Source organism: Theropithecus gelada, unplaced genomic scaffold (assembly GCF_003255815.1).
Source record: "Theropithecus gelada isolate Dixy unplaced genomic scaffold, Tgel_1.0 HiC_scaffold_15883, whole genome shotgun sequence".
NCBI lineage: Eukaryota > Metazoa > Chordata > Mammalia > Primates > Cercopithecidae > Theropithecus > Theropithecus gelada.
The window spans coordinates 2,729,621-2,801,709 of NW_020257640.1; the positions used below are offsets into that span (position 1 = coordinate 2,729,621).

General features: G+C 47.0%; 1 protein-coding gene across 3 annotated transcripts; it reads right to left on the reverse strand.

Annotated features, from left to right (window-relative positions):
• Positions 1 to 3,120: 3,120 nt before the first annotated feature.
• Positions 3,121 to 56,260, reverse strand: LOC112617110 (ras-related protein Ral-B). 3 transcript variants are annotated; one of them, XM_025373827.1, is made up of 5 exons: positions 56,205 to 56,260; positions 19,584 to 19,748; positions 12,438 to 12,646; positions 8,425 to 8,602; positions 3,121 to 4,696 (listed from the first exon to the last, which is right to left on the reverse strand). In XM_025373827.1, exons 2-5 carry the CDS (start codon positions 19,695 to 19,697, stop codon positions 4,577 to 4,579), a joined length of 621 nt encoding a protein of 206 aa, XP_025229612.1. In that variant the 5' UTR covers positions 19,698 to 19,748; positions 56,205 to 56,260; the 3' UTR covers positions 3,121 to 4,576. The 3 variants fall into 3 exon arrangements, with proteins under 3 accessions (XP_025229612.1, XP_025229610.1, XP_025229611.1); XM_025373825.1 differs by lacking the exon at positions 56,205 to 56,260 and adding an exon at positions 44,492 to 44,718; XM_025373826.1 differs by lacking the exon at positions 56,205 to 56,260 and adding an exon at positions 44,492 to 44,665 and having other exon boundaries at positions 19,584 to 19,751.
• Between the last annotated feature and the right edge of the window lie 15,829 nt (positions 56,261 to 72,089).

A 72,089-nucleotide genomic window follows, 5' to 3' on the forward strand; every position in this document is an offset into this window, starting at 1 on the left:
AAGCAGCCCAACATCAGGAAAAATGGCGAGGGGGTGAAGGGGCACTGCATAGGAAACCACCAAAGCTGAAGCCCACACGTGGCGTGATCCAGGCAGCCAACAACAGCCCACTGGACCAGACACTAGGAATACTCCTTCAAGTGGTGGCCTGCACAGCACGGCGAAGGACGTGCAACTGCTGCACAGTGCTCAGCTCGGCAATGAGCCAGGTTCACAAGTGAGAATAACCACATCATCCATGACTGATGTTCAACTTTCAGAATTAATCTACAGGAAGCACCAACGCCAGAATTATGGTCACAGAATGGAATGCCCATGTCATCCATCCTGATAATGTAAACAAAGAAGAAAGAACTGACAAGAGCTGGGAAAGAGACGGGGTCAAGAGATGGCGGCAGGACTGCTCACACCCTCACCTTTCCAAGTGGGGAACCACGCAGCACTTTCGAGAGTTGACCAAATAAGAAAACGGAAGTTTAAATGTATGGTTTTAAAGGTATGGCAGTCACCAAGAAAGGAATTAAAACTGAAATTACTGCTGACAGTGGTAACTGGGGGTGAGGGGAATGGGTGAGCTAAATCCTTGTCTGTCATGTCAAGTCCTTACTGGAAAGGTCTGAGGTTGAAAATCAAGAAATAATGGCATAAGATGATTATTTAGAAATACAGGAGTACCCAATGAATGAGCTGAGAGTAGAATGGGTTAGAAGTGAGCTTTGAAGCTGGAGCAGGGAAGAGTGAAACTGAAGTTCTTTCCATCACAAGAACTTCTAGGCCACTGGACTTTAAAGCCCATGCAGTTAGAATTTTGATAAAATAATTTTAGGCCAGGCGTGGTAGCTCATGCCTGTAATCCCAGCACTTTGGGAGGCCAAGGTGGGTGGATCACCTGAGGTCAGGAGTTTGAGACCAGCCTGACCAACATGGTGAAACCCTGCCTCTACTAAAAATACAAAATTAGCCAGGTGTAGTGGCACATGCCTGTAATCCCAGCTACTTGGGAGGCTGTGGCAGGAGAGTCACTTGAACCCAGGAGGCGGAGGCTGCAGTGAGCCAAGATCATGCCATTGCACTCCAGCCTGGGCAACAAGAGCGAAACTCCACCTCAAACAAACATAAAATAATAATAATAATTTTGGCCGGATGCCATGGCTCACGCCTATAATCCCAGCACTTTTGGAGGCCAAGGCAGGCAGATCATGAGGTCAGGAGATCAAGATCATCCTGGCTAACAAGGTGAAACCCTGTCTCTACTAAAAAAGAAATACAAAAACAAAATTAGCTAGGCATGGTGGCGGGCACCTGTAGTCCCAGCTACTTGGGAGGCTGAGGCGGGAGAATGGCATGAACCCAGGAGGCAGAGCTTGCAGGGAGCCGAGATCATGCTACTACACTCCAGCCTGGGCGACAGAGCGAGACTCCGTCTCAAATAATAATAATAATAATAATAATAAACTTTTAAAATGAAAAATCAAGGTCAAGTTTACTGCTATAACATTAACATATTAGTACTTTTCAAACACTGTTAAGCTTCTATGGTGCTTTATTAGAAAGTAGCTCACAGACCAACAGAGGTGAGTTTTGTATTTCAGTTGTCATTTAAATTATATGCCACAATTGACCTAATCTAAAAGACCCATTTTCTCCTACATTTTTATGTCATTGGAATCAGGATGAAATCATTTAATTGGTAGGGTTCCTAGTGGTACATAAATTGTTTATGTTGTCTTATAATCAGGGTACCTTAGATTTAATAGGGCACTTGTAGAAAATTATGTCAACATACTTTTCCCCACATTACCTGATGAAATCATAGATTGTTACATCTATTTCTAATACTCTGCTCCTGCTCCCTTGTACTCCAGCTGTATACTGGTCGTTGGGTTTCTTCCTGAACACTTTAGGATCCTGGGACTAGCTGTATTATTCTAGCCTGGAAAGCTTCTGCACCCAGCCCATGCGCTCCTCACAGCACTGGCTCCTTCTGGTCACCAAGTCTCAGTTTACGCATCACTCCCTTGGAGAAGCCTGTTTGCTACCCAATTTAAATCAGCTCTATGCCTTAGAGACATTTTCTGTCATACTGCTCAATTTTCATTAAAGCAGTTATCCTGGTGTTTTCATTTCTCTTTCCTTACTAAAGCTTAAGCTCCAGGGGAGTGCAGATCTTGCCTATCTTGTTCAACACCACATCCCCGGCACCTAGAATAGAGCTCGACACCAAGTAGGTGCTCAAATAGTTCTAAAATAAATACTTTTTAAAATAGCGCTAAGCTATGGACATATCTAAACATTTAGTGAGTGTGTTTCAAATTTATAAGCAGCATGGCTTCATTATTTTTCAATAGCTAAGAATCTCATATGTACAAGTTATTTTGTTAGAAGATCCATTTCTAACGGCTATCCAATTAAATATAATTGTAGAAATATATTAATAGAATATATCAAGTATAATTTCTATAGCATGAAATAAGTCATAACATCTTTAATTCACTTGTACATATTCCAAATTTTTTTTTTTGAGATGGAGTCTTGCTCTGTTGCCCAGGCTGCAGTGCAGTGGCATGATCTCAGCTCACTGCAACCCCCATCTCCAGGGTTCAAGTGATTCTCCTGCTTCAGCCTCCCAAGTAGGTGGGATTACAGGCACCTGCCACCACGCCTGGCTAATTTGTGCATATTTTTAGTAGAGATGGGGTTTCCCCCAGGCTGGTCATGAACTCCTGACCTCACGTGATCTGCCCACCTCAGCCTCTCAAAGTGCTGGGGATTACAGGCGTGAGCCACTGTGACCGGCCCAAATTTACCCACTCTTGACTAGAACTGATATCAAATGGATGGCAAACAAGGATGAAAACAAAAAGCTTGTTTCAAAAATTCAAGAGTGTCATTACCCTCAACTTTTTAAATTTTAAGAAGAGATGGAGGAAACATGAAGTTAAAATGACTGCTGATACTTATCATTTTATTTCCCCCAACTCAAGTATTAATTGAAATAGTTTGTCAGATATTGAAGAATGCCTGACAAGAACAATAATGAATAACTGGCCATTCCTGGAGTACTTGCATTTCACATGGATGACAAAAGGATAAAATAAAAAGGCTGCAATCCCAAGAAAGTCTATTTGTCTGCTTTTTTATTCAAAAAAAAAAAGCCCATGATTATTTGGGAGGGGATACAGGATCGTTTTCCAGTCAGATCATAATTTCCACAATCTCTGTGATAATCGTAAATTCAAAAGGTTCCCGCTCTCCGCACCCCAATTCACTTTTGGCACCTATATATGAAATGTCACTTCTGAAAACTGGGAAAAAATGTGAATACTGGGCTTTTTACCACAGTGCTCCTTTCCTGATGAAAATCTTACAGTTTGCTCAATTTAAAATACTGATGCAAGCAAGTTTAAAAATATCTCATCAATGAAAATCTTTTTCTAACTATCTGGCTATCTTAGAAAATAATTAGATTAGAAACAGCAGCCAATTCTCAGAGGCAACGGGGCAATGGCTTATCTCTCTCCACTTCTAATTTTAAATTTGGAATTACAGAGCAATTCTATGAGAGGTAGCAGAAGGTCTGGCACAGGCTCTGGCTTCATGATTTCAGGATACAACTTTAATTCATCGCGTCTTTGGGAAGAGTGTGTGTGAGACACTTAGCAAGAGGCTCAATAGACCTCTGTGCGCAGTGACGCTGATCAGAAAGACACATGCATTCGCCACTAGTGGAGAGGGAGGGGCCTAACCAGAGGACGAGCAGTTAGGAGAGGACTTAGCCAAAGAACTTAAAAATATCTACATGAGTGGAAACGTGTGTCATTTATAATGTACACCATTCTTGAGTCTTCACTTGGTCTGCCAAAAAAAAATTCCTACATAAAAATCAGGATGCTTACAGGAGAAAAATAACCAACACAGACTATAATTGGCCAGTATTTAAATAAGAGGAAAACAACTCACAACTTTCACTTTTCATATGTGAGGAGGATTCGGAAGCTTGGTATTGACCTATTTGGCGCAATTCGAATTCATTTTTTTAGCTGTTTCAGATCCATAGGGTATTGCCAAGAAACTTACCCAAAAACTCGGTGGATTTTTCAGTGTGCTTAGAGCTGAAGGGATTTTTCTCAGCACTACTACTAACCTGATAAAAGTGGGAGGGCATCTTACTCCACTCCCTCCTCCAAAACCCACTACAATATTTGTAGTTCAAAACAAAGGATGGTAATGTTATAAAACTAGGAACAAAATAAGATGCTGTGACAATTCTCTCTCTCTGTAATTTACAGCTGTCTCCCATCTGCGGCACTTTATACATAGTTAAGCTTTTGGGAGGGAAGAAGGGGAGAAGACAGAAACTCCACAACCTCCTGACAAAGCAGCCCTTCCACTTGTATGGGCTTGTTTCTTCTGCCAGCCACTGAGTCACAAAAATATTTTTCCCCATTTAAAGAAGTCTGAGTGAATGAAGTTGGGGAGAGCAGGAAGCACAAGCAAGAAGTCAACCACAGCCTTCTCTTTACCAACCCAGCCCTGTGTCCTTATGGGCAGCTGGCTTCATCCGTCACCTTGACATTCATAGTAAGCAACATCTTTCTTTAAAACTTTTCTTGTTCTTGCCGCTTTTCTTGCCATTCTTGTCTTTGTTTTCGGACATCTTCTTTGTTCTGATTTCTCTCATTAGGTCAAAGAACACCTAGGGGGTGAGGAGGAAGGAGTAAAAAGAATGAAGTGAAGATAGAGCCATTTAATGACTTTTTTCTTTTATTAATCTGACACTGTGAACACAGCATTGAAGGATTCAATGAAATAATCTGACTAAGCAGGATATGTAGTTATATTTTAAAGCATAAAGTCAAACTGATTTTTATAAACCATATGTCAACAGAAACAATAGATATGGGCAAATAAGAAAAATTAACCTTAAAAAATTCTAATTATACAAAGCAAACATCTCTCATGCAACTGCTCATATCGCACAACTGCTCAAGCCAAGGACAGAATCATGGTACTGTCACTGCCATGCAACAGCGGCTTTTTTTTTTTTTTTTAATTCAGACAGGGTCTCCCCATGTTGCCCAAGGCAGTCTTGAACTCCTGAGCTCAAGCAATCGGCCACCTCGGCCTTCCAAGTGCTGGGATTACAGGCATCAGCCACTGCACCCAGCCTAATGGCTGCTTTCAAAATGATAAAATCTTACAATAAGTTTGATGAAAGGTAAGATGTATTTTTGCATAGAACAGATCTACACATTTATAAAATTTACAAATATTGAGAGTAATAACAGCAAGCAGAATTTCTAGCATTTCCAACCACCAGGAAAGGGAAGAATGCCGTGATGAGTCCCTGCTCCCAGGTGCTCTTGACACCCCTGCATCTGATTTAATCCTTACAAGGACCCCACAGAGATTGGAACATCATTATGCATGACAGTTTTCCCAGCTAACTCCACAAGAGCAGCCCTGGGGAGGCAGTAGGGTGGCAGGAGGAGGGCGTAAAGTATCAATAACTAAAGCTCCTGCACTAGGGGACTGAGAAGACAGAGGAGGAGAGATGTCCTTCTGGCCACCCTATCCCTCCCCACGCACACTCCCCCACCCTCAATCTCAGGAACAACCACTCCTCCGACCTTTGTGATGTCAGCTGAGAGGAACTTTATCAAGAACTGATGAGACTTGTCCTTTGAAGGTCAGGGTGTTATTTAGATACGGATTATCCTTTTGTCATAGTAGTCTGGGTTTTGCCCTCTGCTACCAGCAATCATGCCAGAGGACTGATTATACCCAAGCAGACAAAATATGAATCCTACGAAGAGACATTTGAGATTTCTCACAGAGAATGACAGAGACTGCAAGTGTGGGACTGAGCACAGTCCTTATCTTTGGACATTCACACAAAACCACAAGCTCCTTCATGGCCACACCTTCTTCTTGGTGAAAAGCAAGATCAAGCCTCTGGAGTGTGGGGCTCCACATGCATTTACCACCAGCTCCAGGCACAGAAAAGCACCCCCAACCCCAGCCCCCAGCTAGATCAGGCCAACCCAAACACCCCTTCTCGCCAGCCTCTCAGGAAAGCACTACTCGAGACAGCAACAGTGAACAGCTTCCAATGCTACAGGTTTGTCTTTTTGTCCTAACAGCAAAAGACAAGAGGAGGGGAATGGAGCGCATCCAACTTAAAATGATGACAAAGTTGTTCATGGGCTGATCTTATCACACCTTTCATATAAATTCTTTACAAGTGAATACAACGCTGCCAGTCATAAATCTCTGCTGGTTCCTGTTTGGCAGGTCAAGCTGGTCCAGCAGATGAGGGGAGATGACAACGCAGACCCCCCACACGACAACCCATCCAGGAAATACACATCCACAGTTCCAAGCTGAGAGAGTCTCCCTGATTTTTTTTAAATGAGGCATATTTCTGGATTTCCTGTGTGGTTTCCACAGCTGGAAAATAATTTAATAAAAATATTTTAAGTAGCACAAGAATATGAGAGTGTAAGAGTTGAGAGATGACAATATAAAGAAAAGCTGACAAAGGAACATGCGCTTCCCATTGCAGATTACAACTAAATGGACTTAGGTTGTAGGATATATGTATCCTATATGTATATCTATCCTACATGTATATGTCTCCTAAGATACATATTTTTATGTACGATACATACAAATAGATGCATCTTGCCAAAGTGCGACTAAAGCAAATCCCTTCTAATACAACATTCTAAATACCAATGTTCTTCTAGCACCATTTCAAGTGAAAATAAAGCTTGGATAAAAATCTCTCCCTCGGGCACGGTGGCTCAAGCCTGTAATCCCAGCACTTTGGGAGGCCGAGACACGCGGATCACGAGGTCAGGAAATCGAGACCATCCTGGTTAACATGGTGAAACCCCATCTCTAAAAAAAAAAAAATACAAAAAAACTAGCCGGGCGAGGTGGCGGGTGCCTGTAGTCCCAGCTACTCGGGAGGCTGAGGCAGGAGAATGGCGTAAACCCGGGAGGCGGAACTTGCAGTGAGCCGAGATCCGGCCACTGCACCACTCCAGCCTGGGCCTCAGAGTGAGACTCCGTCTCAAAAAAAAAAAAAAAAAAATCTCTCCCTTGTCAGGTAATGAAGCAAATGGGAATGTTTCTGCACAAGAAAGAGAAACAGAAGATGGGAATATGGGGAATTCAGATGCTGATGCCGCAGAACAAAAAGCAGACGTGTCCACTGTGAGGCCGCCAAAGTGCTATGTGCTTAGATTGTACAAGCACACGGATATGCAGTGAGAGCTAGTGAATGAGCTCAAGGCAGAAGGAAAGCCTCATCTTTAAGGTACAGCGTTAAGATTTTAGCTGTGTGGCAACCACATTGAACCTTAATTTTAAAAAGAAAAAAGGCCTGACAATAGCAACCCCTGACAGGTGGATTTTCAAATTGTCAGCATTCATCATTGTCACTCAAGGTCACCCTTTTATTAGCTTCAGAGATTTGATTGAGAAAGTATGCTGGGATGGGATAAGAGAAAAAAAAAAAGAGATCCCAGAGAGTTGATTTCTGAGAGCAAATACTATTTACAGACTACACTACAAAGACAGAACACTGTGGCTCTGTCAGTGAACAGTAAGGTGAAAAGAACAAATCTAACCAATAACTCAATGAAAGCAAAATCAAGAAGCTCCACATATCTTTCAAGGGCACCTACGGGGGAACCTCCTAGAAGCAGCCAGGCCCGCCCACCTTGCTCCTGAAGAGCAAGGCTGTGGGAGGTAACAGCACACACAGAAGCTAATGACGTCCATCCCTCCAGCCCAGCCTTCACAAACCAGTGGCCTTGTCCCACCATCCTTCCCAGGACCACACCAACAGTAAGCATAGATGGCCGGGTGTGGGGCTCACACCTGTAATCCCAGCACTTTGGGAGGCTGAAGCAGGCAGATCACTTGAGCCCAGGACTTTGAGACCACCCTGGGCAACATGGTGAAACCCCATCTCCACAAAAAACAGCCAGTGTGGTGGTGCTACAGGTGGTGCACATCTGTGTTCCCAGCTACTTGGGAGGGTGAGGTAGGAGGATTGCTTAAGCCCAGAAGGCAGAGGTTTCAGTGCACTGAGATCACACCACTCCAGCCTGGTGTCACAGTGAGACTTTGTCTCAAAAAAAAAAAAAAACAAAAAAAAAAACCAAAAAACACATTAAGCATACTCTAATGAAACCTCTTGACAAAGTGAAAGGTTCTGTGAGCTGTTTGAAATACAGGGTGATATCCTCTCAATGCTTCTCATTATAATCACGATAATGGCTTAGACATTCATATAAATCAGAACCTTCACCTAGTTTTCATAAATGGTTTCATAAAACCCAGCAGGTGAGATGCCTCCATTCTGCCGTTTCTCAGGTCTGTTTCTGAGAACCACACAGAGTGCACACCTACCTTGTCCACGTTGGCCCGCGTCTTCGCCGATGTCTCCACGTACTGCACACCCCACTCTTCGGCTTTACTCCTGGCCTCCTCCACAGGCACCTGCCTCCGCTCCTCTAAGTCAGACTTGTTTCCCACGACAAGCAATGGAATTTTATCTTCTTCAGCCTTCACACGGAGAATCTGTTCCCTAAGGTGTTACACCAAAAATACAGCAGCTAAAAAAACCAAAGTAACAACCCCAGTTTTGTGAACCCATCTAAAATAAAAGCCTTTCCTAAGGCAGAAGGGGAAAAAAAATAATCAGATTTAGGGCATGTTCTGAGAAAGCACTCCCTAGAGGCAGTCATGAGCGAGACAAGTGTCTTCCAAGTCGGGTTCTCAGTTTGCCTGCATGAGAATCCCCTAGGACACTCATTACAAATGCAGATTTCTGGGCCCAGTCTTACAGAAGTAGGTGTCTGGATAGGAGCCCAGGATTTTGCATCACAACAGGGTCCCCAACTTACGTACAAAAAAAAAAAAGAAAAAGAAGAAAAATGGTCAATCTCTGCAATAAAAACAAGCTAAAGGAACTATCTCCATAAAATGCTAATTCCCCTGAAAATATTTCTTTGTAACATAAAAGCTATGAAATCCAGTGTTTTCTATACAGAAGGTGGCAGTCTGTTAGTGGATCACGAAACCAATCTAGTGGGTCACAACCAGCAGTTTCCCCCCTTTCCCTCAATGAAATAGATTATAGAACAGAACTGAACAGATCATAAATGTCCAAGGGAATCTCAAGTAGGAAAGGTGAATATTGTTTTGTTTTGAAACTTCAGCTTTGATTAGATCTGCATGTGTACATGACAAGTATGTCATCCCACCCCCAGTTTCTATGCAGACACAGTAATGTTAGAGGCCACAGAATTGGGACAGATATGTTAGGCAGTAATCACATTCTAATACATACCATTTTTCTACTACAAAGTGAAAAAAACGAAAGGAAATACTACAAGCCCTATGGAAAAGTTCTTCAAAAGTGTCTTCTATAAAAATACCATTACCCATAGCACATTAAATTTTACATCTACTAAAAATTATCAGCTATCTGAAAGTACTAATCAAAACCAAATATTTTTTTAAAAATTAAATATCCCATTCCCATTATTTTGGTCCAGTGAGAATATTTCTATTTTTATATTCCAATATATTCTAAAAAGAGTCCCCCTCAAAATGTATTTTTTAGAGATCTGCACTGACTTTTATATGGTATAGGGTAACATTTCACAATAATAAAATTATTTTCTAGGCCAGGCGTGGTGGCTCACATCTGTAATCCCAGCACTTTGGGAGCCTGAGGAGGGAGGATCACTTGAGCCCAGGAATTCAAGACCAGTCTGGGCAACATAGGGAGACCTTGTATCTACAAAAAATAATAATAATAATAAAATTTCCATGTAGTCAATTTAAGTGCCAGATAGCAAATATTTTAAGACAAACTAAAAAGATGAAAAGATGCTTGAAACTGGCTTTGTGTAGCCTTGTTATATCCTACATTTGAACTCGGGTCAAAGAACAAGATACATTTAAAAGTCATGTGATCAATATAAACTATGAACAATAAAAACTGACAGCTTTCTGGCTCATTAGCCTTGCAGGGGAACACAAAATTACCTCACTGATAAACATATCAATCCAAAAATGGGAGTACCAAGTTCTGGTCTCTTAACAACAAGCCTATTTATCTTACTTCATAAAATATTTTCCAGGAAAAGTTTCAAGGAAGACAGCATATTCACATGTCATTTTATATTGGGGCCTTTCTATTTGGAAGATAATAGAGAAATGCTGTTTTAAAACTGCTAACAGGCATGAAGTAAACTGACTAAGTTTAGCCACAGGGCTCAGATAATCGACCTGCATTCTTCCATTCCCAACAATGTGAGAAACCTAAGCAAAATTCAAGTCAGAAGAACTAATTCCCCTTCTTTCTGGTTTTAGGTATTCATCTGTCCTTTTTCTTCTACGGATCTCTCTTTTCACCTAACAGCCAAAACCCTTTTCCATGATGAGGGGAGCCCTGCTCCTACTCTGTGAGAACGCCCTAGTACTATCTGTGCGTCTGGTGACTGAGGAGAGGACAAGGGACACTTTAAATACCTGTATTTCTTCATATCCTCTGCAAAGGACTCTCCTGCCCACTTCCCTTCTAGGTAAGTCACAGAACAACAGGAAATCAAAAGGCTCGGGGCAGGGAAGAAGAAGAGCGTGTGTGCATCTGTCCTGTTTTACCTTCTAGGAGGCATTAAGAACAACTATGTAGATGCAAACAATTATAAATGCATGGGCTACATTCAAACACAGCAGCCCTTAGGAAGGTCTGAAATGTCTAAAAAGTAACAGGACTTCTCATAATGAGTCACACACAGTCATTTAACTGGTCACTGCAACACACGCACTCTGCTTCCAGAAAAGTAGGTCTTCAACTCTGAAGCCTGCAGCTATGAAGCATCACTGAGGCACCTCCCTATTATCCTTCACTCGCCCTGCTGGGTGACCTGCGCTCACCTGGCTCAGTGATGCTTCCGTCCAAGTCCTGGAAGGATAGTTAGCTTTCTCCTTTTCACCTCTGGCTGCCCACCTTACTGTCAGACCAGAACTTACTAAAGAATTTTAAAAACTGATTGATTTGGGGCTTTTTCTCTTCAGTTCCCTACTAAACTCTAGATCTGCTTCTTAAAAAGTCATCCAGATAGATATATTTATAAGAAGAGATTTTTAAAAATCTAATTATGTAGGAGAAACAGGAAGGGCATGGCGTAAAGAGACATTTACAGAGCGTAATAATTATGCCCAAAAGGCTATTTCTTTATAACAAAATGAACTTAAGGTATTTTTCACTGCCATATTTTTTTTTCTTTCTTCTCTAACACCTTCATGGAGAATAACTGCCACATTTTAAAATAAATAACAATGGATATTCTACTCACTATGGAAGTGCCACGTGTGTGTACTGTGACAGGGCCTGGGGACAATGGAGGGTAGCCAGGTTCCTGCCCCCATGAAATTCACCGTCTAATGCATCCTTTCATTTCATTTCTCAACTCACAAGTGCATTTCCAGAGAAAGAAACAAAATCCTGACACTAAGTAAACTTGCCCATGGTCAGTGAGTGGCAAGGCAGGGATTCAAACCAGGTCTCCTGACTCTAAAGCCACGTTCTCACCCCTCCACTATGCTAGAAGTCCTTAAGTAGCAGCAAATGGTCGTTTTGACTCACATCTTTCACTCTCCGGTCACTGTTTCATAACCTTCAAAACAAACTGAATCTGCTACTTTTTTTAGTAAAATTATTAAAAAGATAGATGGTTAATTTATCAATGAAAATCTCTCAGGATTTATAGGAACAAAATCATAAGTTCTTGAGTATATGGAATAGCTTCATTCTTTTTCAGGGACAACAAGACTCTTAAAATTATTTCATTCAGAAATCACAGATCAGGAAAGCCCGAAGAGATTATAATCATCATGGTCTATAATGTGCCAAGATTAGATTCAGAGAGCCCCAGAAGATTCTCTTTTTTTTTTTTTTTTTTTTTTTTTGAGGCAGAGTCTGGCTCTGTCGCCCAGGCTGGAGTGCAGTGACGCAATCTCAGCTCACGGGCTCACGGCAACCTCCACCTCCCAGGTTCACGCCATTCTCCCGCCTCAGCCTCCTGAGTAGCTGGGACTACAGGTACCTGCCACCACACCCAGCTAATTTTTTCTGTATTTTTAGTAGAGACGGGGTTTCACCGTGTTAGCCAGGATGGTCCCGATCTCCTAACCTCGTGATCGCCCACCTTGGCCTCCCAAAGTGCTGGGATTACAGGCGTGAGCCACCATGCCCAGCCCTAGAAGATCCTTTAGACAGAATTATTCCTGAGAACAAGCTCAGCCCTCTCCTAGTATGCTCAGCCCCAAATTCCTTATAAGCCTAAGACATATGAAAAAAGGCAAAAAGCCTCCTGGGGGCTTCTGCTATTTCATTTCAGACATACCTGAATTCGGCAGTTGCTGTAAAGGATTCATGTTCTGTGATTGAGAACACAAGAAGAAACCCTTCCCCACTCCGAAAGTAGTTATCTCGAATGGCTGCGTAGTCCTCTTGCCCAGCGGTGTCCAGAATATCTATCTGAACTTCTTCCCCATCAAGAACCACTTTCTTTCTATAACTGTCAGCTTTGGTAGGTTCATAGTCTTCTACAAACTGAGGAAATAAACATTATCGGTAATTAACAAAGTCTTAAGGGGAATAAAATTTGCCAAAAAACAAAATTCCACATATGGGCACTTCACACTATGAACAGGACACTATAGAAGTAACATTTTACATAACACTTCTGTTCTTTATAGTTCCGTTTTGCCATTTTTTGTTTTTAAACAATAAGGACAGATATCCCAGTTTACAGATGAGGAAACCAGGCACAGAGCAGAACACTTGGTAATATTATTGTCAATATAAAATTATAATGCAAATACCTGCAAGGGTGAGAAACTGGAGTTCTTATTCATAACAGAAGTATAAAACTCATCTGAAAAGTAATTTGGCAAGATGTATGATATGGTCTGGTTCTGCATCCCCACCCAACTCTCATCATGTAGGTTGTAATCCGAATTATAATCCCAGTGTGTTGGGGGAGTTACCTTACAGGAGACAATGAGATCACGGGGGCGGTACCCCTATTCTGTTCTTGTGACAGTGAGTGAGTTCTCACAGGACCTGATGGTTCCATCAGGGACTTTTCCCCACTTCACTAGGCACTTCTTCCTGGCGCCTTGTGAAGAAGGACATGTTTGCTCCCCCTTTTGCCATGACTGTAAGTTTCCCGAGGCCTCCCCAGCCCAGTGGAAGAAAAGAGGCTATAACCCTCTCCTCTTTATAAACTACCCAGTCTTGGGTATTTCTTCACAGCAGCAAGAGAACAAACTAACACAGTGTACCAAGAGGCTTTTAGTGGTGTGGGTTTTTGAGAAAGGAATGAAGTACCAATGCACACTGCAACATGGAAGAACTTTCAAAACACGATGCTGAGTGAAAGAAGTTAGACCTAAAGGCCACATATTGTATGATTCCATCTATATGAAATGTCCAGAACAGGCAAATCCATAAAAACAGAAAGCGGTTGCCAGAGGTCAGGGGTGGGACGGGGAAGCAGTAACGGGGAATGACTACTAATATGTAGGTTGTTTTTTTCTGGAGTGATGAAAATGATCTAAAATTAGACAATGGTGATGGCTGCACATCTGTATGAATATACAAAAAAAAAAAACTATTAAATTGTACACTTGAGGCCGGGGCGGGCGGATCACCTGAGGTCAGGAGTTCGAGACCAGCCTAGCTAATGTGGTGAAACCCCATCTCTATTAAAATTACACAAAATTAGCTGGGCATGGTGGTGGGCGCCTATAACCCCAGCTACTCAGGAGGCTGAGGCAGGAGAATCACTTGAACCTGGGAAGTGGAGGTTGCAGGGAGCTAAGATCGTGCCATTGCACTGCAGCCTAGGCAACAAGAGAAAAACTCCATCTCAAAAAAAAAAAAAAAAAGTACACTTTAAAAGAGCGAATTTCATCATATGTGCATTACACCTTAATGAGGCTGTGATTTAAAAATTTTTTTTACTTAAAAATGGAATTGGAAATGTCAAAGTGAATTAAGGGTTATTTGAAGAAGACTTAAAAAGAGTATCATCAGTTAACAGCTATTCAAAAATAAAAATATTAAGACATGCTTAGAACTAGGTTCTCTTCAATGTGTACTAATAAATTATCTGCCAATAGAGATGTGAAAACTTGCCTATGCTTTCAAGTGTCCTTCTTTTAACTCCTTTCCAAAAAGAAAAATATATGACAAAAAATCCAAAACACCACTGCCCTCTGAAGATCTCTGAATTCTACCATAAATTATCTCAACTGTGTATTTCTGAACTTCCGAGAATAAAGTCAGCCAGAGTTCCACTGGCTCCTTTGACACAGAAGTCAGAATGTCCTGCCGTACATACCTACATACCTCTGTACTCAGTGAAAAGTATGTTGATTACCCCAACATTCCATTACAACCCTGATGTTTACACTGCTCAGCTGGAAACAGAAAATCACAAAGTCTTTGTATCCTATTAGCATGATCCATACTTATCCCCTACTGGCCTTGCAGAGCTCTGCGTGGCTCAGTTTCAGATGCCCAAGACACACGAGTCTAAGACAAACTTCATGCAGACCCCTTCTTTCTAAGCTGACTTTCCTCTAAGCTGACTTCGCCGGAGACTGAAAGTCTGAAACAGCTGCTGCCAAAGCCTCTCTATCCCCAACCTTACTCTCCCAAAAAAGGCAAAAACAAGTATGTTAGGCCGAGCATAAGGAGGTTAAAATCTGACTGCTGCCACCCTGGCATCTCCCTCCAATTTTTCTCAAAGTTAGAACTTAGACAAGAATAAAGACTCTGGGACTATGGCTCCTTCCATAATCTCATCTTCATGAAAATTCCATCATAGAAACTAAAAAACTTTAAATGAGGGTTAAGCATGCACTATGAACAGAGTCTGAATGGTGCAGGAGACTTCAGACCAGGGGTGTCCAATCTTTAGGCTTCCCTGGGCCACACTGGAAGAAGAATTGTCTTGGGCCATACATAAAATACACTGATAGCTGATGAGCTAAAATATATATATATATAGTGAGAAGAATCTCAGAATGTTTTAAGAGAGTTTACAAATTTTTGTCGGGCTACATTCAAAGTAATCCTGGGCCACAGGCTGGACAAGCTTGATTTAGACAGCTGATCTCCCTGAACCTAGAGCTCAGTTTCCTTTGGTGAAATCAGGCTTGACTAGATGATCTCTCAGGCAGGAGCTGCCACACCTGGCCACGTGTCAGAATCACCAGGAGAGCACCACTGAAACACAGTCCCAGTTCTCCAGCTCCGCCAACATTATTCAGGAGGCCTTTTTTTTAAGTCTCCCAGGAAATTCTATAATCAGCTAGGTTTGAGAATTACTGCTAAGGTCTCTTCGAGCTAAAATATTATGATTCTAGAACCATTCTGTCCAATATACTAGCCACCAACCACATTTCAAATGCACAACAGCCACATGTATCAGACAGTACAGATACAGAACATTTTCATCATCATGGAAGGTTCTATTAGCACCGTTTTAGAAAATCAGTTAGAACTCCTCCCCCAAACATACACTACTTCATTTCTATTCCTTCCTTGCCCCGATTTTATTTTACAATTTCTTCAATAACTGCCACTTTCCCGTTCTCAAATATGTTAGCCCATGAGAAAAACAGACTAAGGCCAGGCACAGATTTCTCTGGTCTCTGGGAAGAGAATAGAAAGAAGAGAAAAAACTCTTGAATCTTCTGCATGCATCTTCCCCCTCATCTTACCCCACCCGCTACCCCCCCCCCCCCCCCCCCCCCCAACCCTCCACACCTCCAGACCAGACTCTCCTAGTCTCCCCTCAGCAGTGCTAGCTCTGTACCCTTTTTTTTTTTTTTTTTTGATGGGGGTTTTCTCTTTTTTCCCCGGGTGGAATGCAATGATGCGATCTCGGCTCACCGCAACCTCCGTCTCCCAGGTTCAAGCGATTCTCCTGCCTCAGCCTCCCGAGTAGCTGAGTTTACAGGCATGTGCCACCACACCTGGCTAATTTTGTATTTTTAGTAGAGATGGGGTTTCTCCATGTTGGTCAAGCTGGTCTCGAACTCCTGACCTCAGGTGATCCGCCCACCTTGGCCTCCCAAAGTGCTGGCATTACTGGCATGAGCCACGGCGCCCGGCCCCAGCTCTGTATCTGAACTTGCCCTTGGAACTGGCAACCGGGGCATCTCAATCACTAACACTATAGGGGAATCTCTCCTCGGATCTGCCACAGCTCTGCCTCTAACGCAGGTTTCTCAACAGTGGCACTGTGGCTATTTTGTGCTGGTTAATTCTTTGTTGGGGGCTGTCCTGTGTGATGTAGGATGTTGAGCGCATCCTTGGCCTCCATACACTAGATGTTGGTAGCATCTTCCCCCAAGCTGTGACGACCAAAAATGTCTCCAAGCACTTACGAATACTCCCTGGGGAAGCAAAATCCCCTTCTCTCGCCTCTATTAACAACTACTTCTCTAATCCTATCTCCCTAATGCTAATTCCCCTACTCACCCCCTCTCCTCCCCAACTTCTGTTACAGAGGGAAAAAAAGCTTTAGTAAGCAAATTATAAGTTTTTGAGCAAAAACAAACGACAGACCTCCAAAGCAGGTGCAGATCTCCCAACCTGCTTCTCTTGCACAAAAATGTTTTGGGGAAATTCAGCAGATTACATTAGATTTATCCAGTTTGACTCTCAGAATAAGATAAAGAAAAGCAGGTATCAAACACAAAAGTGTCTCATTATAAGACATGGGGAGCACGACCCGGGAGGATATCCAGGTTTGGGTTTGAAGCTTATTCATTATGGGGGCCCTTCCTTAAGATACAAAATTACACATGTAATACTGGACATTAAAGTAAATGTTGACAAAGAATGAGAAATCATAATCCATTATAAAGTTTTAAAGATGAGTACTCCAGCACTCTCACTCCCTGGTGACTCTCAGTGAGGTGAAGGGAATACCCCTATGATATAAGACCGTCTTGGCTGGCTGGAGACTGGAGACTGTCCTGCTGGCCTTGGAGAAGCAAGCCACCGTGGTATGAGCTGCCTATGGAGAGGGCGCGTGGCAGAGGCCTGCAGGTGACTTGCAGAATCTGAGCACCTGTGTCCTACACCCACAAGGAACTAAATTCTACCAACAATTAGGGAGCCTGGAAGAGGACCCCCAAGGCTCAGAAGAGGTCAGAGCCCCAGCTGACACCTTGATTGGAGCCTTGTGGGACCCTGAGCAGAGGACCCAGCTAAGGCTCCAATTCTGGACCTATGGAAACTATGGAATGATAAATGTATGTTGTTTTAACCTGCTAACTTTGTGATTATACAGTAATAAAAAAAACTAATACAAACAGCACTGACATCACTAAATCCAGCAAAATAACAGTATTTTTATTAATTAAACTGCCTGACATACCTCTAGAATACCTTCTACTTTTTTGTTTGCTGTGTATTTTTTCTTGTCATATGCCAATGATTTTGAAATATTCCTATAGAGAAAAATAATTTAGTCTTTCCTTTAGCATGGTTAATGAAAATTTCTTTTGTACTGACAGTTTAAAAGAGGTTCTTTCAGCTTCACAACTACATCACTTTTTTTTTTTTTTAAGTTCTGGGATACATGTGCAGAACGTGCAGGTTACATAGGTATGCATGTGCCGTGGTGGTTTGCTGCACCCATCAACCCGTCATCTCGGTTTTAAGCCCTGCATACATTAGGTATTTGTCCTAATGCTCTCCCTCCCCTTGCCCCCCGCCCCCTGAAAGGCCCCAGTGTGTGATGTTCCCCTCCCTGGGTCCATGTGTTCTCACTGTTCAACTCCCACTTATGAGAACATGTGGTGTTTGGTTTTCTGTTCCTGTGTTTGCTGAGAGTGATGGCTTCCAGCTTAATTGACGTCCCTGCAAAGCACATGAACTCATTCTTTTTTATGGCTGCATAGTATTCCATGGTGTATATGTGCCACCTTTTCTTTATCCAGTCTCTCTTTGATGGGCATTTGGGTTGGTTCTACGTCTTTGCTATTGCAAATAGTGCTGCAATAAACATACATGTGCATGTGACTACATGGCATTTCTAGTAATGAAAGTTTTGGGATTACTGCCAAATTTAGGAAATCTCTATTGAGTTTCACCGTAAGAAGCTGTAAGATCTGAAAGACTTTTCTGGCCCAGTTTCTAGCTTCTAGCTTTAACATTCTTGTGTCAGACGGTGCCACAGGACAGGTTCACATCGGGATCCACCCCGGCCCTGCACCTCACATCACGATGCTCTCACGTCAGCACAGTGGGCAGTGGGAGTACTCCTGAAGACAGCGATAATCGCCACACACCACATGACTCCAAACCACACCAACACATACCACTATTCCCACCCAACCCAGCCCAATTCAACTTCCCTCAGCTAGAGGCCGAAAATGCCCATGGCCACACCAACTGCACCCAGTATAAGAGGAAGCAGGACAATGGGAAAGTCTAGTGAAAAGAGATAGTGATCTTAACTGATGTGGTTGCAACAGCTTTCTTTTGCAAATCTCACAAAGCCAATGCGGCTGCAATGCAAGTGAGAGTCCCTGAGGTTTAAGCTCTGCTGGGAACACTCTGCCTGCCTGTACTAGTCATCCCTTGGTATCCTTAGAGAAATGGTTCCAGGACCCCCATCAGATACCAAAATCTGCAGATGCTCAAGTCCCTCAAAATGGCACAGCATTTACATATAACATCCTCCCGTACACTTTAAATCATCTCTAGATTACTTATAATACATAATACAATGAAATGGCTACACAAATAGTTGTTACACCGCATGTTTCAATTTATATTGTTTTTATTGTCGTATTGTTATTTTCCATTGGGTTTTTTTCCCCAAATATTTTCATTCTGCAACGTTTCATTCTACATTGCTTGAATCTGCAGACGTACAGCCCACAGTAGGCCTAGTATCCTAGGAAACAGCTCAAGCAGGGACTTTTGTGGCTCTGGGGATCAATGCTGTGTTGTCACACTGAACTCAACACCAGTCATGTTATCCACATTAAGTACGTGACGTAAATTTTGGGCAAGGATAGTGCAAGCTTTACCTTGCCGCACGGGAGAACTGGATCTGATGTCTATCACTTGGGAAAGGATTAAGTTATATGATAACTCAGCTCCCCTTTCACTCTCTCCCATGACTGACAAGTGCAAGGCTAAATGCTCGTGTTGTTTGGAAAACCTATACAAAGGCTCCTCTCTCCTCCCTTGCTTTGGTCAGAAAGAAAGCTTGCAGTGTAACAACAGAAACGATGCCTGCAGAGATCTCTCACACCCCTACCGGAGTTGAAATTATTTACCTAGAATCAGCAATCCAGATCTTATGCTGATTAGACCTTCCTAGGAAGCCACCTCACCACAGACTTGCTCCGTGAACCCCTGTGCACAGGAGGACTGGCACAGAAACAGTGGGAGCAGGGACACTGCTACAGCCAATGCCATCGGAAGGTGGTCTGTGCCTAGCAGGGCTTACCTCGTCATACATGAACTGAAGCGTCAGGGCCGACTTGCCAACGCCTCCACTGCCAACCATGATCACCTTGTGGAGGGCCAAGGAGCTCTGGCCCTTACTCTTGTTGGCAGCCATCTCGCTGGTCTTCTGAGGCTGTGACACACAGACAGATGACCCAGTGAAGAGCTGCTGATGACAAAGACAAAGACTTAGAGGCGATTTGCTTTCAACCTAGCTGAAACCAAACGTCATTCACATCCTCCATTAAAGCCTAACTAACCCAGACATTCCAACAGGAAAGTACTCCTTCCAGGCTCAGGGCAGAGATGCAAGCCCTCCAACAACTCGGGAAGTCACTTACCCCAGCAGAGCTGGGGCAAAGCCAAGGCTAGAGGGGAGAAACGGGGGCGCACACCCCGCACCCGCCTCACTGGGCAGGATAGAGAGGACACCCAGTCACCAAAAATCATCAGACCCTCAGCAGGGCCTCACTGAGGCAGAGACCAAACCGCTCTTGGCCCCAGTTTCCTACCTCTCTGCCCGGTCCTCGGCTGCTGCGGAGAACAGCTCGGGACCTCAATCCCCAGCTCTTTAGCTTCACTCCTCGCTTTGCCCTCGTGCCCTCTACCCCATAACGTGCACACACTCACAACACGCTCACACTTTCATGTTCACACACACACGGTCACTAACACGCTCACACGTGCCCACATTCACACACACCCGCTCACACCCACACACACCACGCTCACATTCACATACTCTCACATTTACATTCACACATGTTCACTCACACATGCTCGCGCACATATTCACTCACACATGCTCTCATTCACACACATTCTCTCACACACGCTCACATTCACACATTCACACACATGCTCACATTAACATTCACATTCACATTCACACACACACATATTCACACACACGCTCACATTAACTCACACATTCACTCACATTCACACACATCCCCGCACATTCACTCACGCATGCTCTCATTCACACACATTCGCTCACATTCACACACGTTCACATATACATTCACACACATGCTCACATTAACTCACACATTCACATACACACACATTCTCACACACTATCACTCATTCTCAGGCTCACATTCTCACATTCACACATGCTCTCACATGTTCTCACGTTCACACACATTCACACACTTGCTCTCACACACTATCACATGCTCACACACATGCTGTCATACATGCTCACATTCACATACAAGCTCACACTCATCACACACGCACTATCACACACTCATATACACACACTTTCACTCATAACACGTTCACAATGCTCTCGCAACACACTCTCAACCTTGTGCTCTCATATGTACACTCAAGGTCACACACTCTCAACACTCTCCATACACTATTACGCACACACTTGTCCTCTCACAGGTACACTCATGCTCTCACACAACACATGCACTACACTCACACATGCTCTAACACACATACATGTTTACATGCTCATACCACACACACGTTCATGCTCACACCACTCTGACATGCTCTAACACATACATGTTCGCACCACACATGCTCACACACTCTCACACGTGTTCACATGCTCAGACATGCTCTCACGTACATGTTCATGCTCACACCACTCACACGCTCTAACACATGCATGGTCACATGCTCATACCACACATGCTCATGCTCTTAACACACACGTGTTCGCATGTTCATACATGCTCCCACATGTTCTAACATACATGTTCGTGCTCACACCACACGCATGCTCTCGCACATACATGTTCACATGCTCACACACGATCTCATAGGCTTTAACACATACATGTTCACATGCTCATGCCATGCATGCTGTCATGCTCTAACAAATACATGTTCACATGTTCACACAACACACTCACACATGCTCCCATGCACTCTCATGCTCTCATACACACATATTCTCACAAACACATATGCTCTCACACTCTTACACAGCCTCACACATCCCTCTGGTTGATTAAAGTGAGTTCAAGAATAAATACCCCTTCATGACACATGAGAATTAAAAGAAGAAATCTCAAAACCAGTTTGCCCTCATCAGAAGGAAGATAAAATGAATACAGCAACTCCAGTACTGTTGGATGGCAAAGCATCCCAAGTAAGTATATTTAACAGGGACTTGGAATCTACTGTAACCCAAGTGCCAATCTTTATTTTAACCAATTTGGATGGAAAAACCTATTTCACATACACCAAAACACAAGGAGAAAGGGTAGGGCTTGAGCATCTGGCAGGCCTGAGTTTGGTTCTGCCATTTGTGAGCTGTGTGACCCTAGAACTAGTTCAGTTTCTCCAAGACAGTTTTCTTACGTGCATAAAACCAACCACCCACCTACCTTGCAGGAATGTTCTGAGGACTAAATGGGATACGCATGGGAAAGACCAAGGCACAGCACCAACCACACAGTAGGAATGAATCAATGTTGGTTTCCATCCCATCTAATTGTAAGAGTGATACTGGAGGTAGAAAGAAACCATTTAGGCAAATAGTGAGGGCAAAGAGTCCTCGGCAGAACTTTTTTTTTTCTTCTTTTTTGAGACAGAGTCTCACTCTGTTGCCCAGGCTGGAGTGCAATGGCACGATCTCGGCTCACTGCAACCTCTGCCTCCCAATTCAAGCAATTCTCTTGCCTCAGCCTCCTGAGTAGCTGGGATTACAGGCACGCACCACCCTGCCTGGCTGATTTTTGTATATTTAGTAGAGATGGGGTTTCACCATGTTGGCCAGGCTGGTCTCAAACTCCTGACCTCAAGTGATCCACTCCCTGGCTCAGCCTCCCAAAATGCTGGAACTACAGGTGTGAGCCACTGCACCTGGCCAGAACTTCCCTTCTAACAAAAAGCAGCCCAAGAAATCACTTATTTTCTGAAAAAGAGCAGCCTGGAAGATCAGGCTGCACACATAGATAAGGAAGCCAGAAGCTTGCACAGCTGCACGCCAGCAGCTGCACCAATAGAAAGGCTACCTGAGGCCAAGTATGTTCACCATGGGGGTTCCACCTCCCCTGTTTTTAGCACATGCACAACAGGAAAGAAATAAGCAACATGGAGTAGCTCAGGCTGAGGACCCCCCTGCATAATGAAAGACTGTGATGGGGGCTGCCAGAGATTCATGCCTTATGCAGATGGCACACTTGGTCCTAACCAGTTTTACACACCCTATGTAGATCAGATACTGCCTCCCCACTAGCTCATCTATAAAAAACTCTGCATTTCACTGCAGGATGGCAACCCTTTTTCCAGGACCCCTCTCTGTAGCAGAAAACCATTCTCTTTCTTTCACCTATTCAATTTCTGCTCTAAACCTCACCCTTGGTGTGTCTGCATCCTTGATTTCCCTGGCCATGAGACCAAGAACTCTGGGTGTCACCCCAGACAACGAGGCCACTTTAAGATGGTGTTCATTCTAACTACAACATGGTGGACTCCTATTTCCATTACTGCTGATGAGATAGCCTGAAAACATCCCCACTAGAAAAATAAACACACACAACACACACACATCATTGGGTGAAATAAAACAACATCATTTTAAATCAGTGGTTCCCATTCTTAGCTACACAACAGAATCATGCAGGGAGCTTCAGAAACATCCTTACGCCTGGGTCCTACCCTAGATTCTGAAAGAATTGATCTGAGATGCGACCTGGGCACAGGAAATTCTAAAAGATTCCCAGGTGATCCTCATGAGCAGCCAAGGCTTAGAATTGCCCTTAAATGCACAGCTGAGCTCAAAAGAAAGCAAGGATCCCCAAACAGGAAAGAATCAGAGCAGTAAGAGCAGCAGTTCCTGCAGTTCTGGATGGTTGCTGTTCTTGGTAATCTAGGATTTAACGTACATGTGTATGTGTGCGCATGGACACACACACACATTCACATGGCTGGGAGACCAGACACACACACAAGGTAGGAGTTAGAATTGAGACACCTTTTCAACTGAGAACTGAGAAATCAAGACCCTTGAAGGAGCATACCATCTGTGAGCCAACAGAGGAAAATGACAAGGAAGCTTGTCTGCCTGGGCTCTGGCTGTAGGAAATTCTCCCCTGAAAACCTATACCCACAACACTCCTCCAAAGCCAATAAAGTAACATGAAAAGTGGTCCCAGGATGCCCATAGTGCTGGAACCCCAGAGAATGCTAAATGAAACCTCTCTGGGGGAACAAGGAGCAATGAAGACAGTTCGTGAGTCTCACAGGTAAAGCCTACAATTCCAACTCACAAAACACAAGCAAATCGCAATTCATGAGAGTCAATAGCAGTAACAAGCAGGACTCTTCAGGCAAGTGTTATAAAAAGTATTAGTTGATCAATTTTAACAAAGACAAAAACAAAATGTGAAAAAAAATGACATCATTGAAAGACCAGATGGAGTTGAAAAAGAACCATTTTGAATGCTTAAAATACTTTTTAAGTATTTTAAATGAAAAGTAATGATGCTCATAGCAAATTTACAGAATACACATAAAAAGCACCTATTATTCTATCACCCAAAGATACTCACTATTAACTGTGTATACCAGAATTTTATCTACACCTTCCTATATTTAAAACCTGTTTGAGGCCATATTTACATAGTATTGCAAGTTACTTTTCATGTATTAGATTTCTCTGTCTTCTGAAACAGCAAAGACTGAACATAATCAAGCTTTCTCCTGATGACCTCAGGGCACTCATCAGTTAGTGAAGGGCCTTGGCTGCCAGGAGTCCAGATCACATTTGCTGTTCTCCCCGCTACACTTGACCATTTACCTGCCTACACCAAGCGTTCTTTCTACTTTCCCTTTGCGAATTACGAGCTTTTTTTTTTTTTAAATAAGTGAACTAAGCAATTAACTAGATAATTATGCACACTGAAATGTGGCTAAAATAGAATAAATGGGATAAGAAGCAGACCTCCCCAAAAGGCTTGCGTTTAGAAGGTGAAACTACTTCTGGCCTCATTTCTGGTCCACACCGTTTCCTACAGAGCTGAGGTTTGTGAATGAGGTTGGAACCTCCAGACCATCAACCTGTCACACAATTTCTCGGAAGCAGTCCTGGTCCTATGAATTATTATGGCCGTCTGAAACGGATATTTTTCCAGGCTTGGAGGTGGGGGGATACTTTCAAACAGGTGTAGTTATCTAATTCTGAACTGCTATTTTCAAAAACAAAGTCAATCTACATAGAAGAAATAATAAATGAATTGAAAACTATTCAGCACACCCAGATACTTCCCAAAATATCTGTCCTTAAAGTTCAAAAACTGAAATAACCATAGTGGATATTTCCAGCCTATATCACTGCTTCAGTCAACTTGGCACGATTAAGGGAAAGAACAGGGAAGGTAGAGGTGCTGACCACATGCCCCTCACTGAACCAATCCTGGAAACAGCAACCTCCAGACTTTGGGTGAAACTGCTTTGCAAAGATTCTGACAGTGAGAGAAGCCCAACATGCTGACTCCATCGTGCCTCTGGTCTCACAGGCTGGCATCTTCTCTTATTCCTGGGCATAGGCCACACCCACCACGAGAGGAATTTCTAGTTTAACAAGGATAATAGTCCCTCCCTAAAATTGATCCTTTCCTTGTTCAGGGACTGAAACTGCCTTTATAAAACTAGTAAAAGGCCATGAGATTAGGATTATGGGAGGGGCCCGAGTTCCGCTAAAATATAGGCCTCCTTTCTATAATCCCTTACTGCTCAGGAGTCATGGTCAGAGGTCACAAGATTGGGACTACCCTAGTTGCTCCTCTAGATAACATCAGTGTTGTAAAGCCTAACATTGGTCTTTTGAGATGTTTTTCAGACTGACCCCACCTGGACTCATGACTCAACCAGTCCTGTGGTTCCTCACCACCATCCAGAGGTGGACTCAGTGCACAAGCACCATTTTCCACAACCCTATAATTGCATCCCCAACCAACCAGCAGCACCCTTTCCCTAACCCCCTGCCTACCAAAATATCCTTGAAAAACTCTAACCTCTGAGCCTGTAGGGAGACTGACTTGACTGATAATTCCAGTTCTCCCAGGTGGCCAGCCTCAAGTCCACTGAACTCTCTTTACTGCAATACCGTGGTCTCAGTGAATTGGTTTTGTCTCTGCAGTGGGCAGGAAGACCCATCGGGTGATGACACAGGGTATTCGAGATAAGAAACTTATAACTGTTTAAGCCACAGAGAGTCTATTGTTGTGTTTGCTTTTTCTTGTACCAAAAACATTCCAGAACATAGTCTTTGCCCTCAAAAAACTCAAAGACTAGTGGTTCTGACAGATTAGTAAGTAAATGATTACAGTACAAGATGATAAATTCTATGGCAGAAGTATGCAAGTGGTGCCCTGGGAACATGGAAAGACACATCTATATCAGGCTGGAAGGTCAGAGGAAGTTTCCTGGAGGGACATCATATGAACTGAGATCTGAGGGAACTGACTAAAGACAGGAGGAAAAGGAGCAGGAAGGAAAAAATAATCAGTCAAGTTTAAGAAGCTCACAGTAATGATTTAATGGCTATAATAGAAATGCCTACCCAATAAATGTTTTCTGAAAAAAATACAGGTATCTTCCCCAACATTTTATCCCAAAAAGTTTCAAACACTAAGAAAAACTGAAAGAACTGTCCTGTGAATCCATACACTCACCGCCTGGACTTTACAATCAACATTTTGCTCCATTTGCTTTATCATAAATCCATTCATCTGTCATCTCTCTACCCATCAATGCATCTCATTTTCTGATGTATTTCAGTACAAGTTGCATATACTTCATCCCTAACATGAAGCACAGACATTCATTTTCCCCAAAGCAATTAGACTTCCCCCACTGAATTCACTAACAATTTCAGAACTACATCTTGGGGTGGGGACCGCTTGCAAACCATAAGGTAATACGGATAGGGCCCTGATCCTATTCGATGGGTGCACTTATAAGGAGAGGAAGGGATACCTGGGCTCTTTCCACCATGTGAGGACACAGTGAGAAGGCAGCTCAGGTATCTCTTCCTCTTCTTCTAAGGCAGGAAGAGAGCACTCACCAGAACCCACCATGTTGGTGCCCCATCTCAGACTTCCAGCCTCAGAACTGTGGGAAAATCAATTCCTGTTGTTTAAGCCACCCAGTCTATGGTATTTTGTTATGGCAGCCTGAGTTAAGACGGCACCCTTCAACATGTTTCTATCTACTCGCACAAAAGCTCTGTTGTTTGACTCAAGTTTGTTCAAAAAACATTTGGGCTCTACTCTGTGCCAAGTTTTGGGTTTCTCCCCTTAGAAAATTCAGTCTTCCCAATGAGACTTCTATAAATAAAGCATTTTAATGTAATTTCTCACATGCAATGATAAAGATGGTACAAGACATAGTGGAAAGCATAATGAACTCCAGGAAAAGGGAATCAGGAAGGCTCCAAAGGTGAATAACAGTCCATTCAGCAGATGGGAGTGAGAGCATGTTTCAGCTTAATACATAGCACATGCAAAGCAACAAAGGCATGAAACATCACAGTGGGTTCAGGCATCACATAATATTGAAGCATAAAGTATGGGATGGGGAAGTGCCTGGGTAATGAGTCTCCAAAGATAGCTCTGTCTGTCTACAAATGGGCCTAAAGTGCCATCTTAAGAAACTCTGATTCTAGAGAAAACAGGGAGCCTCCAGCCCATCTTAGCTTGTAAGGCACCGAATCAACAAGGATATAGAATAACAAGACACTCCAAACTAAGAATGTCCACTTAGATGACTTGTTGGGGAGGGGAGGCAAGGGCACTGGGAAATGGTTTTTCTATGTTATGTTATATGAAACACTAATATTAGATAGGACTCTCTATCACTTAGCATAAAACCAAATACCAGAACCTATATTCACTTGAGAAGCAAAATGTATTTTGAAAGCAAATCACAGTATATAAAACCATACATGGTAGGATGAAGAGGTGGTTTCTACTAGCCTTAGCCCATAGGCTAATATAGTCAGTCTTTCGTTAAGCTTGAGCAAAGAGGAAATGCATTGGTAAGTCGAGTCCAAATACCACCCTGCAGTATCATAGGGTTGTCATGAAAATCACAAATGAGAATCTGAAAACCTACGGGAAACTAAACTCTCAGTCCCCCTCCTAAAATTCTGTGTCCTGAGTAATATGGCAACAGAAGCACTCAGCAAAACAGTCAAACATTATACACCTGCAAATAACTGCATTCAGCACTCCTCCAGACAGTATGAACTGAAGGTAACCTAATATATTGGCCATAATAATATTTGAGTCTGGCAATCCTAAAGCTGGGACGATGTAGGGACAAAAACAAGAACGGTATTGAAAACAGACCCCTGAAAAATTAGGGATCCAGAAATCCATACCTATAACAAATATTAAATAAACAAGAGAGAAGAGAGGGCTCTGTTTCAGTAGAACACCAAGGGGAGACTGGTCAAGGTGGAGGGCACACCTCAGTCAGAAAATTCACATTTTCCTATAATCATAGAAATGACCTTTCCTTTGTTTTAATCCTTACAACAAAAACTAACCCGATTTTAACCAGTTATTTTCCATTGTTCTGTCTCCCTGTTCTGAATCCCTGTTTCAAAGAAAGTAACTTTGAAATGGCCTATTTTGGGTTCTTAGTTTCTGCATTCTTCAGCCCTTCTCTGTCCACAAAGTCAGCCTCCTCTCCTTAGCTCACTCAAACACAATCTTATGGAATCACGTGCTACCCAATACCAGAACTGCAAATAAAGCCAGTTAAGATCTTTAAACTACATTTGTGATAATTTTGTCTTTTGACTTTACAAAAGTTCAAACTCAACAGTAGAGTTAAAATTCAACTTCCTGTTGTTTTTTTCAAAGAAGCGTTCCAACAGGAAGCAGTAATGGAAAAATGCAGGGAATCAAAATATGGTAAGGAATCTTTAATTCAACAGTTAAAAAAGGGGAAAAGAATTTGAAAAGCAAGAGAGAATTATAAGAAGAACTGAAAGACAAACAGATTAGGAGAAAATATTTGCAACACAAAACAAAGTAATATCCCTAATATATAAAAAGCCCCTGTAAAGTAGTAAGTCAAACAACCTAACTTTTTTAATGGGCAAAAAATGAAGAACTAAAAGTGGTCACAGATAACAAACATATGAAGGTAAACCCAGTTTCTCTAGTAGTCAAGGAAATGTAAATAAAACATTAGATTGGGTTCATCAAGAGTTCGGGGAAATGAATACTACTGATAATAATATTAACTGTCAAAACCTTTTGGGAAAAAATAAGCAACAACTAAAAGAATTGTTTGTAAAACTCTTCTAGGAATTTATTCTATAAAAGTATAAGGATATAATTACAAGAATGATTTTTTGTCACCACAAAGAATGCTACAATAATCTTTAAAATTTCCATCAATGGGGAATTCTTGCATAAATTATGATAGAGGTGAAGCCAGCTGGACTTCCTGGGTCGAGTGGATACTTGGAGAACTTTTCTGTCTTACGAGGGGATTGTAAAACGCGCCAATCAGCACTCTGTGGCTAGCTAGAGGTTTGTAAAATGCACCAATCAGCACACTGTAAAATGGACCAATCAGCACTCTGTAAAATGGACCAATCAGCAGGACATGGGTGGGGTCAAACGAGGGAATAAAAGCTGGCCACCCCAACCAGCAGGTGCAACCTGCCTGGGTCCCCTTCCATGCTGTGGAAGCTTTGTTCTTTCACTCTTCCTAAGAAATCCTGCTGCTATTCACTCTCTGGGTCCGTGCCACCTCTGAGAGCTGCAACACTCACTGTGAAGGTCCGCGGCTTCATTCTTGAAGTCAGTGAGACCACGAACCCACCAGAAGGAACAAACTCCGAACACATCTTGGGAACAAACTCCAGACACATCACCTTTAAGAGCTGTAACACTCACCACAAAGGTCCGCAGCTTCATTCTTGAAGTCAGCAAGACCATGAACCCACAGAAGGAACGAACCAAATTAGAACTAAATTTTAGATTATATAGCTATTGAAAAGAATGGGGAAGTGCTATATGTACTGACAGGGAACAATGTCCAGATGTATCCATTTAGGAGGTACAAAATGGCAATAATCCAAATTCTATCAGAAACGTGCAGAAAACATATAATACAATGTTATTTGTTTAAAAAATTTGTTTGTTTATATATAAACAAAGAATTGTTGTAGGACACACGTTAATACTGGCAACAATGAAGTTGGACTTTCCTTCTATTCTTTCCTTTCCTTCCTGTTCTAAAGCTTTCTGATAGACTTTCACTCCTGATCTGAAGCTTGCCTTGGTCTCTTCTTCTGCTTTAAAAATAAAAAAATTTAAAAAACACATACTCCTTATTTTGCCTAATTTGAACAAAGTAAACTGAGGAAATCTGAACACTGATTGGATTTCATTTATTTTAGGACCGGTTCTTGCTCTGTAACCCAGGCTGCAGTGCAGTGGTGCGATCATGACTCACTACAGTCTTGACCTCTTGGGCTCAAGCAACACCCCCCACACACACTCCCGTCCTGGGCCCTCTGCCCCCGACTCCAGAGTAGCTGGGATTACAGGCGTAAGCCATGGCATCTGGTCGGATTAGTCATTCATTGACTGATGGTGACAAGGTAGTGCATTATGTACTATTCTCTGTCCTTTCGTGTATGTTTGAAAAGTTCCACAAAAAGAAACATAAGGTAAATTAACTTATACCACAAAGGGGGATTTACTAGCAGACTACTAGTGTATGTCACTGACTCAAAACGAAAAACTATGCTACAGGAAGGAGGCCGAGGATAGGGCTGGGACTCGGGAGGAACTGGACACAGGGCCCTGAGAGCTGCCAGACCTTCCCTGTGATTCTCGCCACGTGCTGGCTCTGTCTCTCTTCCTTGCTGTGGATCAGCTTTCACCACTTGGCAAAAGCAGAGATGCCAATTTGTAAAATTTGGTGGCCTGCAGACATACTTTGTTTGTTCATATAGTGCTTTTAAGAATTCATTTAAGCCAGCACGGTGGCTCACGCCTGTAATCCCAGCACTTTGGGAGGCTAAGGAGGGTGGATCATGAGGTCAGGAGATCAAGACCATCCTGGCCCACATGGTGAAATCCCATCTCTACTAAAAATACAAAAATTAGCTGGGCATGGTGGCTCGTGCCTGTAATCCCAGCTACTCCAGAGGCTGAGGCAAGACAATCGCCTGAACCCAGGAGGCGGAAGTTGCAGTGACCCCAGATCGTGCCACTGTACTCCAACCTGGCAACCAAGCAAGACTCCGTCTGGGAAAAAAAAAAAAAAAAATTCATTTAGTTACTTACATTTTTTAAAGAACGATTTCACATAAAGTCCAAATTTTTGGCATCTCTTAAAAAATCAAGAAGTCTGACATTCCTAAGTACGACTCGGCTGGTGCTACGGAGCAGCTGCCGCTTTTGGAAGGGTCATACGCCATCTGAAAGCCAGCGTAAGCCTGCTACACTCTTACTTCCACCTGCCTCACTCGTTTGCCTGGCTCCCTGACCCAGCTTCAGACAGGATGGACCCAGTCCTCCCGATCTCATACCCAGACCCTGGCCTGAGTCAAGTGACCTCCTTGGTCAAGTTCCCCTTCCCTTGTGTAGCTGCTATTCTAATTAGCACCAGGAAATGGAATATGTTTATATGCTCATACACGTTACGGACTCACTTTCCATGTCTATAAAAATCAGAAAGTTGAATTAAGTGATCTAAATTATCTTTCAATTTTTGACTGTTTTTTTCTGACATTAGATATGCAAAACAACTCTAATTAGCCCTCTTGTTTGCCTGAAGAAATTTGTTTTAGGTATTTCTGTTCCCTAACAGACACCTTTTTACCTGTCCCTCCCCACCCACCCCCCCAAAAAAAGAAAAACTAAATTAACAAAAACAAATGAAATTAAAACAAAAACTAGAAGGCTTTGGAGTCCCTTCTTGTAAGCAGGAGGCTGCTTCCGGTCTGTACCTCTGTGCACATGCTATTCCTTCTGCCAGGACTGCCCTTCCTCCTGATGGAGGAGGATCGCCTATAATTTCAGACTCAGCCGGAATATTTCCTCCTCACCTTCCGAGATATCCCCCAGCCAGCTCATCCTCCCAGTCTCAGAGGGCCCCCATGCCTGTCAATACTGTCTACCATTTCACTTCGGGAAAGTGGTGATTTCCCCCAAGATGCGGTCTGTTTCTCCCACCACACTTCAAGCCCATTCATCTCTGTGTGCCCAGCATGCCTGGTACTTAGGGGACGATCAACATTCGGTAGATAAAACACCAGAGCTGGTGTTCTCCACCTGGGTTGTGAGGCCTCAAAAAGATAAGTGGTAGCTGGTAAGCTTTTTACTTACTTTTTTGAGACAAGGTCTCACTCTGTCGCCCAGGCTGGAGTATAGTGGCATGATCATGACTCACTATAGCCTCAACTTTTGGGACTCTAGCAGTCCTTCCACCTCAGCTTCCTGAGTAACTGGGACTATAGGCACATGCCACCACGCCCAGCTAATTTTAAAAAATTTTTGGCCAGGTGCAGCGGCTCAAGCCTGTAATCCTAGCACTTTGGGAGGCCAAGGTGGGTGGATCACGAGGTCAAGAGACTGAGACCATCCTGGCCAACCAACATGGTGAAACCCCATCTCTACTAAAACTACAAAAATTAGCTGGGCGTAGTGGCACACACCTGTAGTCCCAGGTACTTGGGAGGCTGAGGCAGGATAATCTCTTGAACCCAGGAGGCGGAGCTTGCAGTGAGCCGAGATTGCACTACTACACTCTAGCTCGGGTGACACAGCAAGACTCTGTCTCAAAAAAAAAAAAAAAAACAAACGTGGTAGAGACTAGGTTGCCCAGGCTGGTCTCAAACTCCTAGCCTCAAGTGACTCTCCTGCCTCAGCCTCCCAAAGTGTTGGGATTACAGGCATGAGCCACTGTGCAGCCTAGTATGCTCTGAAACATTAATGCATTTATCTCATGACTTTCCTAAAGTACAAAGCAATGATAGATGGTGGGAGCAATTTGCAAGCTGATTTTAATATAATTATTTCTGAAATAAAGTTCCCCTCTACCCACCCATGGAATCTGGGATTTTGCTAGCCTTACAGATGGTTACCAATTTATACAGATTCGCTCTGAAGTTCCTGCTACCTGAAGAGGCAGCTGTGGACACATTAGAGCTACGGGACTCCTAACAGCTGAAGGCAAATTTGGAATTAGCATACGTGTCTCTATTCTGAATTACTTATTCAAATAAAATCCTATTTAGAGACTTAAACAGATTCTACTACTACTTCTACTGCTATAGCATCTCTAGTGTATTGCATACTCTCAGAATTTGTATGATTTGTCCAGGGTCACTTAACTAGTGGATGGCAGGGCTGGGACTGGAGCCCTAGCAGTCTACACTCTGAGCCACTACATGGTCTGTGCTCTATGAGTGGATTAGAGTGGGGTGGGGAAGAGCTTCAAGTATGAGGTGAAATGTTGAAACTTATTTCAGGGACACAGATCTATGGCTCAGAAAGTTCACTAAAGAGGGAGAAAAATGCATAGGCAGGCAACACAGAGCACAAGCTCTAAGACAAAGACCTGAGAGAAAATATACAACAAAAAATAGTAGTTCTACAGTTCCACGCATCAAATAAAGACGTTTGTCAATGACAGACCACGTATACAACAGTGGTCCCATAAGATTACAGTCCTGTACTGTCACTGGGCCTTTCCTACATTTAGATATGTTTACACAAATACTTCCCCATTGTGTTACAACTGCCCACAGTATTCAGTACAGTAACATGACGTGCAGGTAGCATGTTGAGCAAAAGGCTGTACCATACAGGCTCGGTGTATAGTAGGCTACGCCACCTAGGTTTGTGTAAATATACCATGACGTTTGCAAAACAATGACATTGCTTAAAAGCATTTCTCAGAACCTATGCGTCATTAAGTGATGCGTGGCTGTATATACAGAAGAACTGAAAGCAAGGACTTCAACAGATATTTATACACTCATGTTCACATCAGCATACAATAACCAAGAGGTTGAAACAACCCAAATGTCCATCAGTAGATAAACAAATAAATCAGATGTAGTATAAATGTACAATAGAATATTCAGACTTAAAAAGGAAGGAAACTGACACATGCTACAACATGGATCGCCCTTGAAGACATTATACTAAGTGAAATAAGCAAGACACAAAAGGACAAATACTATGATTCCACTGATATGAGGTACCCAAAACAATCACACTGGGAGTCAGAAACCAGGACAGAATGGCGGCTGCCAGGGGCTGGGGGAAGAGGGGAGTGGGGAGTTGGTGTTTAATGGGTGCAGAGGTTCAGTTTGGGATGAAGAAGTTCTGGAGATGGATAGTGGTGATCCCTGCACAACAAAGTAAATGTGCTTAATGTCACTGAACTGTACCCCCGAAAATAAGTAAAATGTTGAATTTTATGTTATGTACATTTTACCAGAATTTTTAAAAAATAGTTATATACCAACTACAGTGTGGGACAGGAAAACAAACCCTTGACTTGAAGTCTGCCATTAGGAAGCCAACGGTTTTGGTTAACATTTTTCGTCCTCAGTCTGATCTATAAAATACAGGACAAGGCCAGGCGCGGTGGCTCACACCTGTAATCCCAACACTTTGGGGGGCCGAGGTGGGCCGATCACTTGAGGTCAGGAGTTCATGACCAGCCTGGCCAACATGGTGAAACCCCGTTTCTACTAAAAACACAAAAGTTAGCCGGGTATGATGGTGGGCGCCTGTAATCCAAGCTATTCGGGAAGCTGAGGCAGGAAGAATGGCTTGAACCCAGGGGGTGGAGGTTGCAGTAAGCCAAGATCTCGCCACTGCACTCCAGCCTGAGCAACAGAGTAAGACTCCATCTCGAATAGATAGATAGATAGATAGATAGAGCCGGGCGCGGTGGCTCAAGCCTGTAATCCCAGCACTTTGGGAGGCCGAGGCGGGTGGATCACGAGGTCAGGAGATCGAGACCATCCTGGCTAACAAGGTGAAACCCCGTCTCTACTAAAAATACAAAAAACTAGCCGGGCGTGGTGGCGGGCGCCTGTAGTCCCAGCTACTCGGAGGCTGAGGCGGGAGAATGGCGTGAACCCGGGAGGTGGAGCTTGCAGTGAGCCGAGATCGCGCCACTGCACTCCAGCCTGGGCGACACAGCGAGACTCCGTCTCAAAAAAAAAAAAAAAAAAAAAAAGATAGATAGATAGATAGATAGATAGATAGACAGACAGACAGACAGACAGACAGACAGGCAGATAGGCTGGCCGCAGTGGCTCATGCTTGTAATCCCAGCACTTTGGAAGGCTGAGACAGGCAGACCTGAGGTCAGGAGTTTGAGCCCAATCTAGCCAACATGGTGAAACCCCATCTCCACTAAAATACAAAAGTAGCTGGGCATGGTGGCGGGCACCTGTAATCCCAGCTCCTAGGGAGGCTGAGGCAGGAGAATCATTTGAATCCCGGAGGCAGAGGTTGCAGTGAACCGAGATCGCGCCACTGCACTCCACTCTGTGCGACAGAGCAAGACTCAAATAAACAAACAAACAAACAAATAAATAAATAAATAAAACACAGTACAGGATAGGCGCAGTGGCTCGTGCCTATAATCCCAGCACTTTAGGAGGCTGAGGCAGGCGGATTGCTTGAGCTCAGTAGTTCAAGGCCATCCTGAGCAACATGGTGAAACCCTATCTCTACCAAAAATACAAAACACTAGCTGGGCTCGGAGACTGAGGTGGGAGGATCGCTTGAGCCTGGGAGGCAGAGGCTGCAGTGAGCCAAGATTGCGCCACTGCACTCCAGCCTGGGTGACAGAGCAAGACTCTGTCTCAAAAATAAAATGAAATACAGGAGGGCTATATCCTCAGGACTGTTATGAAGATTAAACGAAGGAATACCTATTAAAAGAAGTTCTCAGTAAGCACTTAGCTGCTTTTTAAACATCACTCTCACCTGGGCACAGTGGCTCATGCCTGTAATCCCAACATTTCAGGAGGCCAAAGCAGCAGATTGCTTGAGCCCAGGAGTTTAAGACCAGCCTGGGCAACGTGGCGAAACCCATCTCTACAAAAAACACAAAAATTAGCTGGGTGTGGTGGCATGTACCTGTAGTCCCGGCTACTCAGGAGGCTGAGGCGGGAGGATCACTGACCCTAGGGAGGTCCAGACTCCAGTGAGCTGTGATCTCACCACTGCACTCCAGCCTGGGCAACAGTGAGAACTTATCTCAAAATAAATAAATAAATATCACTCTAATATTCTAGAAGGTCTTGAAAAAGCAATTGGCCTCAGAGCCAAATACACGCTAAGGCAGGAAAAGCTGCCAGTCCCTAAGAAACAGGTAAGGCAAAAGACTTGTTACTCAGATGCAGTTCCCCTTGTCCCGAGGAATGAAGGGGCCTGGCTTCAAGTCCTCCTTCAGCCACTGACTCACTAGAGGATTAGGCAAGTCATTCCCGCTCACTGACAATATCTGCCCTGCCTACGTCTCAGGGCAGTGGGGAGGGACACCTGGAAAACGTGTACCAAAGGCATACTCAACCGGGTAACAAGCACAGGCACATTCTCATCAACGGAAGCCCTTCATACCCTTCTTTCTTCACCACTCAGAACACAATGTAATTTCCCTTAGAGGCATAACCAATGGGCATTTCAGGATGTCCCTGCCCTAAATCTCCCCAGCAACTCCTGAAATGGCTCTAACCAAAACAGTCTTGCCTTCTCCTCCCTGCTGTGTCAGTGTGTGAAGCCTGAGAGGATCACACAAGGAAGGTGCCACCTCCCCAGCCACGTTTGGGAACTACGGTGCTAGAACAGGACCACCCTCCTCTCAGGGGGACCACACTGCTGAACATCTGTCCTGAACAGTCACCACCAGAAGTACAGGCGTCCCCACCCTTCCCTATGACTAGGGCTCTCAACCCAACAGAACTCCATCCACCTCCTGAAATGGCTAACCCACCTGGTCCCTGCAACCTCAGGCACCCCAGCAAACCCTTCGAGAGCCTCTACCTCTTCTAAGAATGTTCCTCTACCTTCTAGCTCTGTCTGAGACCTGGGTGTGCCCTGGGGACACCACATCAAGCAGATGCTATTTCTCCTCCATGCCATGTGCTTCAGGGCCAGACAGACCAGATATGTGTCCTTCCTCCCTCCCCAATGTCGCCTGCACTTCAGTACCTCCGTTAGCCCCCTCCCTCTTACAAAAGCCCCCACACGTTTGAGGCCTGGGCTTTCCAGCCATAATAGCCTGTCCCTCACCTCGTTACTATCCACTACGGACCTTCTGGTCACTTCTCCCATTTATTGAGGACATCTGCTTCTGGTCTGCAGACTTCCGTTCTACCCCAAGTCCCGTCGTCCTCCCCAGTGACACCTGAGCATATGGATGTCCCAGCCAAGCTTGGCCCCTCTCAAGTCCTTGATCCTCTCTTCTCGGAAAACCCTTTCCTTCATTCTATCTAACATTGTCATGGTCAAAACCTGAACTTCACCGTCACCAGAAACAGTTACCTCCTCTAACCCTCTAGCCTCAGCCTCCATCCTTCTTGCTCACTTGTTCAAATACCACCCCACACACAATTCTCTGCCCTCTTGAAACCTGCAAGCATTGGCCTCCAGCACTCTCTGTCTGTGTAACAAGCCCCTCTGGGCTGCACTGCCTCCCTCACCAGCTTAGATCCCAAAGCCTGACATGAGAAAAGCCCTCTTGCAGATACCTCATCTCCCTGCTCCCTTCCCCTCCATCTCACTCGCTGTTTTCAGCACCTGCACCCAGCACGCAAATGCTGCTGTCGAGGAAAAGAAACTCAAGAAAGCAGCCTGCCAGCACTCCACTTTCAATGCACTTATGATCACAAACCACGAATGGGCACTCCCCCACACTTCCTAGTAATCTCGCTGTGACTCACCCCGTGCCCTCCCTCTGCTCACTCCTGACAGATAACCAAACCTCATTTGTCCCAGAGAACACCAAGCCATCAAGCCCAAACTCCCTTAGAGCTCCTTCACCAAATCTACAAACCTTCCACGCCCTTCTTCTCCTTGTCTCCAGCCTCATGGAGTGCACAATCCTGCTCTTAGCAAAGGCCGAGCCCTCCACCAACACCATACCCAAGAACTTAATTCCTACCACTACCCTTTTTCGGCAGCACCCATCAGTCTTTACTTTGCTACAGGATCACCCCCAACAGTGTGTAGACTTGAATCTTCACCCTAAAGACTCGCACATGCGTGCATGCCTTTGACCCCCATATATCCTTCTAGCTAATGACACAATTCCTCTATAGGAATTATCTATGCTAACACTTCTCAAACTTTAACGCATAGTTTACCTGGGAATCTTGTGAAAATGCATATTTTGATTCAGTAGGTCTGGAGTGGAACCCAAGATTCGGCACCACTAACCTAGTCTCTAATCATGCTCCTGACCCACAGGCCCCACTCTGGGTAGCAAAAGTCTGTGTTTCCTTCCCTCACTATTTATGGAAACCATTCCAACCCAACTTCCTCCCAACATAAGCTCACAGAAACTTGTAAGATCAAGATCACCCACAAACTCCACGTAGCTAGCTCCAATAAAAACTCTTCTTTCTTCCTTCCCATGCCCTCCTCCTCTTTAAAATGAGCAGGTAGCAAGAGCGATAAAATGCTGCCTGGAAACGGAAGGCCCGCAGCAGGCCAGTATAGGGCCCCTCCCAGCGTCCCCCTCCTGAAGCCATCCCTCCTGGCTTCCACAGCCCACATTCTCCCACAGGCTGAGCGCTTCCCAGGTGGCTCTCTGGGCCCTTTCTCGGCGCCACTTGCCAGGCATTCCTCCTCCCCCTCTAGATGGCAACATTTCTCAGAGTTCAGTCTTGCTCCCTCCTCATCTGCACTCTCTTCCCAGGTACCGCATACAGCTCAGTGGCTATACAGACAACTTATGAACCTGAGGATGCAGCCCTGCCCACTCTCCTGGCCCCCAGGCTCACAGCCTTGCTGCTGCCCCTGCCCACTGGGCTGCCACAGGATTCTCAACTTATTCCCAAAACAGAACTCTTTATTCTTCCCCCTTAAAATCTGCTCCTTCACTATCCCCCATTTAGTAGCTACCAAAGTCACTACTAGTATCCCTACCATTACCAATGACCTGGAAGTCATTCTTAACTCCCATTGCCTCTCCCCAGCTCAATTCATCACCAATTCTACGGATTCCATCTCCAACATAGATTTCAAATCCATGCACTTCTTCTATCTTCTCTGCCACCATCCACTCAACAGCCCCAGCTTCCTAAGTGACCCCTCACTGCCACTCCAGCCCCTCTTCAATCTGTTCTCCACACAGCCCTTCCAACGAAGCTTCTAACACTGCACATGACACTGTGCTTAACGCTCCTTAAAGGCTCACCATGAGCAGCACCTAAACCCTCTACTGGCCATGGCCTCCGTGGCCTTTTCCTTGCCTTCCTCCAGCCCTGTGAATGTGCCAAGCGCTTTCCTACCTAGGACTCCTCCCATATCCCCCCACCCTGATGCACACATGCGTACACACACACACACACACACAGCATTCAGGAAGGCCTGAAGCAAGAGGAAGCAAAGTCTAGTCAAGAAACTGGAGAAAGACCTTCACAGCTATCTGCAGCAGAGAGAAAGGTGGAGCCCAGTACAAGATAACACTGAGGAGGAAAGGAAGGAAGGGATCATTCAAGACCCCAGTGTAGGCCAAGTTTAGGGATCTGGGACCTTTGAACGCACTGGAGAGCCACTTAAGTATTTCAAGTAAATGGGTAACATAATTAGGCTTGAATGTTGAAAAGGTAATCGTGGCTACAGAGTAGAAAAACAGGGGGGTCAAGAGCAGATGTGGGTATGTACCAGGCCAGGCCGGCAACATGGTGGGGACTAAGGAGATGATAATGCCCATGAGGAAAGTGACTAAATTTTAGACCTACTTAAGATGTTAAAAAATGGCAGTGTTTACTAAGTGAACAGATATAATTTGAGATGTTTAAAAGGCTTGCCATGCAAGTATTACTAGAGGTATCACATTGGCTAAAATTCATTCCTCACAATAGGATCAGCTATCAGCAGTAAAGCACTGGCCACCAATCCTTCCTGTGGGAGGAAGGAGGGAGATTACAAGGAAAGTAGAGTGAAAGAAAAGAAAGATACTAGCTCATAAATTAGGGCAGACGATGGGAAAGGAGCCAAAAATAGGAAGCAGAGGAAGTGCAAATAGTGCTGACTTTTCAACTCTGCCTAACAGTGACTCTAACAACCTTCAACTGGATTGGGAAGAACAAAAGCTATTCTCAGAAAAGCTTGTCTTCTGAGGTTGAAATTTAACATGATTAATGAAATCTTTCATTATAAATATGCACAACTCAAAGGATATTCATTATAAAAAAATCAGGATCATAAAATTTTTAGAGATGAAAGGGACTTAGAGGTCATTTAGCCAGGCTCAGGCTCAGGATTCAGAAACTCTTCTCTCTACCTGTAGGCACTTCAGGAAGATTTCATCCAGAGCTAAAAGAATAACGCCCTTCTATCCAGGTGGATAATGAAAATGTATGAGGGTCTCAAAAGAGAGCTGAAGAACTGCTAGGCAAACAAGCAGTATCCAAAGTTTTAAAATAATGGGGAAGAGTAAGAGGGTTTAGGTTCTCCAAAATTTTTCAGCTACTTTGCCAATGACTTTTATTTTTAAGAACGCACAGATAATGAATGACTAATTTTAAGCCATTCATCAAAGGAGATCACTCTGTCAATATTTTTTTACCAACTTGTTTTGGGGTAAAAGAAAAAACTTCAGACGTTCCTTTCGGTTTAGGGACCAGCAAGATCTGAATTTCTAATTGCCAAAGCTACTGCATACTTGGCTAATTCCAGCATCTGACAAAGAACCAGAAGAAAGAACACAAAAGTTTCACGTACAATATTAAAGCTTCTAGAATAGTAAAGACCCCAGCTGTGTTTCCATCTCCTAAAGTATACTTCAGTGAACATCTGCAAGAAAGATTTTCTCGATGATGTTTGGACTAAACCTTAAAAAAGTTGTGGTGGCCAGCCTCCAAGAATACTGATGAGCCCTGACCTCCCCTCTTGTAGTCCTTTCCCACATTGTACCAGGTCTGGTCTGAATGCTAGTAGAAGGGATGGTATGCCATCTCCAAGATTAGACACTGGATTAGTCTGTTCTCACGCTGCTATGAAGAAATATCCGAGACTGGGTAATTTACAAAGGAAAGGGGTTCCATTGACCCACAGTTCCACAGGGCTGGAGAGGCCTCAGAAAACTTACAACCATGGCAGAAGGCACCACTTCACAGGGCAGCAGGGGAGAGAATGAGTGCCAGCAGGGGAAATGCCAGATGCTTGTAAAACCATCAGATGATGTGACAGCTCACTATCAGGAGAAGAGTATGGGGGAAGGCCCCCATGATTCAATTACCTCCCACCGAGTCCCTCCCACAACATGAGGGGATTATGGGGATTACAATCAAGGTGAGATTTGGGTGGGGACACAGCGAAACCACAACAGACACCAATATACTGCTGCTTCCATCTTGATCATTATCATACTCATTCTCTCCCTCTCTCCCCACCCCCCTCAGATCACTTTCTCTGGGGAGAAAAGCCATGTTGTGAAAAGCCCTGTGGAGAGGCCCACAGGGTGTAGAACTGAGGCCTCCAGCCAACAGCCATGTGAGTCTGCCATTTTGGAAACAGATCCTCTGGTCCCCGTGGAGCTCCAGATGACTGCAACCTCAGGAGGGAGCCAGAAGCACCCAGTCAAGCTGTCCCCAGATTCCAGAACTTCAGAAACTGTGTGAGATCATAAATGTCTGTTGTTTTAAGCTGCTAAGTTTGGGGAAATTTGTTATGCAGCCCAGAAAACTCATTCAAAATGTGGGCAACCTACAGGCAGCCAGGCGCGCAGGACCAAACTACTAAATTTCCTTCAACTCATGCCGTATACTCAGTAAAATTACATAATTTGGAACAGTGCTATCTATAAAATGCCCACAAAGCACTGACAAAAGCAACAATGAAAACAATATATTGGCAATTATCAATTAATGATAACTTTTTCTGCATTTAGATTTCGACTAAAAAAACAACTAGCCACCACCACCACCAACAACAAAAACAAAAACAGCCAAGAGAACACTAAGGAAAATTACAAGCAGCTACTTTTTTTTAAAGTGACAAACTTGAAATTGAGACCTGGTTAGAATTTTGCAATTGCTATAGTAAGCAATACCGTCCCTCTTTGACACTCACTTCCACATCCTCTTCATCTTTCTTTCCACTGTCACCCATCCAAGGCTCATTAACCCTCTTGCCTACTGGCCCCTCTGCTTTTTGGAATATCTAAGAATATGTGTACACATAGACCAATATTTATATTCCTGGCTACCAAAAGAACTGAGGAGCTAAAGAAGACAGCCCATGGTCAAATCTCCAAAGCCATATATTTAACTGGTATGGCTTGGATCAGTGGATCTGTGCCAAATAGACAGCTGACACTCAGTAAATGTAAGTTTCTCTCCTCCTTACGTACTCCGCGGTGTGATGAGGGAAGAGTTCCTTTTCCTCTGTGCTCGGCTCTCTTTGCGCTAACATTCAGAACAACATGCATTCATTTAAAAAAACAAAACAAACAAACAAAAAAGCGTCTTGCATGTCTAGAGCAGGGGCTGGTTAGCAGTAACTAGAGCCAATGAAAAGTGGGACTCCTGTATACCACCTGCAGACAAGTTACACTGGAAAACTACAGAGTTCACCTAGATCTCTTCCCACTCTAGTTGTTATGTTGTCTCCAAATTTAGCTTTCAAGAAAGGTCTCTAATGATGTTTCTAACTTCCATAAATTACATGAGAGGGGTAAGAATTTAGTAACTAAATGCAAAGAGATATAGTAGGATTATGTGATTTGGAACAAAGGATTATCCCTGCCAGACGGGGTGGCTTACGCCTGTGATCCCCAGCATTTTGGGAGGCCAAGGTGGGAGGATGGCTTGAGCCCAGGAGTCCGAGACCAGCCTGGGCAACACGGTGAAACCCCATCTCTAAAAAATATATAAAAATTAGCGTGGCATGGTGGCGCAAGCCTGTAGTCCCAGCTACTCGGGAGGCTGAGGTGGGAGAATCACCTGAGCCTGGGAGGTCCGGGCTGCAGTGAGCGGTGATCGCACCACTCCACGCCAGCCTGGGAAATAGCGCAAGATCCCGCCTCCCAAAAAAAAAAAAGAAAGATTATCTCAATTCTCAGGCTTAAAATTTTTCATGGAATCTCAAGCCATCTTCAGCCAAGGCAAGAATTTAGAACTTTCCTACTCTCATTTTTCACCAAAATCTTTTCATATGCCATGAAAGACTTTAAATCATGTTTCTCTATCCTTATGGTCTAGGTCCCAAGTTCCCAAAAGATATCTAATAACTTACACTATTGTCCACAGACAATCCTGGGAAAATGTTCTACTCCTCGGGTAGAGGGAAATCTGGCTGAGATCTCCGAAAAGAGTGCTGTTTCCAACGGAAAGCAATGTGAATGGGCAAGGAAGGAAAGCCCCAGATATGGTCAGAATAAAGCAGGCCGGCTGACAACTAAAACCACACACCAAAAACATGTCTCCCTGGCCGCCTTCTCCCCCGTTCCCATTTCGTTTAATCCTAACAATTAGGGTAACTATCATCGCCCCTCTACAGTTGTTGACTCTGGAGCTCAGAGGCGGAAAGATCGTGCTCCACATCACAACACTGGTAAACTCTCAGAACCTGCATCAAACCTAGGTCTTCAAACTCACCCCTCCTGTTTTTCCCAATATGCAGTGCTACCTTTCATGGTCGCCCCATTTCTGAGCCTTGACCTCTTCTGAGCTTTGACATCCAACCATCTTATGGCTCTGCTTTGAACATCAGTCACTGACACCTCTGAAAGATTCACTATCCCCTCTGATACTCCGTGCCCACCATCCATCCCCAAAACTTCAGAAGAAATGAGGTTAGAAAACCAGGACAGAGCAGAAAGTGCACTGTTCTACAAGAGCTGAAGACGAGTCACAGTTAACCCAGATGAGCAATCAGCCAAGTCTCTTCCACGGCCAATTCACTCAGTCCGCCAGGCACAAGCACTTCTCTCCCGAAGACTCACCTGACAAGAACACCCACCGAAGTTCCAACGTTTCTCGTTGGAAATGAGCACGGAGAGGACACTGCTCACGCAAGCAGTGTGGACGCAACAAGCTCCGCGCCCCGCAGCCCTCCACCGAGCACGGATAACCTCACACCCCCACAGGTGGCGAAAACCGGGGCGGCGATGCCCAGTCCAGGCGCTTCCCCTTAGAAGCCCCTTCGCCGCTGGCCCCTATCAGAAAGGAACGGGGAGGAGGCTGGGGGAGAAATAACTTTATGCTCATTTGCTAGACAGGACCAAAACAAAACCAGCAAACCGAAGCCCTTCAGGAACACCGCCCAGTTCACGGCGCGTGCAAGTTCCGAGGGCAGTAAGTTTTTGCAACACTTCCCAGCCCTGACCCTGCCCAAGCTGCAGCCGGAGGACTGAGGAAGTGGACGGTCCCGGGCGGGAGGCCCGCGGCAGGAAGTGGAAGCAGAGCCATCTGCGGGATAGTGAAGGAACCGCGGCGACAAGGGAGAGGCGGAGGCCGCCCCCGCTTCCTCAGCCCCAGGCAGCCCGGGAGGCCGAGACTCCCCCAGGGAGCCCCCTGGAGCGGAGCGGGGCCGCTGCCCGGGCGTCGCCCTCCGCCGGCCTCGGGACGCGACGTGTCCTGCCGCCTCCCGGCCACAGCCCGGCACGGAGAGATCAAGACGCTGCGGGCGCGCGGCGTACCCCACTCCGCAGCCCGCGCCCCACCCCGCCCGGAGCCCGCGGGCGCCGCGCCCTTACCAGAGACCAGTCCAGCCGCCTCCGCCGTCCGCACCCGGCCAGCCGCTCTTAAACGCGCCCCGCCCCCTCCCGGGGCCGGACCCCAGCGGTCCTACGCCGATTTGTCATTGAGTAGCCCGGCTCGCTTTCCCACCCCCCGAGCGCGCCCCCGGCGTCGCCTAGGCAACCCCTCCTTTCGAGAGCGCGCCTTCGCTTCCGTTCTTGCCCTCTCGTCGGAAACCACGCCCGTCGAGGGGCTGTCAGCCAATCCGAGGCGGGTTTTCCAAGCAGCGGGCGGCCGGGGATGAGGTTTCGCCAATGAGAAGCTGCCTTAGGCAGGGGGTGCGGACCCGGCGCGCCTGCCCCGCCCCCCTCTGTTTCCTTCTTTGCCCCCGCCGACACGGAGCTCGTAACCCTGCGGCAGTGGTGTAGCTGCCCGCCGGTGCTGAGGGCGGGTGCGGGCGGGAAAGGTAGGGGCGCCAGTTGTGGGATTCAGGCCAGGGCCAGGACGAAGTAATGGAAAGCAAAAGCGAAGGACAGACCTGATCATACAGAAACAGAAGAAAATTACGAGGCGGCGAAGAGTGCTTGAGCGCGGCGATGGGGACGCCGCCAGAGGGTCCTGGGGCGGGACTCCACCTGCCGCCACCACTCGCTTCGCTGATGACATCCCATCAGCAGTAATGGAGTTACTGAGTGCATCGCGGTGACTGGACCCAGGCCGCCTACAAGGGCCAGAATCCCACCCCAGCCACAGCCTCGAGTCTGGAAATGCAGTGGTCAAGCTCCCGGCCAACAGGTTTTCTCCTGCCAAAACCCGAGAACGTGTGATTTTGTATCCAATACAGCTTCATCTCGGTGGATTTTTCCTCCCTAACCACCTCCGCCTCCACAGGTTTTGTGACCATGCGACCTCATGCGAGTCACAAGGCATCGCAACTAACAGTTTAAATGTCCGCCTCTCTTATCTCTAAGGAAGAGAGAACTATCTCTTATGCAATGTGATATCCATGGCTGCTAGCACAGTGGAATTAATTATTTCATTGTTAATCATTATAAGTTAGGATGCATGTGTACTATACTGGAGACTTTGGGCCATGATCAGATTGCTATGTATCTACCAGATCCAGTCCCTCCATCAGCATCTATATCAAAAAGCACAGAAGCTTTACCTTAGTCTTAAATGACCAGCTTAACAAAAAAAGTGCAATCAGAAGAATATCTTAGTGTTAGCCTACTATTTGAAGTATTCTGTTTTTACCATTCTCATTCACATTTAAAACTTTTATTGAGTGCTAATTGTATGACAGACACTTTGCTAGGCACCGTAAGGAGATGGGGTAGGAGGCTTCTCAAAGAGGAAGCTCCCTAGTATTTATAGCCTAGAAGAGGAATCAGACCCAAACCTTTTCTTATGGAGTAACAATTAAGTGCACAGGTTTGGAGTCTGGAACCATTGGATTAAAGGAGGGCTCTACCTTATGACTAGCAGTTACTTAATTAGGAAACTACTTCTGTGGGCTTTAGTTTCACCAACTGCCCAATAGCAGCACCTCCACGCTATCGGTATGAAGATGTACATGAAAGTCCACATAGAGCTCTCAGTAACAGTGGTAGGAACTTGGTGAGTGCCTCACGAATGTGAGCTTACACAGTGATTGCCACCAGAGGCCACGATGTACAGTCAAGTGCATGATCACCAACCTGGCACAGCCTTATCTCCCAAAACCCATCTGTATCAAGTGTGACCGCATGCAGCCTGGTGGAAAGGGCCTGCTGTGGTGGTACCCTTTGTCAAACGCAAGTATAGAGAGGAGAGCAGCTGCAGCGGCCTACCCAAGTGAAAAGGGTACTGTAGTTGAGGGAACAGGGTCAGAAATCAGGTCACAGGCCAGGATTCTCCTGTTCCCACCTGCCCCCAGCCCCCAGGACTCACAGCAGCTGCAGGAGGTTTCCCCACCTTTCCTGGGGTGCTGAAGTGCCATTCCTTTGCATTGGTAACAGGATGCACGGGGCTTTCTGAGAAATGCTGCATTCATTCTCTGCCTGCCTAGAACTCGGAGGGGTCCTACTGGGACTCCTCCAGCAGGATCATCTGTTCAGATCCCGGATATGCCAGACCCTGAGCTGTGTGGTAGAGTCAGACAGGAGTGGCAGGACCCTTTCGGTGGGACAGTATCATACAGGACACCAATAGGGGAAACGTGTCCCAACAGGAAAAGGGCACCAAGAGGCCACCAGCCTCAGCTGCCTCTAAGATGGCTCATTCCAGGTCTCAGGGGACCTCTTGTCGGCTGAGTTTTCCTGCCAGAACTCTGACTCCCAGCAGAGCCAGGGGCTTGAGCAGCAGGAATACATCCTTCTACTTATTGATTACTGTGGGAGTCTTTAGTGCTGTGTGACAAACATTTCTACTCCTCTCTTCTGAGCACTGGGAACTTCCTAACCCTGTAGTTGGGTGGAGCCATGTGACTAGCTCTAACTGATCACTTGTGAGCAGAAATGACACATAAATCATTTATAGGCTGGAGAAGTTAATTGCCAGTATAAGACCCTCCAGAGCTCTCTTGTTCTTGGTATGGCTACTGAGAATGTTAGAAAATGTGACTGCTCCATCAGTCAGGGTTTCTACAATGAGCACACAGGCCCCCTGCCAACCTGCGATGGACATTTAGAATGACTGAGAAATAAGCCCTTAACGGTTTGAAGACACTATGATGTGGGAATTGTTTGTTACTGCACATAGCTTAGCCTGCTCTGACTGATGCAAGGTGAACAACTCAGACAAAAGGACTGAGAAGAGGCCAGTAAACAGACAAGCACCCCGATAATTACAAATTACGTCATTACAAATTATTTTAGATGGGTGGTCAAAAAAGATCTCTCTTGGGAGGTGACATTTAAGCTAGGACCTCAAGGATGAGAAAAATCAATCTTGGCAAAAGTTGGGGGTGGGAGGAAGGTCAGGAGAGTATTTCAGGCAGAGGCATAAGCCTGTGCAAAGTTCTGAGGCAGAAGAAAGCTTGGTACTGCTGAGAATGGCCAGGAGGCCTGGAACCATGAACAGGGGAAAGTAAGTCACACACGGCAAGAGCCAGATGATGCAGGGGCTTCTCGCTTACATGGAGGAGTTTGAAATTGACTCCTAGTGCGGTGGAAACTGTTGAAGAGGTTTGATATGGTTTGGACATGTGTCCCCTCCAAATCTCATGTTGAAATGTAATCCCCACTGTTGGAGGCGGGGCCTGGTGGGGGTGGGTTTTGATCACGGGGGCAGATCCCTCATGAATGGCTTAGTGCTAGCCCCTTGGCAGTGAGTGAATTCTTGCTCTGAGCTCACATGAGGTCCGGTTGTTTAAGAGTGCGTGGCACCTCCCCGCCTATTCTTATCCCCGCTCTCAGTATGTGATGCACCTGCTCCCACGATGCCTTCCACCATGACTGGCAGCTTCCTGAAGCCTCCCCAGGAGCAGATGCCAGCGCTATGCCTCCTGTACAGCCTGCAGAAACATGAGCTAATTAATAATTAAGCCTCTTTTATCAATTCCCCAGTCTCAGGTATTTCTTTATAGCAACACAAAATGGACTAACACGGATGGGCGAGGTGGCTCAGGCCTGTAATCACAGCACTTTGGGAGGCCGAGGCAGGTGGATCATGAGGTCAGGAGTCCGAGACCAGCCTGGCCAACATGGTGAAACCCCATCTCTACTAAAAATATAAAAAAATTAGGCAAGCATGGTGGCGGATGCCTGTAATCCCAGCTACTCGCGAGGCTGAGACAGAGAATTGCTTGAACCCAGGAGGCAGAGGTTGCAGTGAGCCAAGATCACGCCACTGCACTCTAGCCTGGGCGACAGAGCGAGACTCCATCTCAAAAAAAAAAAAAAAGAACTAACACGAGGTTCAAGCCAGGAGGCTGACATGCTTTGATTTTGGTTTTAAAAAGATCACTCTGGGTCAGGCATGGATTATGCCTATAATCCCAGCACTTTGAGAGGCCAAGGAGGGCGAATCTCGGGGTCAGGAGTTCAAGACCAGCCTGGGCAACATGGTGAGACCCCATTTCTATAAAAAATTTAAGGCCGGGCGCGGTGGCTCAAGCCTGTAATCCCAGCACTTTGGGAGGCCGAGACGGGCGGATCACGAGGTCAGGAGATCGAGACCATCCTGGACACGGTGAAACCCCGTCTCTACTAAAAAAAATACAAAAAACTAGCCGGGCGAGGTGGTGGGCGCCTGTAGTCCCAGCTACTCAGGAGGCTGAGGCAGGAGAATGGCGTAAACCCGGGAGGCGGAGCTTGCAGTGAGCTGAGATCCGGCCACTGCACTCCAGCCTGGGCAACAGAGCGAAACTCTGTCTCAAAAAAAAAAAAAAATATATATATATATATAAATTAGGCAGACAGTGGTGCACACCTGTGGTCCCAGCTACCAGGGAGGCTGAGGTAGGAGGTTGAGTGAGTCCAGGAGGTGGAGGTTGAGCCCAGGAGGCAGAGGTTGCAATAAGCTGAGATCGTGCCACTGCACTCTAGCCTGGACAACAGAGCAAGAAGCTGTCAGAAAAAAAGAAAACAAAATTACTCCGGCTGTGGTGGGGAGATTGGGCTGTGAGGGGTGGATGTGGAACCAAGGTTAGGACCCTGTTCCGGGGGTCCACGCACAGTGGGGTCCAGAGGGCTAGAGAGGGTAATCAGCTCTCAGATCACAGATTTGGAGAGATTGCAGGAGGAAGGGAGCAAGAGAGCTGAAGACTAAACAGAACAGTCTTCCTCCAAACCCCAGAGGAACCAGAGGCAAGGTTTGAAGTTTAGATTCCCAGAGGTGCTTTGACACCAGGGACATGGGTACTCAAAAGCCAGGAAGGAAATGGGGGAGGGTTTGAATTTCCCAGAACATTAGCCAGCAGTAGAGACTTCCTTCCATGAGCTGGCAGGCGTGTATACATAGATGGTATTATTAGAAAGAGGCCCGGCAAGCTTCTGTGGGCATCCCTGTGGGCATTTGATCTTTGTTGACCGCATCAATTAGAAAAGAAAAAAGGCTGCCAATCTACAGACAGGGGAACAGCCATTCTCACCTGCTGATGGTTCTGGACAGACGCTATTCCGAGCAGCCACAGCAAGAGGAGCTCGCCCTCAGTCCTTTCTCAGCTTTCCCATCTGTGTTTCGCCACCCCTCAGTGCCCAGATGTTCTCGCCTCACTTCCTGCTGTCTGGTCCTGTTCTCAGGCACAGGTTGCACAGGCTGATTCACATGCAGGAATAAATGGCTAGTTACAGCTCCATTCCTACTCCTTCCTAGGCACTTGATGAAAACCTGAAGTTCTAGGCCGTGGGAGGTCTTCAGGGGAGGACCTCAGACCTTTAATTCACATCACTAGGATGGAGGGATCTACCCCTCGTCCAAAAAAAGCTCAGACTCCTGAGTTCTCACGCAAAGCACCAGGTAAGGACAATACGTCGCGTGGGACAATGCGTCGCATGAACCCTCATGGAGAGCCTGAGCAGTAGCCCCGAGTCTTCCTTTCCTTGCAGCCTTTTGCAGGCAGCTACCAAAAAAAGCTCTTGCCCTTTACTGATTCCCAAACATATTCAAAAGCTTGACTCTGTTTCTCAGTTTAGTCATTGCCACTATAACAGACTTACGAGGGACTTTAAAAACCACTTTTCCCTAAGCGTGGTATTGAGGGCTTCTCTTTCCCCATCACCATCTCTCAAGGCGGTCCCTACATCCCAGCCAACCAGCAGGCACTCACCAGATGTTCCTGGGAATTGCTCTCTTAGAAAGTCAGAGGCCCGGGCCGGGCGCGGTGGCTCAAGCCTGTAATCCCAGCACTTTGGGAGGCCGAGGCGGGTGGATCACGAGGTCAGAGAGATCGAGGCCATCCTGGCTAACATGGTGAAACCCCGTCTCTACTAAAAATACAAAAAAAAAACTAGCCGGGCGTGGTGGCGGGCGCCTGTAGTCCCAGCTACTCGGAGGCTGAGGCAGGAGAATGGCGTGAACCTGGGAGGCGGAGCTTGCAGTGAGCTGAGATCCAGCCACTGCACTCCAGCCTGGATGACACAGCACGAGACTCCGCCTCACAAAAAACAACCTGCACAAGAAAGTCAGAGGCCCAAGTCATTCACTAAAGAAGCAGCTTTCATCTTCCAACAGGAGCAAGTCTACTCGGGAAACACATTAGGAAAAAAACTCATGCATTTCCATTTCAATTTTAAATTATTTAATTAGCTGGGCTTATCTTTCTGCCGTCATAGTTTACACAGTTATCTCCCAGAAATGAAGTCAAATCTGTCTTGTAACTGAGACATACGCCTTCCTCACTATTGCTCATCCCAACTGCATGCCCGCTCATGTCCTCCCCCTTCCCTCTTCCCGCAGACGCATGCTCTGTGCTTCCCACAACCTGCACAGGAACAACTGCTGCAGATCTGGTACCGACCTCCAGGTAACCAGATAAAAGCCGCCACAGGGTGACAGCTGCAAAGTACTCCATTGTGAGAGAAAATGAGATTCAAGTGTCTAGATTCTGCACTGAGCTCTTTCCAAAGTGAAATATGATTTGCAGCCTACCAGGAAGCCAACCTCATCCAAGAGCATGACAGGACCCTGCTTGGCCCCCTCCCTCCCTCCCCAGCTAAGCTGTCCTCTTGATAGCATCACAAGGCTTCCCTGGATGCCGCCTCAACAACAGACGCAGCGGGGACTGCACTCAGCCACAGGCTCTTCTTCAGACTCCCCGTGACCTCTGCTGTCCTTGAAACGTCAGAGCACCCTGGAGAACCACAGCCACACCTGCAGCTCACCCATCCTACATGCTGACCGCACCCAGGCGGATCCAGGTCCTCGGCCCCTGATCTGCAGATGCACACGATGTTAGCAGCCAGTCAGCTCTGGATGGCTGGACAGACAGACAAAGAGGACATGAAGACCTGAGTTAGGAAGGGGGAGGAGGAAGGAAAGGATGTTGGTGGCAGGCTTGGCACTGTTAGACGTTCAGCTGTGCTCTCCTGGCCCCTCACAGCAATCCTCACTTCACAGAGGAGACCCCGGGTCTCAGAGAGTCAAGAGGTTACAGAAGCCTCAGGGCCCTTTAGTCACCGCTTACTGCTGGAGGCTGATTCTAGGATGGGGGGTGGGGTGCACTTCAAAGGGAAAGTGGATGCCCCTCTGTCTCCCAAGCCCATCCCCCTTCCTCCTCCAGCCCTCAGGAGGGGCAGTGCCATGGGCCACCCCAGGACTGGGACTGGCCCCTCAGCAAAGCCCCAGGCAGCCTCTGTCACCCTGTCCCACCCACAAATGCCAAACCCTACCCTTGTGAATTTTTATGAGCAGCATTTTTTAAATTGTGGCTTTGGTTATAGACAGCCCCATTCCTTTCCTGCATCCGCTCCAGAGAACAGGGCAAGGCCAAAGGGTCAGAGGTTCGAGGAATGCGGGGTGGTGTGGGGGGTAAAAGGACATAGCTGAGAAGTCCCCAGACCCTAGCTCCACCAGGAGGTAAGACTACCAAGCCATTAAAATGCACATCTCTGGGTTGGGGATCAAAGGGTGATTCCCCATTTTCCATTGGGGATGTCCAGTGATATGATTTGGCTCTGCGTCCCCACCCAAATCTCACGTGGAATTGCAATCTCCAATTTGGGGTTGGAATCTGGTAGGAGGTGATTGAATCATGGGCGCGGATTTCCCCCTTGCTGTTCTCATGATAGTGAGTTCTCACAAGATCTGGTTGTTTGCAAGTGTGTGGCTCTTCCCCCTTTTCTCTCTCTCTCCTCTTGCCATGTGAAGATGTGCCTGCTTCCCCTTCACCTCCTGCCATGATTGTAAGTTTTCCGAGGCCTCCCCAGCCATAGTTCCTGTACAGCCTGTGGAACTGCGAGTCAATTAAACCTCTTTTCTTCATAAATTACCCAGTCTTGGGTAGTTCTTTATAGCAGTGTGAGAACAGACTAATACAAACAATGTCTGTGGCAGGCCCTGTTCCTGTCTAGGGTCAGCAGGTCCTGGAACACCCAGAGCATCATCTGCTACCCCTTCTCTAGTGGACACAACCCTAAGACTAGAGTTGCCACATGAAAGACCAACGCAATACAGGGGCCATACTTATATGAAGAATGAAATCTGAAATTATATCTAAAATTCAAATTTAACTGGGCATGTTGTATTTTTATTTGCAAAATCTGACAACCCTACCCAGGCCCAGGAATCTCCAGGTGGGCAAATCTCAGGGGCCCACACCCACCAACAGCGTCAAATTCCCCGGCTGCTGAGAGGGGAGGCCAGAGTGGCAGGCCCAAGAAACAGCTCTCAGACAGAGGGACTCCCTTCCCAGGTACGAGAAGTCCCCCAGTGAGGACAGCTGGGGACTCCAATGAGGCAGTGTGTGGCAGCTCTCCTGCACCAGGAGGATGGAAGGAGGTGCTCCCCAGGCCCTGCTCCTCCCCATGGCTCCAGAGGCATGTGCCCTTCTCCTGAGGAATCCCACACAGCCTGTTCCCACCCAGCAGAGTCCTGGTAAGGGCTGGGGCAAGAGTGGTGGCCCAGACATAGCCTCTGGACTTCTCCCACTTCCTCCTCTTAGAAGCCTTCTTGATGACTCAGGCCTCCCTCATCTGTCCACACATTTTCACAACCAATTACATGGCCCTTTCCTCTTCTGTTGTTTTGAGTGCATGAGGGCTCCCAGCTGAAATCAGAAGCCCTGGCAGACGGAGTGCCAATGTTATAACCCAGCACAATGCACCGAATCAGTGCTCACCTAAGACATAAAGACCAGTGAAAGCCTTGGGCGAAAAAAGTCATGCCTCTGAGCCACTGTTTCTGCGTCAGAACGAAGGGAGCTCTCTCACAGAGGTTGATGGGAAGATTACATAATACAATGCCAAGGGCTCCATGCCAATTTGGCCCCTGAGAGCCAGTTAGTCCATGTCCATTTTCTTTATTGTTTTATTTACTTTTTAAAAAAACAGATGGGGTCTTGCTGTGTTGCCCAGGCTAGTCTCAAACTCATGGCCTCAAGTGATCCTCCCACCTCGGCCTCCCAAAGTGCTGGGATTACAGGCATGAGCCACTACACCAGGCCACTTTATTTTTTGTTTTGTTTTAATTTTAAAATTATTATTATTATTATTTGAGACAGAGTCTTGCTCTGTTGCCCAGGCTGGAGTGCAGTGGTGTGATCTTGGCTCACTGCAAGCTCTGTCTCCTGCATGCACGCCATTCTCCCACCTCAGCCTCCTAAGTAGCAGGGACAACCGGTGCCCACCACCACGCCCGGCTAATTTTGTTTTTGTATTTTTAGTAGAGACAGGGTTTTACCATGTTAGCCAGGATGGTCTCGATCTCCTGACCTTGTGATCCGCCCACCTCAGCATCCCAAAGTGCTGGGATTACAGGTGTGAGCCACCGTGCCCGGCCTAAAATTATTTTTAATTGTGGTAAAATATATATGACATAAAAGTCACCATCTTAGCTGTTAAGTGTATAGTTCAGTGGTATGAAGAAAATTCCCAGTGTCATGCAGCCATCATCACCATCCACCCCAGAACTCTAAACTCTACACCCATTAAACACTCAATCCCCTTCCCTCCTGTGCCCCCAGCCCCTGGCAACCACCAATTGACTTTCTGTCTCTGTGAATTTAACTACTCCAGGTACCGGGTAACAGTGGAATCATACAGTATTTGTCCTTTCATGACTGGCTTATTCCACTTAGCATAATGTCCTCAAGGTTCACCTATGTCATGGCCTGTCCTTCCTTCCTTGTTGAAGCTTGAGGAATCATTCCATCGCGTGTGTCATACTCTGTTTATCCACTCACCTGCCCATGGACACGGGTCGCTTCCATCTCTGGCCTATCGTGAGAATGTTGCTGTGAATGTGGGTTTGCAAATATCTCTGAGACCTTGCTTTCAATTCTGTCGGGTATACACTCAGAAGTGGAACTGCCAGATCTTATGTTAATTCTGCTTCATTTTTTGAGGAACCATCATACTGTTTTCCATAGCAACTGCACCATTACACATTCCCACCCGCAGTGCACAAAGGTTCCAATTTCTCCATGTCCTCCAACAGTTGCTCTTCTCTGCTTTTTTTTTTTTTTTCAGATGGAGTTTCGCTCTTGTTGCCCAGGCCAGAGTACAATGGCACGATCTCAGCTCACTGCAACCTCCGCCTCCTGGGTTCAAGTGATTCTTCTGCCTCAGACTCCCAAGTAGCTGGCATTACAGGTGCATACCACCAAGCCCAGCTAATTTTTATATTTTTAGTAGCAGCGGGGTTTTGCTATGTTGGCCAGGCTGGTCTCAAACTCTTGACATCAGGTGATCCACCCACCTTGGCCTCCCAAAGTGCTGAGATTACAAGCATGAGCCACCGTGCCTGGTCCTCTCTGCTCTTTTAATAGCAGCCATCCTAAGGGTGTGAGGGGGCTGTTTCCTTCCTCTTTGGATCCACACACCTTCGAGCCCCGCTCATAGCAGGCACTCCATGGATGTTCACCCTGTGAACTAGATTCTCTCCTGAGCTTTCTCCCCTGGTCTTCTGGCTCTTAGGAGGCAAACAGGCTGTTTCTCTTCCTGCAGGGGACCTTGGGCCTTGTGGCACTTGGGGATTATTTACAGCCAGGGCCACTCCTGTTCTCCCCTTGCACAGGCTCAAGGATGAGCCCTTCTGGGGGAGTGGGAGGCAGGAGGCCAGACACATGTTGCATGATTCTCACCACCGGGCAGTCTCAGCCTTGTGGCTTTCTGCTGGTGCATCCAAGTTAACCTGCCCATCAGCTCCCACAGGACTAAGGACAAACGCACACCCCGTGACAGTGGATCTGGGGTCCTTGTGACTGCTGCCTCCTTTCCAGCTGTAGGCACCGACTTTGCTCCTGTTCCCAGTTCCTAGCAATAGGCTTCCTGCCCCCCCAAACCTAGCTCTCTCTGTCCACCCAAAGGCTGAGTGGGTGGCAGCCTGAAATCCCACCAGATGCTGTCTCCCGAAGTCCCCACACACTCACCCAGGTGCCCAGAAGCCAACCTCACACTGACTCAGCAGCACATGCAGGAGAAGGCATGACAGGGAAGACACCCAGGAGGTCATGGAAACAGTAAGCTCTGATGGAGGGAAGGCCTGGAATGATCTAGAACAAGACTGGGGATAGTAGGTCTGTGTAGGCCTGCCATTCTTCCCATCCAGGGGGACGCTTCAACATGACTTTGGTGCCACAGAGACCTGGATTCAAATAGCAGCTCCTGCCAGGTACAGTGGCTCACACCTGTGATCCCAGCAATTTGGGAGGCCAAGGCAGGGGGATCCTTGAGCCCAGGAGTTGGAGACCAGCCAGCCTGAGCAACATGGTGAAACCCTGTCTCTACAAAATACAAAAAAAAAAAAAAAGCCAGATGTGGTGGCATGCACCTGTAGTCCCAGCTACTCAGGAGACTGAGGTGGGAGGACCACTTGAATCTGGAAGGTGGAGGTTGCAGTGCACCAAGATCATGCCATTGCACTCCAGCCTGGATGACAGAAGGAGACCCTGTCTCCTTAAAAAAAAAAAAACACACACACAAAACAAAATAGGGGAAAAATAGCAGCTCCATGAGTACATGCTGTGTGACCCCAGGCAAGTCTGTTTACCTCTCTGAACTTCATTTGGCAAATGAGGATAACAACAGGAAAGTCACAAGGTCACTGTGGGGCTTCGAAGGGAAATCCACACGGAGGGAGGGCACCCACCTGACTGCTGCTGTTTCGTGCAGAGACCTCCTCCTGCCACCCGCTCTCCCGCTGCTGAAATCCCACACACAGACCCGGGGTTGGAGGGGAAAAACGATATGAAAGGATAACGGCCTTCCTTTTTCCGACATGAGGCGGCTTGTTCTTAAGGGAAAAACAGCCCCCTCTGCAGCACCACCTCCACTGCATCCTCTCTTTGTGTTTGGGCTTCTGGGGGAACAACAGGTCCCACGGTGGTGGTTTCCTTCCAGGATCCCCCTCCCTCCAGAAATTCCCCAATGGCTGCCAAGCTCAGTGGTAAGAAAAATGAGCAATTTCCAGATCAAGGCCAGCACATTTCAGAGGCATGGAGTGGAGGCCACGCCCCTCCTGACTGCCCCATGCCCCGCAAACAGTCGTAGGTCACCTGGGCCCACACTCCCAGTCTCACTTATCTCTCAGAATGCACGGAGGAGGACACAGTGAGACTGCAGCAGAAGGCCTTGCGGAGGGGAAGGTGGAGAGGGTCATCTCCCCGACCCTTGTCGCTCTGCCCCTGCCCCACATCCTGGGCAATTAGACTACTGCGGTGGGGGAGGGGCATCCAAGGCGGAGGCAGGTACTGGCCACCCGCGATACACCTGGGACTTGGAGACAGCGACCCTGGCGTTCAATAAGCATCCATTTAACGGTTGCCCAGGCATGGTGCTGGGAATCAGGGCACAACAGGGGCCAAAACAGACCCTCACGGGGTGCCTGGAGGAGTGGGGGCATCCAGAGAAACACGTGGAGCCCGTGGCTGCCTTTGCCGCCCTCCTCCTCCCTGCCCTCCTCCCTGGCCCCGCGTGGCTGGTGTTCAAAGCCCCTGTGCGCTCTGCTCACTTGAAACCGACTCAGCTGAGGGGCTGTGCAAATAGCAGAGGCTGAACAGAGGAGCGAAGTCCCTGAGGGAGAAACCGCCCCAGGAAAGGCAAGCCAGGTGTCAGGGTGGGGAGCTTGGTTACCACCGTGGGTGCAAGGAGATGGAGACTGAGCAGGGCCCGGACATGGGCGGCCTTCAGGAAGGGCCGTCACCCTCCCTGCCCGGACAAGTTCAAGGGCAGCACCAAACAGCAAACTCGCATTTTCCACCTTTTATCCCAGGAAGGGTGCTGTGATGCTGCGGTGGGGAGGGGCAGGGGACCTGGGACCGGGATCTCTGACTAAGCCTGAGTCAGGCCTGCCTTCCACTGGTCCCCACCCACCCTTGCAGGCCACTGAGCCACCTCTCCTGGCTCAGCCTCTCCCACTTGTTGCCCCCACCCTCAACTCCTTCAGTGACTTCCTCACCTCTTCATAAAGTCCAGGCTCCCGTCTTCTCTCCCACTGCCGCCAACAGTGCCCAGCACCCAGCCTCTCCCACCACCCGGCTCCCATCCTCCCAGCCTGTCCTCCTCCTGTCCCACTGCCTCACCATACTCCTGCTCCTCAGGTGCTCCCGACGTCCTCTAACTGTCCTTCAAACCCAGCCCAGTAGCAGGTCCTCTCAAAGGCTTCCTGCCATCCCTTCCCTTCCCTGGGTAGGTATGGAACCCCTTGCCCAGGCCTCCTCCACCCCAGCCCTGCTCCCTCCCGAGAGGCCAGGGGCTGCATCTCACATCTGTATTTTTGTACCTGGCGTAGAGCAGGAAAGGAATGAGGATTTCACTGAGCACCTACTGTGTGCTGGCCACTGTTATGAAGGTCATCACAGGGAATGTTCACAACAAACCATGACATGGTATTGTCTCATTTTTACAGGTAAGGAAACTGAAGCCTCAGGGGAAGAGAACTTCAGAACTTCAGAGCTAAGAGTCTTCTTTGACTAAAGTAGGCCCCCGATGTTTCTTGGGAGAGGTGGAGCTTGAGTGGGCTTAAAAAACAATGAGGATTCTGAAAAACACAAAAGAGGGAGAGACAGAGAGAACTAGAGCATTCCAGGCAGCAGGGACTGAGATAAAGGAAGGCCGGGAGGCAGGAAAGCCCGGGAAGTGACTGGCAAGACTAGGCGGTTTAGTAGAGAGTCCGAGCTATACTTACACAAATTACTGGGCGCGGTGACTCACACCTGTAATCCCAGCACTTTGGGAGGCCAAGGTGGGAGGATTGCTTGAGCCCAGAAGTTTGAGACCAGTTTGGAAAATATAAAGAGATCCTATCTCTATTTTAAAAAAGAAAAGAAAGAAAAAAAAGAGAAGGGGAGGGGAGGGGAGAGGAGGGGACAGGAGGGGCAGCAGAGAGCCTAGAATGGCAGGAGGAACACCAAGCCTGCCACGGACATGGGACATTCTGAGCAGGCTAGGCAGTGTTCCAGGGACGGAAAGCGCTTGCGGACAACTTCCCTGTCAAAACCCTTCCCAGGAACTTGAGGGGCCAGCGTGAGAGACCCTGTGACCTCAGGCTCCAGAGATAGCTCAGCAAGGTGATCCCCACCATGGCCACTGGTCAATGACTCACTTCTCCTCCCAGGCGCCCTCCCAGGGCTGGGCGCTCCTTCACACGGCCTCCCTTAGCCCTTGCTCTGGTCTCTCTGCAGCTGGGGTCAGTGTTCCCAATGAAGTCAGTGTGTGGAGCACACATGCTTCGTACCCATGTTCATGCCCGTGTGTGTGTGCACATGTATGTGGGGCCTGTGTTTCTCTTTCTCTGAGACCCACTCGAGATCTGCATGCAGCCTGGGCCCCCTCCCGGACTGCTGCAGCCAGATGCACCCGGAGCCCCAGCCGTCAGCCCGGGGAGACGTGCCCCTGCCGAATTCAGAGAACGATGCAGAAGGATTCGGGAAATGAAGACCATTCATGAGCCCAGTGACTGATGAAGAGCACCTCCCTCACATCCGCTGCCAAACTAACCCGGAGAAGAGACAGACGAAGACCCTAGATGATTACGATTTGGGAACACTTCCAACTCCAGCTCACTGCACTTGTTCCAAAATGATCAGAGGGGAGATTTGACACATGCTCTGGTCTCACTGGCTCCCATCACCATTGCCTCTGCCCCTCACGGCTCTGCCAGGTGCCTGGCTCTGACTCTTGCTGACACTTCAGGCCCCTCTCCCTTAGAACTGACTGCCATAGGGCTAGTTGCTTATTCTTCAAGTAAAGGGGGCCTGGAGGACTATGGAGGAGGCAGAGCTGCCTGGAGAGCCCCTTGACCCAAGACACTCCCCCCTGCCCCCACCCCACTGCACTTGGGAAGAAAGTCAGGGCTGCAGGATGGAGGCACTGCAGGGGCCCTTCCTACTTGGTGGCAGCTGCAGCCACGCATGCCCCAGCCACAGCACACAGCACACATCTTCTGTCTCACAGTGATTGAAGATTTTACGAAACCACCGGTCAGACAGATGTCCCCTGAAGCCCTACATTAATTGATTTTTGGATTCTGCAACCCAAGCTCAAGCTCTGAGCTCACTGCTGAGCTCAAAACTCCTGGGTGTCCCACAAGGTCTTAGATGTGGAGTCCATGATGCTGGAGCCAAAGTTGTCAGACACCTGGGCTGCACCTGCCTGTGCAACGAGCCTGGGAAAGCAGCTCTGGGATTGCACCCTCAGTGCCAGGGCTGGGGAGCCTCTGAGCTCAGGAAGGCCTTCGGGGACAGGCGCTCGGCCAGCTGCCTGGGTAGGCCACTAATGAGCGGATGTGTTCCAGGCTGTCTGCCCAAGGGGCAGCTGCACCTGGGCTGGAGAGCCGAGACTCCCTGGGGTTCCGCAGCCTCCGTCCTCCTCAGCCTGGCCCGACAGCCCCTCGTCCTGTTAGAGGAGGGCACAGCTGCCTGCCGACCCTCCTTCCCTCATCTCTGCCTCTCTCATCTTCCTTGAGGAAGATTCCATCAGAGGTTTAAGTTACATATTCCTACACCATGCCTGGAATATAGTAGGTACTCAATAAATCCAACGTTTCCTGAGTTAGTGGTGAGGAAAAGCTGGACTCAGGATCAGGCTGCCTGTGAAGCCTGGCCTGTAGCCTACCAGCTGTCCCAGCCTCAGGGTCCCCACACCCAGACGTGCACGCAGTAACAGAGCACTTCTTGCCTGCAACAGTGCTTGGTTCATAGCGCATGCCAGTTAAGTGATCCATATTATTATTTCATCTTAAGAGAGGAATCCAGCTGTGTCCAAATGAGGGGTTGGGACAAAATAAAAGCTAGAATCCAGTCTTGCAGGTGGGGACATGGCATCTGGGTCTCCACCCTGACCCCTGCTGCCCACCCTCTCACATGTTATCTAGAGACGGCACTCGTTGCGGAATGCTGCAGGAGGTGCTCCACTGGCACAAAGTGGGTGGGCTCTTAGCACAGACCCAAACAGTAAGTGACTTTTCACACTCCCATCTCCAAAGCTACATGCAAAACATTGATCGTGACAGGGGTTAGAACACAACTTCCAGAAGACCTTTTTTTTTTTTTTTTTAATTATTATACTTCAAGTTCTGGGATGCATGTGCAGAACGCGCAGGTTTGTTACCCAGCTATACACGTGTCATGGTGGTTTGCTGCACCCATCAACCCGTCATCTACATTAGGTATTTCTCCTAATGCTATCCCTCCCCTAACCCCCCAACCCCTGACAGGCCCCAGTGTGTGATGTTTCCCTCCCTGTGTCCATGGTTCTTACCGTTCATCTCCCACTTATGAGTGAGAACATGCGGTGTGTGCTTTTCTGTTCCTGTGTTAGTTTGCTGAGAATGATGGTTTCCAGTTTCATCCATGTCCCTGCAAAAGACATGAGCTCATCCTTTTTTATGGCTGCATAGTATTCCATGGGGTATATGTGCCACATTTTATTTATCCAGTCTATCACTGACGGGCATTTGGGTTGGTTCCCAGTCTTTGCTATTGTGAACAGTGCTGCAATAAACACACGTGTGCATGTGTCTTTATAGTAGAATAATTTATAATCTTTTTGGTACATAGGATGGGAATGCTAGGTCAAATGGTATTTCTGGTTCTAGATCCTTGAGGAATTGCCACACCGTCTTCCACAATGGTTAAACTAATTTACACTCCCACCAACAGTGTAAAAGCATTTCTATTTTTCCACATCCTCTCCAGCATCTGCTGTTTCCTGACTTTTTAGTGCTCACCATTCTAACTAGCATGAGATGGTATCTCATTGTGGTTTTGATTTGCATTTCTCTAATGACCAGTGAAGATGAGCTTTTTTTCATATTTGTTGACTGCACAAATGTCTTCTTTTGAGAAGTGTCCATTCATATACTTTGCCCATTTTTTGAGTGGGGTTGCTTTTTTCACGTCAACTTGTTGAAGTTGCTTATAGATTCTGGATATTAGCCCTTTGTCAGATGGATAGATTGCAAAAATTTTCTCCCATTCTATAGGTTGCCTGTTCACTCTGATGATAGTTTATTCTGCTGTGCAGAAGCTCTTTAGTTTAATTAGATCCCATTTGTCAATTTTGGCTTTTGTGGCCACTGCTTTTGGTGATTTAGTCATGAAGTCTTTACCCATGCCTATGTCCTGAATGGTATTGCCTAGGGCATCTTTCTAATCCAAGAAAGAAAGGGGGCAGATCAGATGCCGAAGCATTGCCAGGGTTCACGGGGAGTCTGCAGAACCAGTGGGTAAAGATCAAAGACAGCCAAACTGCTGTAATAGCACCTCTCTCTCAACAGGAGGGCACCCCACCCTGGGCATCAGCAATCCTGCACACGGAGAGTCCCAGAGCAGCCTGCCTCCACCGGAGCGCAGGGATGGGGCAGAATGAATGTCCACCCAGGCCGGTGCTCTATCAAATGTCTGCTTAGAAGTTCTTTTTAAATAATTATTTTCTAAATATCCTGGTTTGTTCAAGCTGCCATAACAAAGTATCACACTCTGGTAGCTTAAACAGCAAACATTTATTCATCAACAGTTCTGGCGGCTGGAAGTCCTCTTAAGATAAAATAATAATATGGATCATTTAACTGGCATGCACTGTGAACCAAGCACTGTTGCAGGCAAGAAGTGCTCTGTTACTGCGTGCACGTCTGGGTGTGAGGACCCTGAGGCTGGGACAGCTGGCAAACTACAGGCCAGGCTTCACAGACAGCCTGATCCTGAGTCCAGCTTTTCCTCACCACTAACTCAGGAAACGTTGGATTTATTGAGTACCTACTATATTCCAGGCGTGGTGTAGGAATATGTAACTAAAACCTCTGATGGAATCTTCCTCAAGGAAGATGAGAGAGGCAGAGATGGGGAAGGAGGGGCGGCAGGCAGCTGTGCCCTCCTCTAACAGGACGAGGCGCCTGGGCCAGGCACTTGACCTTTCTGAGCCTCAGTCTCCCCTGTAAATAGAGCAAATCTCTCCCCCAGCCCCCAAGGGGACATCATGCTAAACAGATGGTTGTGCTTCTCACCATCTTCATTGCCATTGCTATTCTGTTTAACACTGAAAACAATTTTTTGAAGCCCCTTTCAGACCAAAAAGAGAAAATTGGGCCCTCTATTTACTTCTAAATGTGTTCCCGTTTTTTTGTTAATTAAAAGAAAAAACAACCTCCAACACCTCCATCCCGACCATATTGTTCCTGAAGTTCCCTTTTTCTGATTTATCTGTTGTCATGGCACCAATAGTTGTAAACCACTTCCATTCTTACTGAGGTTTTGTTTCGTTTTGTTTTTTTGTTTGTTTGTTTTACGGAGTTTCGCTCTTGTTGCTCATGCTGGAGTGCAATGGCGCAATCTTGGCTCACTGCAACCTTTGCCTCCCAGGTTCAAGTGATTCTCCGGCCTCAGCCTCCCAAGTAGCAGGCATTACAGGCGTGTGCCACCACGCCCAACTAATTTTTGTATTTTTAGTAGAGACGGGGTTTCACTATATTAGCCAGGCTGGTCTCGAACCCCTGACCTCAGGTGATCCACCCACCTTGGTCTCCCAAAGTGCTGGGATTACAGACATGAGCCACTGTGCCAGGCTCTTACTGAGGTTTTTAAAGCACCCACTTAGAAACAATCAGGGAGGCCAGGCGCAGTGGCTCACGCCTGTAATCCCAGCACTTTGGGAGGCCAAGACGGGTGGATCACGAGGTCGGGAGATTGAGACCATCCTGGCCAACACAGTGAAACCCCATCTCTACTAAAAATAAAAAAATTTAAAAAAAAAAAAAAATTAGCTGGGCGTAGTGGCAGGTGCCTGCAGTCCCAGTCCTCAGGGTAGAGCCTGAGGCGGGAGAATGGCGTGAACTCGGGAGGCGGAGCTTGCAGTGAGCCGAGATTGCGCCACTGCACTCCAGCCTGGGCGACAGAGCGAGACTCTGTCTCAAAAAAAAAAAAAAAAAAAAGAGGCCGGGCGCCGTGGCTCAAGCCTGTAATCCCAGCACTTTGGGAGGCCGAGACAGGTGGATCATGAAGTCAGGAGATCGAGACCATCCTGGCGAACACAGTGAAACCCCGTCTCTACTAAAACTACAAAAAACTAGCCGGGCGAGGTGACGGGCGCCTCTAGCCCCAGCTACTCGGGAGGCTGAGGCAGGAGAATGGCGTAAACCCGGGAGGCGGAGCTTGCAGTGAGCTGAGATCCGGCCACTGCACTCCAGCCTGGGCGACAGAGCGAGACTCCGTCTCAAAAAAAAAAAAAAAAGGAAAGAAACAATCAGGGAGAACCTCTTTCCCTCACTCCCCTGCTCTGTTAAGAGCACTCAGAGCTCAAGAGATGAGCTGTCTTCACGGGGAAAATCTAGTAACGCTGGATCTGCAATAGGAATGCACTATGTGAACAGCAATTCACCACCCCAAATACCCGCCAGATAAAACTGGGAAAGTTATGGCTGTTTGGGGCAATCTGGAAAGAACCTCAATGACAGTAAATAATTTTTATGTTCTTACGACAGCAGGAACTCTGAGGAGTTTCATTTTCTTTCTTAGGTGGAAAGCAGCCACGTGAGCAGGGATTGCTTGTCAAGGTTTCAACCCTGTCACGGATCTCCAGCCTCGGAGGCGCATTTTCAGTTTCGATTCAGCTGATGGGTGGGGAGAAAGTACCCCAAGTCTTGGAAGTTAGCTGTTTCCCCTCCTCACAGACAACCTCCAGAGCAGGGCAGCAAGCAGCTGCTAGAGATTGATTTCTCCACTCAGTTGTCTCCGCTTGCGGCTTCCTCCCACCAGTGAGGAGTAAGAGAACCCCCCTATCTCTGATGAAAAGTGGGGGATGAACACTGAACCAGACCCACGCTGCTCAGCACATTTGATGGGACCAGAAACACGAACTGCAAAGGCTCAGAAAGCTTTTCAGGGACCATCTGGCTGTGTGGGTGCAAAGACCAGGCTGTACTTGGAATCACCTGGGAAGACTTACAAAAATGGGTTGTGAGCCTCACCCCCAAAGATTCTGACTTGGTGAGTCTGGGGTGAGGCCCAAGAATCTGCCTGTGTATAGCCAGCAGTGCTGCACTTGGACCTGCATCTGGGGACCTCTGGGCCACCCTGAGTCCCTTAATTTATGAAGCAGAACCAGTCCCAGGGTGGAGAATGAATGTCTGTCACCTGGTTACATAATTTCAGGTGTCCTTAGTTTTGCTCAGCTGACTCAAGCACAGATCTCCCTCAGCATTCTCCTCTATAGCAGCACAGGGTGGGGCATGGGAGGCGAGTACGTGCCCATGCGGGCATCTACTGAGTGTGCCAGGCCTCTAACTCTATTACTTCACCTCTATACTGTGAAGTAGATATTATCCCCATTTTACAGATGAGAAAAACTAGACTCAGAGAGGCTGAGCCATTGGTCAAGGACACACAGCTGCTGAAATGACGAGGCCAAGTTTGAACCCAGGTGGTCCCTTCTTTGGCCCATGCTTGACTACACCAGGGCACCCTCTCAGCAGTGGTCTCCTCCGGGTTCTGTTGCAGCCAAGAGCACAGGCTTCTCCCCAATCGCTGCCTTATAGCTTATTTCCAATGTTTTGTTTTTTTTTGTTTTTTTTTGTTTTTTTTTTGAGGCGGAGTCTCGCTCTGTCACCCAGGCTGGAGTGCAGTGGCCAGATCTCGGCTCACTGCAAGCTCCGCCTCCCGGGTTCACGCCATTCTCCTGCCTCAGCCTCCCGAGTAGCTGGGACTACAGGCGCCCGCCACCTCGCCCGGCTAGTTTTTTGTAATTTTTAGTAGAGACGGGGTTTCACCGTGTTAGCCAGGATGGTCTCGATCTCCTGACCTCGTGATCCGCCCGTCTCGGCCTCCCAAAGTGCTGGGATTACAGGCTTGAGCCACCGCGCCCGGCCTTCCAATGTTTTTTTAATTATTATTTATTTTATTTAATTTTTTTTCTGGTTTTTAGTTGACTTTTCATCATATTCAGCCCAGTGACCTCTGGTCCTCTCCTTGTCTCTTTCAGGGTTATTCAGTGTCTCATGTTTGCGTACCTTAACTGCACAGAAGAGTGCTCAGTCCTTGGGAACAACGGCCACAGGGCATTGCTTCCTTCCCCAGGGCTTGGTACCCACCAGGCGCTAGCAGACAGGCAGTCTGGTCATAGCAGCTGAGTGATGAGTGAACCGCTTGGAGGCTGTGCATGTTGCCCAGACTCTTTTAGGTCTATCTCCCCTAAACACATCTGTGAAAACACACAAAGCAACACCCTGAGGCAGCAACAGCTCCAGTCCGGGAGTCTGAGGAGCAGAGAGAAACCGAGGGGGCCACAGGAGTCCAGTGGGCAGTGAGGTAAGGCCAGGGAGATGGACCACGGCCGGTCAGCCAGGGTCTTGAAGGGCACGGTAAAGCGTATGGATTCTGTCCTGAGAAATGAGAAGTCAGCTTTGACAGGGGAGGGCCATGCTCCTGTGGTCCCCGGGTCACCAGGCTGTGCTGTCTCCTGTACTGCTAGATGCTCCTTCAAGTCAGGAGCCTCACACTGTTCATGGGGTAAGTCCCGGGCCTGACTCTCGGTGGCGTGCAGAGGGATTGATTGATTGATTGATTGATTGATTGATTGATTTTTGCTGCTTTGCACCCAGGCAATGGAAGAAGGAAAGGCAACCCAGAGTGAAATTGGGATTACAATTTTACAAATGTCTGTTTCTGACGCAAGCAGCACATCATTTGTCCACATCACAATCTCTTGGAATGTATGACAAAGCCAGGTGACGGCCAGGCTGGGAATGACCTTTGTCCAAGAAGATAATGTTTTGCTGAGTAAATTAAGAGCGCAAATGAGACTGGAGAAAACACTTAAATTGTACCTGAAAACTTCTGAAAATATTTTAGTACTGTCCACTTAAGTACAACTGACACCTGGATTGCCTAATTCCATAATTCAGGAAGCTTCCCACTCATGCCACAAAAATTAGTTTGAATTAATTACATTTAATTATATTTGAATGCCTCCAGTTAAATGATCCCAATGCTTATTGTGTTGTTCATAACATTTGCAGGCTGTGATCTGGCCTGGAAAACCCCTACCTCTGCATGTGCACACTCACAAACATGTCAACACTGGCCCTGTTTTTAGTTGACTTTTAATATTATACAGCCCTATACTTCAGTCTACCTTTGATTTCAGCCTCTTTAATTCTTCAACCCTGTGGAGTTTGCTAACTAAGCTCTGCCAGCTGCTATCAATAGAGGCAGATTCACACACCAACTCGGTGGGGGCACTGACTCCATTTCCTCAAAGATAACACAGAAAACAGAGTAAAAGACCAGGCACAGTGGCTCATGCCTGTAATCCCAGCACTTTGGGAGGCCGAGGCCAGCAGATCACCTGAGGTCAGGAGTTCGAGAGCAACCTGGAAAAGATGGTAAAACCCCATCTCTACTAAAAATACAAAAATTAGCTGGGCATAGTGGTGCACCAGTACCACCCAGCTACTCAGAAGGCTGAGGCAGGAGAATTGCTTGAACTCGGAAGTGGAGGTTGCAGTAAGCCGAGATCGGGCCACTGCACTCCAGCCTGGGTGACAGAGCGACTCCATCTCAAAAAACAGGAAAAAAAAAATCAACCTCTAAAGACACACTAGGCTTTATGTGTCAAGGGTCTTTAGAATGAAGTTGTCCCGCCTTATCGGTAGGGGATATGTCCCAAGACCCCAAAGCCGCAGATAGTACCAAACCCCTATATACACTATGTATTTCCCTGTGCATACACGCCTATGATAGAGTTTAATTTGTAAATTAGGCACAGTACTCTTGTGCTTTGGAGCCATTATTAAGTCAAACAAGGGTGACCTGAACAGAAGCACCGTGATCTGACGACAGCTGATGTGACCGCCCAGGGAGCACGCCCGGTGTGGACAGAGGGGTCGCGTCCCAGGCTAGATGGAGCAACATTTTGTCATGCTACTCAGAACAGAGTGCCATTTAAAGTTTAGGAGTTATTTCTGGAACTTTGCATTTGATATTTTCAAACCTCAGTGTACTGCAGGTAAATGAAAACTTGGAGAGATAAACCTCAGATAAGGGGGGAACTACTGTATTCATTCCTTCACCATGGCGCGTCTATGTCTGGGAATCTACCCTTAAAAACAATCTGGATGCAAAGAAGCCGTGAGATAGAGCACAGTCCCTTCATTTCATAAAAGAACGGAACTAACTCAAATACACAACGGAATGGGTGAGTAAAGTATTGTGCTACCCTTAATGTAATATTGTGGGGCCATTGAAAAGATGCTCACATGTTGATGGAAATCTGAGAAGTGTTTCTACCTATGGCATTTTATCACATTTAAGACACTGTTGATTAGAAAACACACCACCATTTCACATACCTTTAAAGAATTAAAAAATACCCAGAATGGTTATCTAATAAGGGAGGTCTAAGTAAAGCTGGGATCCTAACAGGCTATTTCTTTGGTGTGAGGAGAATGATAAGCAGCCTTGTCAGGCAGAAAGAGCCAGTGTCCCAACCATGGAGCTGGATGCAGCGAGGGAACAAAACCGTCCCTGAGGACGTGCACAAGCCAGTACTCACGCTGGTTTGAGTCTGAATTTGCACTAACATATGGTCTGGAAACACCTCAAGCAAATGCTGTAACTGAATTTAAGTTGAAGGTTATGTCAAGTTGGCAGTGCCCCAGGTGACTGGCAGAAACCAATACAACCTCCAGAAAGAGCTGAATGTTAACACCACTGGCAGTGCCTGTAAAACAGCCACTGTACAGTGCAGGATCCAGAGATGTTACAATGTGAAGTGAGTCTTAGAATTAACCGTAAGTCAAAAGCACAATCAAATGGGTATGTGGAGGATGACATCTCTTTGACGAGTAGAACGACTGGAAGGAAAAAGACAGTAAAACGTTCACAGTGATTTTCTGTAGCTGGTAAGACTACAGCATTTTCTTTCTTTAAACGAGTCCACATTTTCCAGCTTTTTCTAAAGTGACCATATAAGAAAAGGAGAAATAAAACAAGGAGACGCAAGTGGGAGAATGACTTTGGGTGGGGTGGTCAGGGAGGTGACCCTAAAGGAAGTGACACCTCAACTGAGAAGGGACCAGCACAGCAGAAGCCACCTGAAAAGTCCACTGCTACATGTGTATCCAGGACAAGGGTCTGGGGCACAGGGAAGATGCCTGATATGTATTTGTTAAATTAATACTTGGGTTAAGGAAGGAAAAAGCTGCTAAAACAGGAGCCTAACTCTCAAGGGGTCCCAGCCAGAGGCTGGCTCTTCAGGGAGCCATTCTCACCAGACTGAGCTGATAAACGGGGCAGGGACGCCTGCCTGGCCAACAGCAGGGCCCTGTGGAAAGTCTGCAGCTGCAGAGTTAGCAGAGAACCACGGCTGTGGTCTTGGGCCTGTTTCCCCATCTGTCAAATGAGGTTAGTGCTTTGCTACCTCAGCCTCTGAAGTGAGCTCCAGATGATACAGTGCTTTGAATAAACAAGCCACATGCGAGCGTGAGGGGCTGTCATGCTCCAGGAGGTCCTAATGCCAGCCCAGCAGCACCTCCCTGTAACACTGGGACCTGTGAGCTTCAGACAAGCTGCTTTGTCTCGGGAAGGTTCCCGTGCTCTGCTGCTCAGCCCACAGGAGGTGTCACCTCAGCGCCTGCCTTCCTGCCCGCACGCACTTTCCAGGTTCACTTACCATGTACGGGCCTGTGCTAACAGAGATAAGAGATGGGTCCCTGTCCTTGAGAAAGTCACAGGGAGTCCAGAGAGTCAGATGAGCAAACAGGATGATACCCTGTGGGACCTGAGGGAGGGGACACCCGAGCTGCTGCTAAGCCGTCAACAGCCACCACTGGGGGGAACAGTGGAGGCATTGTAGGTTTCCTACCTTGTTTCCTTTTGCCGTCACAGTTTTGGGAGGTTATCTCCATTTCATAGATTGGGGTCAGAAGCTGTCATCTGTCAAGGTCACAGAGCCTGGACTCGCACCTGGGCCAGGGTGACTCAAGTCCTTGCCCACGGGCACATTACCATACCGGTGTGTGTGTGCTGGCAGTGGGGGAGGCAGGGAGATGGGAAGAGCCTATTGTAGAGGTGACAGCGTGCTCTTCATTTAGAGACTAGGGCCAAGGGGTAATGGTAGGCAGTGAGGCTGGCACAAGGCCCAGGTGGACTGTGGCTTTCTTATGAAGAAGCTGATGTGAGCAAATCCACAAATCCGGCCGCAAGGCAAAATTTATCTGGGCCTTCTGCACAGGTCATCCCCCTGCCCCAAGCCGGCCAGCCCCTCAGAGGACATTCAGCAAGGGCATCCCGTGTCCTGCAGCCACAGGGCCACATGGGAAACCTAACTCCTGCCAGCTTCCAGCTGCTCTGACTGGGACCATGCCCAGGTGTCACTGTCACCCTGGTCTGCTGTGGACGGTGCCAGGCAAGGGTTCACTCTCCCTGGAGACCCAGCTCAGCTCTTGCTGAGCAGTGGCCGTTGTGGGGCAGGAAGAGCCGAGCTGGGCCTGGCCGCTGGTACTGAGCGAATTCTAAGGAATTTGCAGATGGAATTATGGCTACTAACAGGCTGACCTTAAAACAGAGAGGTGATCCTGGGTTAGCTGAGTAACCCAAAGTAATCACAGGAGCCCTTAAAGCAAGGAAGGCAGAAGAGAGACTCCAGACATAAGATGGGTTTGAAGGAGGCCACAGGTCAGGAAATATGGGGGGCTGAGAATGAACCCCGAGGCCCATGGCGGGCAAGGAGACAGGAACTTCAGTCCCACAACTCGATGGAACTGCATCCTGCCAACACAGAGCGCGAATGCAGGTTCACCGCCCAGTGCCCCCACCCAGATCTTCCCTTGTGACTCAAGCGGGGCACCAGCAGGGCATGTGATGCTGACTTCTGACTCTCAGTTCACGGGGGACAGTAACTGGGTGCTGCTTTGAACCGCTACATCTGTGGCAATTGGTTACCGAGGTAGTAACTCATCAGTGAGCTATCGGAAGAAAGATCACCTGGGCTGCAGAGTGGAGGGAACAGGACCTAGGATGCTGGCGGTGAAAGGACACCAGTCCCGCTGTCGGCGGTACGCTGGCCACAGGAGCATCTCCTCTGGGACAGGAGAATCGCAGTCATGAGTAGTGTTGAATGCATTCCTTCACTCAATCATTCAGCCAATGTCTCTCAAACATATCTTAATATAAGTGCTAACTGGGTGTCTGGAGCTCAAATCTCATCAAAGGACAGAAGGCCAGATGACACCCAGTGAAATGAGTCCCAGGATAGGAACAAGGTCCCCACCCCTACCCCACCTCTGACACCCAGATGCTGTGGGAGGTGAAAGAAGGGTCACTGGTCCACCAGGGGTTGAGAAGGTTACTCAGGGCTTGAAGCCCTGTCCTGGGTCTTGGTGCCCAGGAAGGAGAGAGAGGCCATGTCAGGGGAGGCCACACTCAGGGGGTAGCAGCACACTGGTTGGGCTGGTGCATGGACCATAAGGGCCCTGACCACCAGGTGTGCCGGGATCAGCTCAGACAGGAAAGTTGGGACCGAGGATGCCAAGCAGGGGAGAAAGGCTTGGGTGGAGACACATCCCAGGACTTCCCCATCCTTTAGGAATAGTGACCTTCAAACCATGTGAGCCCCTGCCCTCTGGGGCCACATGCCCCCACACACCCTGACTGGGGAATAGCGGCCCACGCCGGTGGCCTAGAGCACCACACCCACACACACCATCTGTAAGTGAATGAATTCACACTTTGGTTTGTGTACCAGCCTCGGGGACTGCTGTGCCACCAGCACCTGGCACATCGCAAACAATCCATGTTAGCTTTACAGGTAAATAAAAGGCACAAAGGCAGGTCCCTGAGAGACTGGCCGCATCAGGGAAAACAGGGAAGGAAGGGTGTCTGCCCACAACAGGATGGGGGAGGGGTCAAGGCCTGCAGGCCAAAGGAAGCCAGCTGGGGACAGATGGCAGATAGCATCCCTGACCCTGTGGCAAAAGCCTGGAAGCTGGCTCTGCCCTCCCTCAGGAGCTGGGCAGCAGAGCCACCGCTGCACCATGACAGGACACCTCGATACCCCCTTGGATGGAGAGGGTGCACTTGTTCTGAATGAGGAGCTCAAGGTGGGAAAATATGCTCCGAGCTTTGTTTTCGCCACAAAGCTGGCAGCAGAGGCCCTGCATTCATCTGACTACTTAGGAAATTGGGAAGGACTTCTGACTGTTCTCGCAGGGTCCAGAGGACCTGACTGCCACCAGCTCCCGGGGGGTGGGGGTGGGGGCGCTGCCGGCAGCACCTCCCCTCCACGGGCTCTGCTTTCCTAGTGTGGTCATACTACTTGCACGTCTCTAAATGAAAAGTGCAAAGTCCCATGTATTGATTCGTCCAACCCTCAAAACAATCCCGTGTGCTTTCCCAAGCCCATTTCACAGATGAAGAGGTTGGACTGGTGAGGGGGTTTTCCACTGTTACAAATTTTTAGTTGACAAATCCTTCTTGGAAGAAAAGAGTACAAAAAAGACCAATGTGTAAAACAGACAGATTGGAGCAACTCTGTTCAGGGGAGG

Coding starts and splice junctions, on each gene's coding strand:
- LOC112617110 (XM_025373827.1), bottom strand. CDS start 19,697: ATGGCTGCCAACAAGAGTAAGGGCCAGAGCTCCTTGGCCCTCCACAAG. Junction 8,603..12,437: donor ACAGCAACTGCCGAATTCAG/GTATGTCTGAAA, acceptor GTAACACCTTAG/GGAACAGATTCTCCGTGTGA. Junction 4,697..8,424: donor CGCGGGCCAACGTGGACAAG/GTAGGTGTGCAC, acceptor CTCACCCCCTAG/GTGTTCTTTGACCTAATGAG.